At 36.4% G+C, this 60,948-nt stretch overlaps 8 protein-coding genes, 2 long non-coding RNA genes, 3 other non-coding genes and 1 pseudogene across 27 annotated transcripts; 8 read left to right on the top strand and 6 right to left on the bottom strand.

The window, feature by feature from the left end:
- Positions 1-341: 341 nt before the first annotated feature.
- On the top strand, positions 342-3,256 carry LOC137743902 (uncharacterized). Of its 2 annotated transcripts, none has more exons than XR_011069544.2 (5): positions 342-508; positions 1,705-1,744; positions 2,423-2,489; positions 2,564-2,644; positions 3,075-3,256. It is a non-coding gene; the product is annotated as an uncharacterized LOC137743902 (long non-coding RNA). The 2 variants fall into 2 exon arrangements; XR_015953016.1 differs by lacking the exon at positions 342-508 and adding an exon at positions 808-1,606.
- Positions 3,257-4,556: 1,300 nt separating this feature from the next.
- LOC137743260 (uncharacterized) lies at positions 4,557-6,578 on the bottom strand (annotated as a pseudogene).
- A 97-nt stretch (positions 6,579-6,675) lies between these two features.
- TRNAG-UCC (transfer RNA glycine (anticodon UCC)) lies at positions 6,676-6,747 on the top strand. Its single transcript has one exon. It is a non-coding gene; the product is annotated as a tRNA-Gly (tRNA).
- A 241-nt stretch (positions 6,748-6,988) lies between these two features.
- On the bottom strand, positions 6,989-8,705 carry LOC137743775 (uncharacterized). Its single transcript, XR_015953447.1, has 3 exons — positions 8,215-8,705; positions 7,838-8,075; positions 6,989-7,293 (listed from the first exon to the last, which is right to left on the bottom strand). It is a non-coding gene; the product is annotated as an uncharacterized LOC137743775 (long non-coding RNA).
- A 1,695-nt stretch (positions 8,706-10,400) lies between these two features.
- Positions 10,401-10,472, top strand: TRNAG-UCC (transfer RNA glycine (anticodon UCC)). Its single transcript has one exon. It is a non-coding gene; the product is annotated as a tRNA-Gly (tRNA).
- Positions 10,473-13,092: 2,620 nt separating this feature from the next.
- On the top strand, positions 13,093-14,820 carry LOC137741961 (putative polyamine transporter At3g13620). Its single transcript, XM_068481667.2, has one exon. It carries the CDS (start codon positions 13,175-13,177, stop codon positions 14,552-14,554), a length of 1,380 nt encoding a protein of 459 aa, XP_068337768.1. The 5' UTR covers positions 13,093-13,174; the 3' UTR covers positions 14,555-14,820.
- A 472-nt stretch (positions 14,821-15,292) lies between these two features.
- On the bottom strand, positions 15,293-16,963 carry LOC137741960 (putative polyamine transporter At3g13620). Its single transcript, XM_068481666.2, has one exon. It carries the CDS (start codon positions 16,833-16,835, stop codon positions 15,405-15,407), a length of 1,431 nt encoding a protein of 476 aa, XP_068337767.1. The 5' UTR covers positions 16,836-16,963; the 3' UTR covers positions 15,293-15,404.
- A 1,070-nt stretch (positions 16,964-18,033) lies between these two features.
- TRNAG-UCC (transfer RNA glycine (anticodon UCC)) lies at positions 18,034-18,105 on the top strand. Its single transcript has one exon. It is a non-coding gene; the product is annotated as a tRNA-Gly (tRNA).
- Positions 18,106-19,166: 1,061 nt separating this feature from the next.
- LOC137743687 (putative polyamine transporter At3g13620) lies at positions 19,167-21,105 on the top strand. Its single transcript, XM_068483618.2, has 2 exons — positions 19,167-20,771; positions 20,922-21,105. The coding sequence occupies exons 1-2, from the start codon at positions 19,330-19,332 to the stop codon at positions 20,947-20,949; spliced, it is 1,470 nt and encodes a 489-aa protein (XP_068339719.1). The 5' UTR covers positions 19,167-19,329; the 3' UTR covers positions 20,950-21,105.
- Positions 21,106-23,839: 2,734 nt separating this feature from the next.
- LOC137741731 (F-box/kelch-repeat protein At2g44130) lies at positions 23,840-27,197 on the top strand. 2 transcript variants are annotated; one of them, XM_088679182.1, is made up of 2 exons: positions 24,424-25,653; positions 26,857-27,197. In XM_088679182.1, the coding sequence occupies exons 1-2, from the start codon at positions 24,678-24,680 to the stop codon at positions 26,874-26,876; spliced, it is 996 nt and encodes a 331-aa protein (XP_088535308.1). In that variant the 5' UTR covers positions 24,424-24,677; the 3' UTR covers positions 26,877-27,197. The 2 variants fall into 2 exon arrangements, with proteins under 2 accessions (XP_068337545.1, XP_088535308.1); XM_068481444.2 differs by lacking the exon at positions 26,857-27,197 and having other exon boundaries at positions 23,840-25,864.
- Positions 27,198-27,455: 258 nt separating this feature from the next.
- Positions 27,456-37,419, bottom strand: LOC137741732 (uncharacterized). 11 transcript variants are annotated; one of them, XM_088679183.1, is made up of 11 exons: positions 37,066-37,419; positions 36,400-36,529; positions 36,188-36,322; positions 35,782-35,985; positions 35,472-35,512; positions 35,245-35,331; positions 35,002-35,074; positions 34,827-34,929; positions 34,689-34,726; positions 34,427-34,483; positions 27,456-28,186 (listed from the first exon to the last, which is right to left on the bottom strand). In XM_088679183.1, exons 4-11 carry the CDS (start codon positions 35,903-35,905, stop codon positions 28,035-28,037), a joined length of 675 nt encoding a protein of 224 aa, XP_088535309.1. In that variant the 5' UTR covers positions 35,906-35,985; positions 36,188-36,322; positions 36,400-36,529; positions 37,066-37,419; the 3' UTR covers positions 27,456-28,034. The 11 variants fall into 11 exon arrangements, with proteins under 11 accessions (XP_088535309.1, XP_088535316.1, XP_088535310.1 ...); XM_088679190.1 differs by having other exon boundaries at positions 34,827-34,917; XM_088679184.1 differs by having other exon boundaries at positions 36,459-36,529; positions 37,066-37,364.
- A 3,483-nt stretch (positions 37,420-40,902) lies between these two features.
- On the bottom strand, positions 40,903-45,387 carry LOC137742266 (glucan endo-1,3-beta-glucosidase 4). Of its 2 annotated transcripts, none has more exons than XM_068482088.2 (5): positions 45,144-45,387; positions 43,998-44,126; positions 42,159-43,403; positions 41,561-41,588; positions 40,903-41,461 (listed from the first exon to the last, which is right to left on the bottom strand). In XM_068482088.2, exons 2-5 carry the CDS (start codon positions 44,062-44,064, stop codon positions 41,320-41,322), a joined length of 1,482 nt encoding a protein of 493 aa, XP_068338189.1. In that variant the 5' UTR covers positions 44,065-44,126; positions 45,144-45,387; the 3' UTR covers positions 40,903-41,319. The 2 variants fall into 2 exon arrangements, with proteins under 2 accessions (XP_068338189.1, XP_068338188.1); XM_068482087.2 differs by lacking the exon at positions 45,144-45,387 and adding an exon at positions 44,773-45,117.
- Positions 45,388-46,583: 1,196 nt separating this feature from the next.
- LOC137742334 (serine/arginine-rich SC35-like splicing factor SCL30A) lies at positions 46,584-50,320 on the bottom strand. 2 transcript variants are annotated; one of them, XM_068482175.2, is made up of 6 exons: positions 50,021-50,320; positions 49,437-49,627; positions 49,185-49,262; positions 48,169-48,333; positions 47,479-47,616; positions 46,584-47,043 (listed from the first exon to the last, which is right to left on the bottom strand). In XM_068482175.2, the coding sequence occupies exons 2-6, from the start codon at positions 49,604-49,606 to the stop codon at positions 46,821-46,823; spliced, it is 774 nt and encodes a 257-aa protein (XP_068338276.1). In that variant the 5' UTR covers positions 49,607-49,627; positions 50,021-50,320; the 3' UTR covers positions 46,584-46,820. The 2 variants fall into 2 exon arrangements, with proteins under 2 accessions (XP_068338276.1, XP_068338277.1); XM_068482176.2 differs by having other exon boundaries at positions 49,437-49,624; positions 50,021-50,175.
- A 703-nt stretch (positions 50,321-51,023) lies between these two features.
- On the top strand, positions 51,024-53,857 carry LOC137743337 (transcription initiation factor TFIID subunit 7). Its single transcript, XM_088678987.1, has 6 exons — positions 51,024-51,194; positions 51,320-51,433; positions 52,520-52,653; positions 52,742-52,861; positions 52,969-53,040; positions 53,465-53,857. Exons 2-6 carry the CDS (start codon positions 51,322-51,324, stop codon positions 53,624-53,626), a joined length of 600 nt encoding a protein of 199 aa, XP_088535113.1. The 5' UTR covers positions 51,024-51,194; positions 51,320-51,321; the 3' UTR covers positions 53,627-53,857.
- The last annotated feature ends 7,091 nt before the right edge of the window (positions 53,858-60,948 follow it).

Below are 60,948 nucleotides of genomic sequence, written 5' to 3'. Positions count from 1 at the left end.
TAGCTTTTTGAATCATTTTTTAGTGTTTTGTCATGGAGTGATGTTTCAGTTTCAATATTTTGGGGCTCCAAGTGGAAATTAACTTTGAAGGAAAAAGATTCCTATAGCGATTAAATAAAGCATGACTGAAACAACGAGGAAACAGATTAAACTGTTGTCATCTTGTATGAAATTATATATATTAAAATTCAGTTGATGAATACTGTTCATTACATGTGATTTGACCGAAATGCCCCTCTTTTGATCACCATGGCTCGTTGTTTTTTGTGTTCAGCACAATGAAATTACATGTTTACCCCCATTGTCCACTTGTCGATCATTGTGAAGGTTAGCTGAATTGGGTCTGCTTCGAAACAAACTCCACTTTTGCTTCCATTTCGTCTTCTCTCTCAGAAACATTGCCTTCTCTCTCTCAGAAAGCACCAACAACACTGTTTGGCTTGCATAGGTTCGTGAATTTGATGAAAATTAAAATGAATTTAAGGAAAGGAGTTTGAAGAAAGCGAAGGTATGCAGATGCTACATGTTGAGATACTTCTGTAGAGTTTACAATCACACTACTTTTGTTGAATATCTCTTATGGCAATCATGCTTCCTTAACTATGTACTACTGCCTTACTCAAGCTTTTTATTCAGTTTTTGTACACTTCGATTGGTTTTTTCTGGTTGGTTCGAAATACTTTTGAGATTGGGAGACAACCCAGAAATTCAAATCAGAAAGAAAAAAAAAAAAAAAAAAAAACCGTGAATTTGGTCCCGATTCGAAGAAAATTTTAAGCCCAGAAAAAGCTGCGTTCCCTGGTGAGTTTTCCGGCCGATTTGGGGTTGATAATTATGTGATTTGAATATTCTGTGTTTAGAACTGTATATTTGAATTTCAAAATGAGTTTTCTTTGCAAATTTCCCTTTTTTATTTTGGGGGTTTTGTTTTCAAACTTGAACGCCTTTTATTTTGGGGGTAAGCAATTTAAAGTTTTGTTTAAGTTTTATTATATTGGAGTTGAATTTGGTTGTTCCTTGGGGTTGATTTTGTTCAAGTTTTGGTGGATTTAAATTTTTTTTTTCATTTTTCTTATCCATTTCTTTTTGTGATGATACATGCATGTAAATGTCCACTGTAGGAGTTCTGTAATAACAGTTCTCCATATCGTGAGGGAATATATTGTCATCCAGTTTGTAGGAATGTGAGGACTAAATTGATGTAGCCTGAAATAGTTTAGAGGAGTGCATGTATAAATAATAAACGTAAAACTTATTTTTCGTGTTTTTGTTTAGCTTATTTATGCTTTTAACTACATGGCATAGGTCTAACATGATTAGAATTTTAATGTCATGATGTGTGATGCTAATTATGCACAATATGAGTATCTATACCAAGAAAAACTTGAGCATCTATCTGTTCCTATTGAGTCAAGTGAGGCATCGTATGCACAAGCACGAGTCATGACTAATTAATGTCCTACGAAATAAACCATTTTTAAGACCTTATATCATTTGGATCTTTAGTTATGTAACAAGCTGGTCATTATGTTGCAGATTGAGACAAGTTTTGGAAAAGAAAACAAATTTAATTAAGTTTGGAGTTGATTTTGTTTGAGTTTAGAGGGTAAGTTCTTTAGCCGATTTGGGGTGGGTAATTTTGTGTTTAGAACTGTAAATTCTGTGCAAATTTCATTTTTCTGATTTTGGGGGTTTTATTTCCAGGCTAGAACGTTGTCGTTTTCTGAAGCCCTCTGTACGCAAGGTAAGAAATTTATACTTTTGGTGGATTTGGAGTTTTGTTTAAGTTTGATCACATTGTTTCACTATAATAATTTACATTGATTATATTGGAGTTGCAGTTAAATTTCATTGCGTTCTTGGATGAGTTGGTTTGTTCTAAATTTTGGATAAAGAATAATTCCCATTTGGGTATATATACATTGAACTCCAAACATTATATAACCAAAGGTATGCAAGAATCAGTGTTGATTTAAACATACGGCATTATATGTGTGTTAAAAAATAATGGACACCAGAGTAAACCTATTTAAGTATTGACTTATTAGTTTGACCATTTTTCTCCTCCTCAAACAAAATGCAATTTTAACTGTGCAAGGTTAGGAATATGCACCTCTCTCCTTGGGGTTTTCAGTGATGTGTTTTAATTGAATTACAGATTTGAGTAATTAGATTTTTCAATGCTGTTATTTTTTTAACAATTTATGATGGTATTTGTAAAAATTGGTTAGGTATTTTTTTTTAACAACTATAATATCATTTGATTTCAATTCATAATTACTTCTTTTGTTAAATTTAAGCTTGATTCTGTTAGTAAATTTTTATACTTTATGTTCAAATACATATATAGTATTTTATACGTATAATTTATTAACTTTTATAATGTTGTTGAGCATTTTGAGTGCGTTCTTTTTGTGTGTAGAGAGTGAAAAGTGCACTGTTCACAAAGGCAAAACAAAAGACAGCTTCTACGTATTGGAAGAAGAGAGGTTAGTTTGATTTCTTTTTTGATTTGGTTAAATCGAAGTTGGCTTGCGTCTAATTCAGTCGTTTGCTTGCACAGGTTGAAGTCACTAGCTTTATTAATGGTGGTAACTGAAATCAACCCAAGCTCATGTTAAAACGATACATAATTTTCAATATGGTGAGAACTTAGACCATTTTTTTTATCTTTTCCATTTTTTGAAATTTAGAAATTGAATTACTTTTCTATACCTTTTTGTGATCATGCATTGAGAATTTGTTAATTGTGTTAATATATATGAGGTAGAATTTATACTTTCTAAGATCCATTTCTCATGTTTAGAGATTGCTTGGTTTCGTATTGTCAAATAGTTTATGAATTTCCATATTAAGTGCGTCAATATGTTGTTGCAATAATTTAATTAGATGTGATATATGTTGATGTGTTTATACCTTTGAAACATAATTTTCCACACAATTTCTAATCCCGCAACAACGTGCGGGCAAAACTTTCTAGTGGAAACTAAAGTCGGCGAGGGAAGTACTTAATTATTAAGCACTTTGGATTCAATATTCGTATTGAATATTTTTGTTTCTTGTTGTTTGTTTAGGAATTTCACCGGCATTGCAAGCGGCTATGAGTCGACGGTTCAAGGTAGAAGATGAATTAATCATGACAAAAATCTACCTTTTAATTCCCCACAAAATGATAGGATGTCAATACTTTATAACTAAACTATCTAACTTTTTTAACTTGGATAATTTATAAATTGTCGTTCATTTCTTACTTCAATACGTTTAATTTTAGCGAGTTAACTAATTTATTTTTAGGCACCAAATGTGACCTATGGTCTCGTTTGATGTTTATGGTCGGATTCGATTGGATAAAATTGTGGATTCAACATACAATGAAGAAGTAAATAAATTTAACTTTTAAATATTGTCTAAATTGAAAATACAAGATGAATTAATCACGGAGTAAACTTATCATTTCGAATCTCGCTATATTTTAAGAGGATAGAATGAGCGAAGTTCCATCGCTTTCAGTTCTCTCCACTTTTGTGGACACTATTGAGACAGATTAATAAAATTTTGGTTTGCTACAAGGCGGGTCAGGGGTGGTTGGGTGGGAGGGGACACATTTGTTGACAATATCCTGCCAGAGGAATAAAATTTTTTGGAACTTGAATATCATGTATAAAATGACATGTTGGAACTCAAACTTTTGTCCAATTATCAAAGTATATTACTGCATTCACACATGGAAGATGCCATGGGTTGATCCAGAGATTTCTGGATTAATTAGTAAGTAGGTTGAAGCATATATAGCAGCACTATTGTATGCTGACTAAGTAACATATAAATAAAATATGATAAAATAATCAAATTCAATCTTTGACTCATGACACACATCTTCTAGGCATGTTCATCTATTATCTTAATCCTAACATGGAAATCGTTCTTTTAAAAAAAAAAAATGAAGACAAAAGTACTAACATGGACATCGTGCTTTTACATGACATGCATTCACTTCAATTTTTTTTTTCTTCCGGAAACAAGATATCAAGGGAGGGAGGAGATTCGGACATGGAATCTCAGATGTATAGAGTGAGTAAATGTCTTAATTACTTGAGCTACAAAGCTTTTACGGGTTTGTGATTTTTTCAATTATACAACGGTTATTTTTGTTGCTTTAATGACAACGTCGAGGGTAATGAAGGTTTAGGCAAGCAGAAACAACCCCCAAAGCAGAAAGGGCAATAAGAAACAGTAATTGGGCATGTCCGACTCCCACTAGTCTCTAACAAAAGATGACATAAATAGTTCGTTTAGAAGTGTTTTTAAAATGAATGAAATCGTTTTTAGAGAAAATGTTTTTGGTTTCCAAAAGTATATGAGCACTTCAAGTATTTTTTTCGAGATTCACTTGTATTTTTGTTAAGAATTGGTATAAAAAATATTTTCATAAAAAACGTTTTTAGTTATTTTGAAAGTATTTCCAAACGAATCCAAAATCAGGTGCCGAATCCCACAAAAAAAAACCTAACCCCACAGCCTGGGATAAGTATGAGTTATCTTGAACGACATGCGTTGAAGACGATCCAGGCCATTATATCTTGTCTACACAGAAGATATATCACTCGTTTATCTTTAGACTTATTGGCTAGGGCTTAACTGCTGCCAAGACCACAGAAACTTTACATGCAAGAAATCCAATCATCCCAGCTATGAGTTCTTTCGGCGTGAATACGATTGGGACGTCCCCCGAGCCATACTTCACTGTGAGTAAAGTGAAACCAATTGCCAATGCAAGGACAAATATTGGAACCTTAGATCCTCCGAAGGTTTGGTTGGTCTGTCCTGTGTTCGTGGAAGTCAATTCTGCAGCGGGCAATCCATCAACCGACCTTTGCAGTAGCAGGAGATAAAAGAAGCCGCCCATCCCACCTGTTAAAAATGCAAAGCGTATGTTTTCCGCAGCTGAGAAGGATGCGACTGATGTACCAACAAAGATCAGCATGGCATCGTAAAGCAGCAAAGACAGTTTCAAATCCTCGTATTCTCTCATGGTTTCCCCGTTTGATATCCCACTCACAGGTAGAGTTGATTCAGGGAGGCTTTTGGTGAAGATGGTGACGGGGTCAACCCCGGATAGCTTGGTGACAAGGTCTAAGTTGTACCATGGAGCTGTCACTTCCCTCCCCCAGCAAGGTATCCTCAGCCTTAAAGTTGTAACTAAAACCAGTATTTTATTTTCATCCTTTTCTTCCAACGAACTTTGGCGCCCACAGATAACGATCAAGCTCACACTTCCTAACCGCCATTAACCTGATTTTGGAAAGTCTAACAATTGTTAGCATGATTTGGTAAAACATGCGTAATGACAGTTTTCTAAATCAGTTTTTGATCCTATATAAATTCAACTAGTTCGCATACACCAGAGACAAGAGTACATATAGTGAATCTGCTAGCAGTAAATTTTCGGTGTGCACATTCATCGTTTTATACTTAGCCTATGGATGCTAAACGAATTCTAGTAAGTCTAACCTGATTCAAGACTGATCCAAACAGCTTCAATTTTTCCAAGCTTAGTTCCCTCAAAGGTGAACGGATCAACAGAACCTCTTTGAAAGTGAAGCACGCCATCCTTCGAATCTGTAGCATGGTCTGTTACGACACTCAACACTCGACGGTATCCTCTGTAATATTGAGTCACCATTTTCGTCTATCACGCAAAGGAGGATTCCAGCATTCAAGTCAGAGAGACCTGAGCCATAAACATTACTAGTGCGGTACCTAACTTAAACTTGTATAGAGGCTGAGATCCGTCATCGCCGAGAAAAGCTTTTCCACTGAGTTATCTGTGCAGATTTTCACTTCTGTAGATGGCAAGAGACGCGAAGGCTTTGCATAGCCCTTGGAATCTGAATAAAAGAGGAAAATTTAGTACACGGAAGATTTGATAGAAGTTGCATACGTGAAACGTCTAATGTCCCGCGCTTCATTTGGCCCTCCCCCAATGTTGTTTGTTTAACGCTACATATTTGACAAAAGTATAGAAATTCAAAGATTTCAAAGGCAAGGCATCCAAAAATTCAAACTTTTGATATTTGTATTGGATTCTATACATATCCTCCGATTAATCTCAATTCTCTCTATCTTTCTCTCTCTCTCACTCACACACACACACACACACACACACAAACGAACACACACAAGTAAATGGCCTCCAAAAAACAGAAGAAAATCCAAAATCAAGTTAATGAAATCTAATAACATTTCAAACCCTTTTGTCTTTAACTTCTAAACAAACAAATAAAGCATTAAAGCCAATCCCAAAATTTACAAATTTTCCTGAGTTTTCTCAGAAACCAAACAAAGAATTTATCTCTCTTCAAATGAAGGAAATCCCAGTGAGTGGAAAAGGATTTGGTGGGTGTTTGTTTACAGTGAAAACCAGAGAGTTTGGAATGAATTTGAAAACGCCGAGTTGGGGTGTGAAGGTGAAACCTTTGGCTGCTGCTCTGAAATTGGTTCTCTGGGTTACTTTGTCTTCTTAGTAGAAAGCTCTGATTGGTTGCAGAGACTGCATGCCTCAAAGGAATCGACTCCATGGCTGGCAGTTTCAGAGCCCGACGCAAGTTGCGTAGCAGAACAAATTAGAGTTCGTACTAATACAAAAATAAGTTTTTAAGATTACTGAACATCTGCGCGTTTGTAGTCCAACGGTTAGGATAATTGCCTTCCAAGCAATAGACCCGGGTTCGACTCCCGGCAAACGCATTTTTTTATTTATTTTCTGAGTTAAGCAGCACACAAAAGGTAAGTTGTGAATGAATAAAAGAACGATGCGTGGTTATTGTAGTTTAGTTGGTTAAGGACATTCATGGTTGCTTTGAAGTTCAGTTTTAAAAACTGAAATGAACGATCAAGGTGAAAAACTTGAGTATATGTCTTCATTCTCCATACACACGAAACATATTATTTTTTCTTCAGATATTATACACAAAACACATTCTGGTAATTTGACATATAATTTCAGCTTGTTTATCAAAAGGACTTTTATATGATTTCTCACTAATTGCTTGATGATTGATTTATATATAAATTCGAGACGTAAAAGCCAAATTTACATATAACTTTCCATTTCAACAAGATGTGAATGTGAGTTCTGGTGCTCCGTTTTATAGAGATCTTTTGTAAGCCAAAGGTAACATGAGAAGTTTCCTGACTCTCCTTACATATGCTCTCCTTGTGAAGTTATCGTAGTCGTTGTCTTCAATAGCATCCAAGATGCCACGATATAGCAATAACGTACGCTGACCATATCTGCAAAATTAGTACTGCACATCATCACAGGAAGTCGATATGTGTGTGTGTGTGTGTGTGTGTGTGTGTGTGTGTGTGTGTGTTACTTGAATTCAAGTAACAAATGCAATGCTGCAAATACATTCATTGTAAATTTGTAGTGTTATGTATATGTATATACTAGTCAACGGCTAGCCTTGTCAAGCTGAGAAACTCCCTCCTCTGAATCTGTTCTTTCATGAACTCTCTCCACTAATCAGTTACCTTTCTTGCAAAAATATCGTTATTGGATAACCCAAAATGTGCAAGCTCGTCTTGGGGAAGATAAACTCTGTCAAGCGTAGTACTATAAAAAATAACAAAAAAAGGGACATTGCTCGGAGAGATAAATAGAGCGAGTAAAGAAATTAAAACCAACGTGTGTTTTAGAACATCAGCATCCAACCCAAAAATGATTGACAATAATAAGAGAGGCTCAATATGATATAAACTACTCAGGCAAAGCTTCATTTTTCGACGCTGGACAACTCTCAACACGATGTATATGAATATTAAAGAAGCTTACTCCTCCCCAACGTCTCTAAGGATGTTGGTCAGTTGATTTGCAGTGCCAAAATGAATTGCCCCTTCATATACACTTTGAACAGGAATCAGAGAATCTGGTACAATTCCAATTACAGGAACACTCATTAAGCCAAAAGTTCCACCCTCGTAGTAGCTGTAAAAATATAGCTCTTGAAAATTCCAATAGTGGAATTTTTTCTTGTGTCCATTCGCATTCCCTCGATCAAATCTTTAAACGGCTATGATCAAACAAGAATATTGTATATGAGTAGAATCATGTAAATAATTTTTATGAAACTAATGGAATATATACATTAATTGCATGTTTGGAAAAGAATATCCAAGCACGATTAGTAGCATTAATAGATAATTAAATACCTTGATGTCTAAGGAGAAACTGAAAACGGTATGAGCCAGTGCGATATCGATTTTGTCGTGCGGGCGTCCTTCAAAAATGTCTTGCAGTCTCTCTTCCCACATAGCAAGAACGTCCGAGCTCATGTAGACAGAACCGGGGCCATCCACAATGTCACCTATCCTCCTGCCCCAAGCTGCATGCATTTCGATTTGACAAGAATTTAAAATAAAATAAAAAAATTTATCTACTAACGACTTCTAGTGGATGCAAGATCTTAAACGTATAGTTGATTATTTTGCATATAACCCAAAAATATGTTTTTATAGAAAAGGATCACGCGAGATTAATTTCTTAATAACGGTATACAATGCACACATCCAAACGACTGAGGACATACCGTGAGTCCCCCACCCATAAAAACTTCCTCTTTCATCTTGATTTGAAAATTATATATGTACACCATCACTTATTATAGAAATTCTTTGTGCAGGACTTTCGGATTTTGTTAAAAAATAAATTTTTATATCAACAAAGGATGAAAATACTTTGAGACGTTTATATTATTGAAATTTTATCAACAGCTTATTGACACTATATCAATAGTCTATTATGTCCAGAGAAAAACTTCTTGTTACTATATATATGACCATAGAGAGTTAAATTGTTAATTATCATAGAGAACCCATAAAGCTTTTCGGCGCTCCTCTGTCATCAATAACGTGCCTGAATCAAGACCATGCACCAGTAGTCATGCAAATGTGACAAATAGATTGGCGAGCAAAGATCATGTAATGCAACATATAGTTAACAAGTTTTGATGGGAAATAAAAGAATGAAGTTGGACAGTGGACCTAGATAGTACGTCTTGCCATATTCTTCACAAATCTTCCTGCATCTTTCATATGATTCTTCAACACAGCCAGGCTCCAACCGTGGTTTTCTGCGGCCGCCTTCTGTGGCCGTATTACACGTCTGAGACTGCCTCTGAATGATTTCTTGAACTTGTAAATCAGCAAAAGAGGGAATGCCTTGTATCGATAATTCCGGAAAAACAGGCATGCTTATAATTTGCTTGGCTGCTCTTACCACTTCACCCCTTCTTGCTGAGACCATATATTTTCGGGGCGGCAATTTTCCATTGCTGTCTCTCATGCATGCCTTTGTTGCAAGAGAAAATATTGAGCACATTGTACAATTACACTTCTTCTCAAAACTTCGTCGTTAATATATACAGATTGAAACATGAGATGGGTCTTAAACATATGAACACAACATCTTCTAGACATTTTACTGTTTAATTAAAAACTTAAAAATATGATAAATTAATCTTATATGGTGAGGAAAATAGTAAGATTCTCTGTCCTTTTAATCTCTTTTTTTCTTTTCTCTTATCTAAACAGTTATAGTTAAACCACATCAACAATATGCATCAAACTTTTTATAAAAAAGTAAAGACAAAAAATAAAATGTGAAAAAGGGAAAGGAAACAAGAGAAAATATAATGGGAGAGAATCTCATTTGAATTGCATATTTTACATATCTTACGTACTGTCTACCCGGTCATTGTCACAATGTACTAGGTAGAATAAATTATACAAAATAGTAGTAGTAATAAAAAACAGCAACGAAAATCTTGACAGGTGTGAAACAAAATCTGCCGTTGATGTGATCTGTCTTTATTTTATATCACATGGAAAACGTGCTTACATTATATTTTCATTTTCCGAGTGTATCAATTTAAATTACACAAAGCAAGGTCTGGTTGAAATATGAGAAATGTCTGCTAGGTGACCTTAACCTTATCAACACACACACACACACACATATATATATATATATATATATATATATCATGTTTTTTGCGTTCTGTTGAAGGAAAGGCGCACGACTGGCAAGATCATGTTGATTATGACGGTCCATTGCATACTAGGAAGAAGTTCACCATGCATGATATATATAATTTTAATATAAAAAATAACGGTCAAACCAATATTTTTGCACATTCATTGACCTGGCTTTAGAGAGTTTAAAGAACATTCTAGGCACTTAGCATAAACCCTAAATTGTGCCATTATTGCACAATATGTAGCTAGGAGCCATTAACGAACTTGTCAGTATTTTTAGATGTGAGAACCAATATGGTATCTGAAAGTCTGGAAATTTATATGAAAGAATAGATATATGTTCTTGATTTATCAACATCTGGGCGTTTGTAGTCCAACGGTTAGGATAATTGCCTTCCAAGCAATAGACCCGGGTTCGACTCCCGGCAAACGCATCATTTATTTATTTATACTTTTTTTATTTTTTTTATTTTTTTTACTGATGCAAAGAAAATAAAAGTTTAAAAATAGAAAACAAGGAGCGATGGAACAAAAAAAATTAAAAATCCCATTGTCATTTTTTTTAACGAGTAATACAAGATACTCACAAAACACAACCACATTGTTTAATTTTTCTATGTTTTTTCTTTTATTAGATAATATATAGTATTTCGTGTTAAAAAAAAATGAAGATACATTTCTATCTTGTATTGGTAAATATATATAATGAATTTTTTTTATAATCAAAATACCTTACAAATCAAGTCTGGTAAATATATATATATATATATATATATATTTTTTTTTTTTTTTTCTTTCTTGGTCAATGTGATCTCCAGTTTTGGTCTAACAAGTTCAAATACAAAGATGAATTTAGCTTTTTCTCTCTGAAGTTTGGGGTGTGAGGTTTACAATTCAAACATCCCCTTTCATGTTTAAGTTAGATCAGTTGATCGTGATAGTATTTCTGTCTCTTTATGTTAAGATTTTATCTAATGACACTATATTAGTTCATTTTATTCTTTGTATTGGTCAGTCTTTAACTAACAGTTGTTAGTCTGTTCTAGTGGTTTTGGTTGTTAGTTTATTAGGCCTCAAATTGTGGTCGGGATTTTGGGATTCGCTTATATATTAGCAGTATTTGTGCTGAGCTCTTCTCATGCGAATTGTATTCTCATCTTGTTAATAAGAACTGCAATCCTACACTAGGGTTAAGGTACAACATGCTCTATTATTTTGTATTCAAGTTTGAATTCTCGTTCAACGACAACAACAAAACCTTATATTACTAAATGAAATCGATTGTATGAATCTTAATATGTCACTGTTCTCGATTTTGCACTTTATTTCTCCTTTAACAAAACAAGAAAATAAAAATAGTTACTTGTGTTCCACCTACCCACTTGTAAATCGTAGTTGCATTAAGAAAGGGAAACTTTAATCCAAAGAAAAGTTATGTCTCCTAGTTTTTTTCAATCATTCAAGATGGATATTGAGTTGGAAGAGGATTTTCTCCATATCCACTTTGTGGGGATCCTAGGGATCTCCATATCCTAACCGTTCATTGTACATTATGCGGCCAGTTTTCGTCAGATTATATTTTTGTTTAATTTAAATTAAAAAGTTAAATAATTTCTGATCGTAAGATACACGATGAATGATTAAGATGTGATGATCCCTAAGATCCCCACAAAGTGAATCATGATGGGATCCAATTTCTATTGACTCCACCACCATGAACTAGAAGCCATTATAAAGGACAATAATAGCCGGAAAATTTTGCTAAATCCAACACAAAAAATACAAAAACAAATCATTCACTTGCCAAGGAAAACATATCTTAATTTCTCAACTTGCATGAATTATTGACTTTGTATTTTTATTTTTAATGGAATACACGAATGGCCTTGTATCAATCTATCATAGGCTCATGGCTCATGTGACATGTCAATCCCCACACGAACAATATGAAAAATGCATGCTTTGTTATATGCGTAAATTTGATATGGACCTTACTTCCCCAGTGAAAATATCAGCTGTCTTCTTTCTTTTTATGCAAACGGCAGCTGCCTTCTTTGACTGTCAACCCTAATAAGATTTGCTACAATATTTTGGTGCAAATTTTTTAGTACCACGATCAGCTTTTTTTGTGATTTGTTGATACACTTATTAATATATTATGAGCAGACAATAGAGTTGATGTATATAGGTTTTTAAGTATAAATGTTATTTTATACTACCCTGCACTCAAAAAAATGAAAAAAAAAAAATGTGATCGATGCAGTAGGTAAAGAGGAAAGACCTAACCATTAAAAAAATCCAGCACTAATTATAATACAGTTGATAAAGTTAAAGCAGTTTAATTAAAATTTGAGCGCTTTAATAAAAAAACTAAAAATCAGCTCAGGTATAACTCTTTCTCTCGGTACTTGGTTCTTGTAGTTATGCAGTAAAGAGTGTGAAAATGATAGAATTCAGCTGGGAAAGTAAATCTTCTAATATTTAATTAATAAAATGTAGAATTTGTGCGGTTAAATCTAGTTATTTGTGTTTTTAATGAGAAAGATACATGTATTATCCAATGTAAAAAGAATACATGTATTAAATCTGAATAAATCAAGATTCTAAAAAATACTAAGCGCTAGTCGGATGGTGGGCTGCGGTCTAGCGCCTAGACCGGGCCTAGACAGATTTAATTAAATATCGTGTAAATAAGTGTTTGTTTATACTTAAAATATATATAATTACATCATAAATTACAAAATAGAATGACATATATATTATGAAGTATTAAAATATAATGAAAATATAGGGAACAAGTATATAATTTGTGTTCATTTTAGCATACAACAAGTTTCTTATAATTTATTAAAAAAATAATAAAAAACAAAAATTATATATTTTATGTTTAACTGAATTGCAATCTAGACAAGTGTCTAAGTGTGTTTGAACGAACTAGACGGGTGCCTGACGTCTCATCAAAATCCAACTGCATCCGTATTTGAATGACCCAAAAAAATAAAAAATAAAAAAGATCCCCAATAGGACTCTACCTTCTTTTAAGTTAAATACAGGCCGAAGACTTTGACTCAGCAAACTGTCACACGAGCCACAAAACCAAGAGTTCACTGTGGAACCTTCTCCTCCAAAAACTCCAATGGTTCATCAAGACCTTCCCATCACCACCGCCGCAACGACCACAACCGCCGCCACAAACCGAAAGAAACTCACCCTCATCCCTCTTATCTTTCTCATCTACTTCGAAGTCGCCGGTGGCCCTTATGGGGAAGAGCCTGCAGTCAAAGCCGGCGGACCCCTTTTCGCCATTCTCGGCTTCCTCATCTTCCCATTCATCTGGAGTGTCCCGGAAGCTCTCATCACTGCCGAGCTCTCCACCGCCTTCCCTGGAAATGGTGGTTTTGTCATCTGGGCAGACCGCGCTTTCGGCCCTTTCTGGGGCTCTTTGATGGGAACCTGGAAGTTTCTCAGCGGAGTCATCAACATCGCAGCATTTCCGGTTCTTTGCATTGATTACATGGACAAGATAATCCCTGCTTTCGAATCCGGTTGGCCTAGGTATCTTGCAATCTCTGTTTCAACTCTGATTCTTTCTTTCGTAAACTATACCGGTTTAACTATTGTTGGATATGCTGCTGTTCTTCTCGCTATCGCTTCGCTTTCACCTTTTATTTTGATGTGTTTGATTGCCATTCCGAAGATTCATCCTCACCGTTGGTTGAGTCTCGGGCAGAAGGGTGTGAAGAAAGATTGGAACTTGTTCTTCAACACCCTCTTTTGGAATTTAAATTTTTGGGACAACGTGAGTACTTTAGCTGGGGAAGTAGATAACCCCCAGAAAACTTTTCCGGTGGCTCTTTTCGTGGCGGTGATCTTTACTTGCTTGGCGTACTTGTTCCCACTTTTCGCTGTGATTGGTTCGGTTAATGTGGATCAAACTAGATGGGGTTCTGGATTTCATGCCGAGGCTGCTGAAATGATCGCTGGAAAATGGTTGAAGTATTGGATTGAAGTTGGTGCAGTGTTATCAGGGATTGGACTTTTTGAAGCACAACTAAGCAGTTGTGGTTACCAACTTCTCGGTATGGCGGATATAGGGTTCTTGCCTAAGTTTTTCGCTCTTCGGTCCAAGAGGTTTAACACCCCGTGGGTCGGAATTTTACTTTCCACAGTGATCACTCTTGGAGTTTCCTTCATGAACTTTACAGATATTGTATCATCTGCAAATTTCTTGTATAGTTTGGGAATGCTATTGGAATTTTCAGCTTTTCTTTGGTTGAGGAGGAAGTCGCCGACATTGAAGAGGCCTTTTCGAGTTCCGATGAGGATGCCAGGTTTGGTGATCATGTGCTTGATTCCATCTGGGTTTTTGGTCTTCATTATGGCTATTGCTACCAAGACTGTGTACTTGATCAGCGGTTTGATGACCGTGGCGGGGATCGGATGGTACTTTTTAATGAAATTTTGCAAGTCGAAGAAATTTTGTGTGTTCAGTACTATTGAAGTTGAAGAAGGATGACAACCAGAAATTGCTTGTTAGACTGTTAGTTGTGAACCATTTCGAATGGCATGGAATAGGGAAGATTTTACGTGATTGAATCTCTTTTGTGATAAAGAAATCGAGATACGATTGATCAAAGTACAATTTGTTTATATTCAGTTCTATTAAAATCGAAGAAAAATGTCAAATGACATGAAGTTGTATGGTTTTGCTGCTGTAACTTGTTTCGATCTTATGATAATTTCCCAAGTAAATTATAAACATACAACACTCTGTTCATGGAACTCTACAATTTTCTGTCCCTATTCCACTCTCTCGCCTGCTTTCAAACAAGATTCACAGTTCACACAATTTTTACGGCATATTGGTACCGTATCTGACATGAACATAGGTTTTTCATGCTTCATTTTAACTCAATATGCCATACTAGTGGGAAAAATACTCGGCTCCTTACAAGTACACAGTATTTCCTCGATATACACAACTCATAATTTGACATACATTTGCAAGGACTCTTGTCTTTGAGGTTTTAGTGAGTTGTTTCAGTGTGTCTCTTTGAGGTTTTAGTGAGTCGCTTCAGCATACGTATGAACATTTTCTCTTTATAGACAACTCAGTTTGAAACGCGTAAACTCTTCATTTTGTGATTTGAGTGAGTCACTTCAATATATGCGTCTACTTGTGATTTGCAAATTAAGGCGAAATGGCTTCTTACAAGTAAGGAACCAAGCAATGTTCATACCGAATTACGAGATGAAAGGCTCAAACATTGGTACCATTCTATTGTTAAAATTACCAAGAACAGAAAAAATCATATATAAAATTTCCTTAAGAAAACCAGATGTACACAATCATAACATTAAACAGCCTAGTTTCTTTCCTCGTAGTCCAATTTTTTTTCCCCCAAATTGAACTCAAACCACATCTTTGATTTGCTGAGATTCATCAAAAAGTACCAGCCAACACCAAAAAGAGTCATCAATGCACTAACCAAATAAACAGCTTTGGTGCCGACAGCCAAAACATACACCAAAAACACAGATGGAATCAAGCACATAACCACCAACCCTAGCAATCCCATTGGAACTTTGAATGGCCTCTTCAGAGCTGGAAATTTCACTCGCAACCAAATAAAAGAAGCGAATTCCAACAGCATTCCCAAACTGTACAAGAAATTTGCAGAAGATATGATGTCTGTGAAATCCAAGAAAGAAACAGCAAGTGCAATCACTGTTGAAATTAGAATCCCTAGCCAGGGGGTGTTGAACCATTTGGACCGTGCCCCGAAAATCTTCGGTAAAAACCCCAAGTTTGCCATACCCAAAAGCTGGTATGCACTGCTGCTCAATTGTGCCTCAAAAAGTCCAATAATAGATAAAACTGCACCAATTTCAATCCAGAATTTCAACCATTTCCCAGCAATCATTTCTCCAGCAGAAGCTAAATATCCATCAACCCAACTCTCTTGGTCAAGTGGAATAGCCCCAGTTGCAGCCAGGAGAGGGATTATGTAGCCCAAACATGTGAGAATCCCAGCTGAAAAAAGTGCTTTTGGGAAAAGCTTTTGGGGTTGCTCTACTTCTCCGGCTAGAGTACTAGCATTGTCCCAAAAATTCAAGTTCCAAAATAGGGTGTTGATAAATAAAGTCCAATCTTTTTTCACACCCTTTTCACCCAAACTGATCCATCTGCTTGGATGAATTTTTGGAATTGCAATCAAAGACATCAAGATAAACGGGCAAAGTGAAACAATTCCTAAACCTACTGCAGTGTATCCGACAATGCTCAAACCAGAGTAGTTGAGAAAAGATAGAACTAAAGTAGAGATAAGTGTGGCGAAAAATCGCGGTAAGCCGGAAGCAAAAATGGGGATTACCAGCTTGAGATAGTCCACACAAAGAATTGGGTATGAAGCTAAGTTGATGACACCACTGAGGAATTTCCAAGATCCCATGAGGGATCCCCAGAAGGGGCCAAATGCCTGGTGTGCCCAGATGACGAAACCGCCATTTCCGGGGAAGGTGGTGGAGAGCTCGGCGGTGACAAGGGCCTCAGGGATGCTCCAAATGAAGGGGAAGATGAGGAAGCCAAGGATAGCAAAGAGAGGGCCAGCTGCCCCCACAGCTGATTCTTCACCATAAGGACCTCCAGAGACTTCAAAGTAGATGAGGAAGACTAGTGGGAGAAGGGCTAGTTTCTTGGGGTTTTTGGGGCTGATTTGGGGTTGTGATTCGGTTTCTTGTTGGTCCAGAAGGGGTTGGGAAATTTGGGAGCTTGGAGAAGATTCCGAGGCGCTCATGCTGAGCCTCTCAACTGTTGGGAATTAATCAGATTCAATGATCACATATTTCACATGGGGTTTTGATGGTTTGGCATTCCTCTCCTGTTGGTGGGTCTTGGGGGACCCCAAGATTTTGAAAAGTGGTTGGGTAAAATCAAAGAAAGGGCATTGCCATTGATCATGTGGTCACTTATATAAGGAATTTTAACGAAATGTTTATGATATTATTTTTTTAACAAAAAATCATATTTTTATATTAAAAATCAATTCTGATATTATTTATTTTATCTTTTATTTTGTTTTTATCGTTAAAATTTAAAATTTTCAACTTTTTTCATTAATTTTCCTTTATATATATATATATATATATGCATGTGTAAATGTGTAAATATTTGACATTTGACAATTGTGTTGTTAATTATTGAACGGCACTTCATTTCTTGTTAAAGTAGCTTTTGGGTCTGAAATCCATTTTTAGGCCAAGTTGTTAGAAGTCGGCCCAGAAGGGAGACTGCGGGTGTCGGCCTTATAGTGTAGTGGTGATGGAGTGGTCCTAGACGAAATAGGGCTATTTGAGGATCATGATTTGCTTCTTGTTGAGATTTGAGTTAATTGCTAAAGGATCATGATTGAATCTTTGGATCAACCTTTTTTTTTTTTTTGGGTTGAAAAACGGTGCTAACACAAAAGCCCAAACAAAACTAATCAATAATAAATCTATACAGAGACATTTCGAGACGATCCTCAAGAACAAAACTATTGAATAAGAAGGAGGATTGTTAAAGTAAAAGTTGTCTAAAAATCCAAATCAAGATTATAGGTCGATAAACTATCTGCCACAAATTTTTTTCTCTATAGACATGTCGAAGTTTCGTATTACCATGACCTTGAAAGCAACTCTCGACAAGCCAAGGAACTGAAGAATGATTATTGCCAGCAGCTTGCAGCACCAAATGAATTGTGAGTGTAGATTTTGATTCCACCAATAATTTATCAATCTGTAATCTCCATGGCAATTGTAATCCCAAATAAAGGCCTCATTGCTTAGCAGTGGGAATCTCACATTTGCCCAAAATTGGTGCAAAACCCAAAAATCCATTTATCATCAGCATCTCTTAAAACACCACTTGCTCTAAGAGAATTATTATTTGGGTCAAGCATTATGGTCATAAAACTTTACAGTCTTGAATAATAATCTAGTAAGCTAAACAACCGAGCGTTTGTAGTCCAAAGGTTAGGATAATTGCCTTCCAAGCAATAGACCCGGGTTCGACTCCCGGCAAACGCATTATTTTTTTTCTAATTTTTTTTATTTTTTATTCGGGGTTCATGAATTACGCACCATTCACATAAACCATATCATCCAAATGAAGCACCTAATTGATTCCAAGGGAACCGCGCGCCAACAATATGAATATGCAGATAATCTCTGCTTACAAATAACATCATCTTTCAAACCTTTGGTACTTTAGTTGGAGAAGTATACAATTCATACAAACCCATTCCTTCTCTCTGTTTGATTCCGCCTCCATTTTCGATCTTTGGGGATCACTATTGATTCGGAAACAACATACCAGTTAGGATGACAGTGGTCGGAGTTGGATGGTATTGTTACTGTCTAATTAATGTTTTTTTTTTTACCAAGAATTTGAGCCACAGTCATCACACCATATTAACAACTACAAAGAGAAAGTTCAAAAAAAGACGAGTTCATGGTTAATTAGTTTGAGAAGTATATGTGATGGCATTAGATAGCTCAGAGAAAGTTTCAGATCAACAATTTTAAATCTGTTAAATTTATGGAAGGGGGCTTGCAGTTTCGTACACGAAAAATATGTAAGATAATTTTAGGAATCTAAAGTTACTTTCGTCGTTTAGGAGCTGAAGAAATTTCCAAGAAAGAAGCTGCATTATCAGTACAAGAAGAGTGACACGAAGGTTAAAGGAGGTCGGAGTTTGTATCTGTATGTTTTATTACATATCAGAGTTTTTGTTGCCACGTGAAATTTAGTTAACTAGCTGCTGACTCTACTCTGTAATGTACATGTGCATGAAAGTTGTAACCTTCTGCTGAATTGTGTATAGTTTACGTTATAAGCTACCATTTTCTTGAGAAAAATTTGGGTGTCACCGGAAATATATCACTTGTCATCCTGTTGCACTCATCACATCCCCCGTCACATGTAAAAATTAATCTTTGCCCACTTCTCACATGTGACAACAATATGTACTGGTATAAGCAATTTCCAGGAAGCAGCACACTCAGTACAACACTACAAGGAAGCAGCAGAAGAGTTGAGAAATTCTAGTAGTGATATTAATTGCATACATTTAGACAGTATTTGTTGCATATGCTACATGAACCAAGTTATATATAGCCAATGAACTAGGAAGCAAAGGCAACCAGCCTTCCAATTCAACCTCCATCTACAATCTTGGAATCCAATCACATAATTCCTGAAGTTCACATTGAAAATCCAAGAAATCCCAAAAGGAGAAAAAAGAACACACCATGAAATCCCCCCATTCTTCTCCAAAATCGAAAACTGCTCTTCTCGAAAATGAAAAAGAGGAAGTACAAGAACCTCCAATGTTTAGCACCACCAAGACCAAATGCAAAAAACTAGCATTCATCCCACTAGTTTTCCTCATTTACTTCCAAATCTCCGGCGGCCCTTATAACACTGAGTCCACTGTAGGTTCCGGGGGGCCTTTCAATGCCATCCTTGGCTTTCTCCTCTTCCCCATCATCTGGAGCATCCCTGAGGCCCTTGTCACTGCTGAGCTAGCCACCACCTTTCATGGCAATGGCGGCTTTGTTATATGGACTCACCAAGCCTTTGGTCCATTCTGGGGCTTCCTCATTGGTTTCTGGAAGTTCTTTAGTGCTGTCATTAACCTATCTTCCTACCCAGGTCTCTGTATAGACTACATTGATCCATTGCTACCAACTTTGTTGTCACACTTGCCTCACTATTTACTCATCTCTCTTTCAACCCTCTTGCTCTCAGTTTTTAACTTCATTGGTCTGCCTACAGTTGGCTATGCTGCAATATCTTTAGGGATTTTATCATACTTGCCATTTATAGTACTTTCTGTTTGTGCAATTCCCCAAATTGACCCTAGCAAATGGGTTTCTTCTGGCAAGATTAGCAGAAAAAGAAATTGGCCATCGTTTTTTAATTCGTTATTTTGGAACTTAAATTGTTGGGACAATGTCAGTACTTTAGTTGCGGAAGGTGTTAAAAACCCCCCCAAAACATTACCAAAAGCATTTCTCGCAGCTGGGTTGTTGACTTATTTGACTTCCCTAATACCTCTACTAGCTGCAATTGGTGCCATGTCTCTTGACCTAGATGATTGGAATGATGGGTTTTACACAGTTGTGGCATATAAAATTGTGGGGAAAAGGTTCGCAAAATGGGTTAGGGTTGGAGCCTTTTTGTCTGGCATTGGTGTCTATCAGTCCCAATTGAGCAGTTGTTCACACCAGCTTTTAGGCATGGCTGAATTAGGGTTGTTGCCTGGACTTTTTGGGGCGCGGTCAAAATGGTCCGGCACTCCTTGGGTGGGAATTTTGATATCAGCAATGATATCAATCTTGGTTTCATACATGAATTTTAAGCATGTCACATCTGTAGTGAATGTTTTGTTCAGTTTGAGCATGCTAGTCGAATTTTCGGCTTTTATATGGTTGAGGGTGAAGCTTCCGGATTTACAGAGGCCCTTCAAACTTCCAGTTAGAAGGCTGAGAGGGCTGATAGCAGTGCTCGTTATTCCGTTTGGAATTTTGGTGTACATAACTTGTGTTGGCACAAAGGTTGTGTACTTGGTGATTGCTTTGCTGACCGTGTTTGGGATCATTTGGTACTTCTGCATGAAGATTTTCCAGGCTAAGATGTGGCTTGGCTTCAACCATGTTGTGGCAAAACTAGCAGATTATGAAGATTTGGGGTGAGTTTACAATTAAATTGGCGTTTTTTAAACGTATATAGAATTTTATATACACAAAATTTCAATCAAAATAAAACTTTTTCTCTAAAGGGTTTGGGTTTTACGCTGGTGCTGATTCCATTTTTGTCCTTTGGGTGATCAATCTTGCAGCTACTATGGCCAATTTGTGAAGAAGTGATGCAAGTATTCAATATATCAAGAATGGAGCTGACTAGTTGTACATTTTAGTGAATTTTTAAAAGTTTGACGCATCCCTGTCAACTTGATAATTTATTAAAATAATAATGTAAATTTGTGTTATTATTAAGCTATCAATATATAAGGTGTTTATTAATTTTGTTTTTGTTTAAGATCAACTGCCAACTGTGCTTAGAATGCATAAATTATAGACATAATAACTAGAACGTTCATGATTTTTTTAATAAGCATCTTTATGGCCGATCAAATTGACCGATTCATTCCAGTCTAAACAAAATAATTTAGTTGTTGTTTGTTTGGATTAGATTAATCACCGAAAAATCGACTTGATGTGATTGGTTTCTCAAAGAAAGTTGAAGAAATAGTGTTCCTCAGTATTATACATTGTGATCATCGGTTGAAAGAATTGGCTACAAGAGAAATATTGAGTATTCATACCAGAGAAAATGGAGTTTAATTTGGCCTTGCTTTCAACTCAAGAGTCGCACACCAAATTAGAACTATCAGTAATTATAATTATGAACAATTATGTCGGGCTGTTTCTTTCAACCAGACCGAACTCTGAGCATATAAATTCGAGGCTAGAGAGAAAAACAGAAAGTTCTCCGTCATTGGTTCCTGCTATTGTCGTTTTTGGGGTCGAAGCAATCCCTCTTGACATATTCCCATCTTTACTGATACTGTATCTTAACTATCTTCATTTGATGTTTGTGCTCAATTTATCACTTTATTGAGAAGAGCCTTTATAATTTATGCCCTTAGAAAAATCCATCACATACTCCCATTTTTTAGACGATTTTTAGGCGGTTTTGCAAAATTGTTCAAACATATTCATAAAATTGAGATGTTTTCACCTTTACAAACTATAATGTGGGCTCATGACTACTATTTTCGTCAATTTATTTTTCATTTTTTTGCTCATGTGTTTTATTAAGCATACATTTGTGGGTCAACAAATGTTAAAACAGTTTTCAAATGCCTAGTAAAGTTTTTTTCTTTTAAATATGACGAAAATATTTCACAAAAAATAAAAAAATTAACATTTTTCTCAAATTCTCAATAAACGTGGGTTACCCATCACAGTTTTAAGGCAATTTTGCAAACCTGTTAAAAAATCACCACACCTTCACTGCATTGATTTAAGTAAGACTTTTCATTGATATTCTCATGTACGGAGTCTTATTTTGTCAATGTTTTGGACCCACTACTATTTTTACACTTATTTTTCAGTTTTCGATTTAAATATTCTATTGAAAATACATATGTGGCTCAATAAATGGTAAAACTATTTTCAATTGCCCTATAAAGTTATTCTTAATCATGAAAACAAAATTTAGCAAAAAATAAAAGTGGTTTTGCATAATTGTACAAATAAAAAATAATATTAAAGCAGTTTTGTCCATTTATTTTTCAATTTTTGGCCCAAATATGTTATAAATATACTTTGTGGCTAAATAAATGATAAAAACGCGTTCAAATGTCTTATAAAGTTTTCTCTGAAACATGATTGAAAATATATTTTAAAATTAAAATATATATATTTTTCTCAAAAAATATGGGCTAACCATAGGGTTTTTAGGCGGTTTTGCAACATTGTTATAAAATCTGTATGCATTCACCTTTGTTGCACCGTGAGGTTCTGAAAATTAATGTATGACATTTTGTTGATATTCTTGAGTATGGAGTCCTATTTCGTCAATGTTTTGGAGTTCATTACTGTTTTATCCATTTATTTTTCAGTTTTTAGCTTAAATATTATAATACATTTGTCGCTCACTAAATGCTAAAACTTACGCTATAAAGTTACTTTTTATCATGAAGGAAAAGATTTAGCAAAAATAAAAGATCTTAATTTTTTTTTTCAATAAAGTGGGCTAACTATAAGCATGAAACTCAATGTTTATTGCAGATGACTAATAGCAATTTTTTATGAGTTTTTAATTACAGAATTGTGTTCTTCTCGGTCTTCAGAAGGGGTGGATAATTATGGCTTGCCACCAGTTATCCCCCTTTTTGAATTTTTTTTTTATTTTTACAGAATTATGTTTCTTTTGGCAGTGACCCCTTAATAAACGCAGGTTCACCATTAATATTATCGATATTATTCTTACTTAATCACATATCATTAAGTGTAAAGTTTTATCATAAAAGGCTTCAATGATACTAAGGATAAAAACGCATATATAAGTTGTATTTTGTTACATGCCTAATGCAGATTCTATTCTCCAATATTTCTTAAGTAATTCTATCTTTTCAACAAACCCTATCTTAATTCTTTAGCCATTAAGCACATGCGATCAACATCGTTGGGCTTGTCAAGAGAAAGTAGTATTACATTTCACTTTCATTAAGCAAAAATATTTGCAAATTGCACGTTACCATCATGTCAACTTCTTGCAGCTTGAGATACGATAAACTTTGCAATATAAAAACTCAATCACTCGCCATGTCCAATCCAAGGTCGCAATCAAGAGATAACTAACATGCCTAATTGTCGATTTGTTCAGAATTTGTACAGAGTTTGACAAATTTTTTTCCAAACTTTAATTTCAGTCGATTTTCTCCCCTAAACTATTATGTATAGCCACTTGCCCTTTACATTAGATTTAAAAAAAAATTCATCTAATTTTCAATCTATTTTCATTACATGAACATCACATGACAATTGTATACGTACAAAAGGGTAATTTGGTTTAGTAAATTGGACGCAAAACCAATACTTTGCAACTGCTAATTGGACTTGCATGGCTAATTCAAAATAAAAAGTATACGGAGTCCACCATTTCAAAAGAACAAGAAGAAAAAACTCCACATTAGGATAAAATTACTTTGTTGCCTCAAGTATTTGCCATGATACCAAAATAAATAAAAATTAGTTTGAATTTGTTAAAATTAAAATCCATGAAAAAATTAACAACTTCTTACAATTTTCGAAAAGAAATCAACAGATTCCTCTAACTAATAATTGAAACTCATCCTCATCCTCTTAAAAAAAAAAATCCTCTATAATTGAATTCTATACACACAGCCAAGACATATATCCACTTATCCCCACGTGGCAGGCCGATTTCACACCGATCAAGATTGCTAAATACATGCCACGTGTGATAGTGCCCACTTTATGTCATGTCAAATTCAGCTGGCTTTACCCGAATCTCGTGTTCAGTTGTCCATCCCCTTGAATTTGGTCGCTTTTTGCGACACTGTTACCCTTTGCCTTTTCGACCCTTATCCCTAACCCCTTGCCTTTTTTCCAATCAATCGAGTAAATAATCGTAGGGTATTGAAACGATCATGCAATATAATTATTGTTTCACTCGGACCCTTATCCAACTTGAATGTAACGTTTTCATAAACTAGTAGAAATCATATGGGACCGCCGTCCATTTTTAGTATTTGTTTTGGAGCGAAAAAATAGTAATATTCGGCGTCCAATCCGAAACTAGATGACTTCGAACATGACACCAATGCAACCTGTTCCATTTCTACAGTTTCCACCATCTCTAACTGTTTCTATAAATTAAGGTCCATGGCCTGCGTCGCAAATGCAACTAGAATTCACTCCAAAAGCAAAATCCAATCACTTCTTCGCTGCAAAGCAACACACTTCGTTTTTTTTCTTTTTTGGCAAAAATCCCTTCTTCCTGGGCTGCAAAAAGCATTTCTTGCTTTGCCTTGCTGCAAAATTAAGCGCGCATCTCTGCTAAAATGTGGGGTATCGAGCTGACCGATTTTATTCCGGGTTTGCCTGCAGAACTGGGACTCGAGTGCCTGACTTGGTTGCCCTACACAGCTCACCCAGTTGCTTCCCGGGTCTGCCGTCCATGGCGGACTCTCTTAGAAAGTCAAGATTTTTACTTTCACAGGAAGAAAACCGGACGTACCTACAAAGTTGCATGCTTGGTTCAAGCTCTTCCTCCAAAGCTTGTTGCATCAGAATCTGACGTAACCAAATCCACCGAGTCACCGGCCTACGGAATCACCGTGTTTGACCCGGCCAGTCGTTCGTGGGATAGACTCGACCCGGTTTCTGAGTACCCAAATGGGCTGCCCCTGTTTTGCCAATTGGCAAGCTGTGAAGGGAAGCTTGTGGTGATGGGCGGGTGGGACCCGGTGAGTTACGACCCGGTCACCGACGTGTTTGTGTACGACTTCACTACTTCGCATTGGAGGAAAGCCAACGACATGCCGTCCAAGCGCTCTTTTTTCGCTATCGGATCGGACGCGGGCCAGGTGTACGTGGCGGGCGGGCATGACGAGAACAAGAACGCCTTGAAGTCCGCATGGGTTTATGATGTGAGATCGGACGAGTGGACTGAGTTGACTCCGATGAGTAATGATCGGGACGAGTGTGAAGGGGTGGTGATTGGGAGCGAGTTTTGGGTGGTTAGCGGGTACCGCACCGAGAGTCAAGGAGTGTTCGAGGGAGGTGCCGAGGTGTTGGAGTTGGGATCACGGCAGTGGCGGCTGGTGGACGAGGCGTGGGAGGCGGGCCATTGTCCAAGGCATTGTGTTGGAGTAGGGGACGATGGGAAATTGGTGAGTTGGGGTAAGTTGGACTCGGGGTTCCGAGTTGGAACGTGCGGAGTCATGCTTGGGGGTGGGACCCTGGTGGTGGGGTCGGAGTGCCAAGGTGCAAGTCAAGGGTTCTATATGGTGGAAGAAATGAAGGGACGTCAAAACGGTAAATTATATGAGATTAGTGTGCCTGATGAGTTTTCTGGGTTTGTTCAATCAGGTTGCTGCGTTGAGATTTAGATATTAATTAATAAGGATAATGACACATGAGATGAGAGTATATGTATGCTTTTAATTTGGGTGCAATCTTTTCTATTTAATGATATGTGTAACATATAGTCTCTTTGTCTTATATTTAATGATATGTGTAACTATAATACTCACAAGCAGCACATACACAATTACGTATGCCCTTAATTTTTGAGTGTCCCTTCGTTTCGGTAAATAGGCATTTGGACACATCACACTATAAAGAATTATGCTAGATTCAATAGTCCGACTCACGTGATTGGAAAAAAACTTACATGCAACTTAAAACGTAAACATGAAATATCGTTGTTTTAAAATATTTGTTAGTTTATCATTTTATGTTGCTTGTAAGTTTATATCTCGTGGGATTACTGTGACCCTTCTTACGATTTGAAAGAGTTTACATGCATTTGATGAAATGCAAAACTTGAGATAGCGCCGAGATAGCATCCTATTGTCCTAGTTACACGTGAGTTTCTATCCTACGGCTATCTATAATCCTTTTGCGAACGATGAAAGTTACATGCACCTGAAATGCAAATTAGTTGTCCTAATTGCGTGTAATATTTTATGATGGTGTTGTCTGTTAATCCTTACTTATGGCTCACAATGCGTTGACGGCTCAAGTTCGGCACCGACAAACATCCTATCATCCAATGACATGGCGGCAGTGATTCATTTATATAAAAATTGAAGGGGTATATGTACATGCATGCCTACGTATGTAACGTGCGGAAGGTTAAGTTTGTAATATGGCTTTTCTTGTTTGGCATATGGCTTTTCTTGTTTGTCATATGACAAACATCCTATCATCCAATGACATGGGTGAACTGTATCTTGTTTGGCATATGGCTTTTCTTACAGAGATTCTTTCATTTTGCATTCAGATTTTTTTAGCAAGTCGATTTATAAGTTTGTCTCCTATTTTATATGTGTAATTTCTATTTTATCTAATTTTTTTGAACATTTTTACCTTTTAAATTTATTTTAGGGGTGTAGTTCTATATATGTCTTCTTTTTTTACTGTATTTTTTTAAAGAGGAATAAGATTTATGTTTTTCTTTTTCTTATTATTTGGTTTTTAACTTTACGAGAAGTAATGATTATATCCTCTGATTAGGTGTGAAATTCGCGAGATAAAGAAATGTGGGAAGATGAACTTGATCCGACCAGAATATAATTTAAAATATAGGTGGACTGGGAGGATTGGAGTGAACATGGGTTGAGGTTGTGCAGTCTAAAAGTTGAGAGTTCGTAGATTTGAGAGGGCAACTCAACAGTGTTCCTGTATACCTAAACACTGCCCTATTATTTCCATACGACAGAAGTAGAAAAAAGGAACAGTACTCAATTATTAGGCCGAATAGACATCACCTCATATATAACACTAATTTTATTTAGTCAAATAGTACTAATCATGTTGTTGATCACTTTCATTATATAAAGAAATTATTTATATTAGAGATATAGTCATCAACATAATCGATTTTGTTTGTCTAAATACTCTATCTGTAGTGCACAATGTTCGACTCCTTTATAACTAATTAGATAACTCAAAACTTAGGATGAAAAAGAACGAGGTCCTCTAGGAAAGGTGACATCCTAGGCCGGATCAAACAAAAAGAAAAGGGACAAACAAAAGATTTGGATGTTAATTTGTATTGTCAACCTTAGGTAACTTATGGCTCGTTTACTAATCTATAATCAGAATGAGAGAAATGAATCAATTTAAGTTCACATTTAAGCATATGAAGAGGTTCAAGTATGTCTATGAGAGGAACTGAACCTCCAACGGTTCTTTTAACTATGTCTCCATATCTCCTAAGTTGCAGGCGATTCAAAAGCATCGATAGGTTCATATTTAAGCATATCAAGAGGTTCAAGTACTGAAAGACAAGTAGTTCAAATCGTACCGTTCCATTGTACATTGGCATTCCCTTGAAGTAAACCTTTTCATGAGCAGCATTTGGCAGTATGTCAGTCGCTCCCGTTAATAGCGGAAACAAACTCACTTCCCGGACACAAGCTTGCTTTTCTGGCTGCATGATCAAGCAGATCAAAGATATTGACATCAGCCTAATAACATCAATGAGTTGACTTCGTTCCTTGATGTTCCGTCACAAGAGAGAAACATATCCCGGAACTAGCTAGCATGATGTAAACGAGTGACAGGTAGGTGATTGCAGTGGTTGAAGGAGAACCACAATTAGAAACTTGCTAATCACGTGCTTCCATAAGGAATTCCATGTTCATCAAAGATAACAAAGCCTGTTTTCATCGACTTTGTGCTAAATTCTCCTAAAGCTTGCGGCTGCAGCAGACTTCCCATGATGTAGGACGAAGCAAGCTCTGTGCCCCAACAACATTCAATGACGGGTCTATAATAAGCGCGGGAAGCGAGCCAAAGGTCATCATCAACGCTAGACACTTCACCAGTGGAAGAAAATGATCTGCATACATTGATGGTTAAGTCCATTTTCTCGGTATTCATGTAAATAAATCGCTCTAAAGTTTAAATAAAAAGATTATCTTTGCCCAATCTAGGCCTTTCATACATTGTGCTCTTCCAAGCTTATTGTGCTCTTCCAAGCTTTTACTAAGCTAGGAACTGTTGATTATTGGCTCAAACAAAGTAGTCTAAAACCAATAAATGATTTCGGCTACTTTTGTGGTCAAAATTGGTGGTTGGCATGCTACATGTGGGAAACAAAAAATGGATGCACTTATGCCTAATTCTTTTTGACTTGATGAGAGGCCTTTGGCCTATAAAAGTGTGTAGGCATAACTCAAAAACAACAACGAAGAAAGAAAAATAGCAAGAAGCCATTCGGCATAGAGAAGAATTTTCTCAAATTGTCTTGCTTTGTATTTTTGGTTTTCTCTTCCTATTGTAAGTGTGAGAGTTTGGGTTATTCGGGTCTTTGGGAAATTGAGTGATAAACACTATTGTATGTTCTCATTGATTATAGTGGAATACTCCGTCGTCTCCAAACTGGATGTAGGCATTGCCGAACCAGTATAAATCTTGGTGTTCTTGTTGGTATTGTTCCATTTATCTTTTGTCAGTTATTGTGGTTTATTTTCACTCACACTTGGTTGACGCTTCCGCACAACAAGTGGTATCAGAGCCTAGTTTTTCGACTAGGCGTTCTCGTGGGAGTGAAAAATTTGCTGGCGCTACAGTCCCGTGAATAGTGCCGAGTAGATGGCTGGAGATAAAGATGAATCTGTGAAGGGGAAGGAGTCGGCATTGTCTTCGTCGGCACCTACATCCAATAGACATCAAATTGCCACTACAAGGTTAGAGGTTGATAAATTCAATGGCTCTAATAATTTTGGTATGTGGCAATGTGAAGTTATGGATGTGTTGTATCAACAAGAGTTGGATATGGTTCTGGAAGATAAACCAGAAGATATTGATGACAAGCAGTGGACACGAATTAATCTTCATGCTTGTGCTGTTATTCGATCGTTCCTTGATAAGGAGTTGAAATACCCGTATATGAAGGAAACTTCTGCTAAGGAGTTATGGACAAAATTGGAAGAGAAGTATATGACCAAGAGTGCAGAAAATCGGCTCTTCTTGAAGAAGCGACTCTTCCGATTTCAGTATCGTCCAGGTATTACTATGCACGAACACCTCAATGATTATAATAAAATACTTGCTGATTTAGCAAACCTTGATGTGAAAATTCCTGACGAGGATAAGGCACTATGTTTGTTAAATTCATTGCCTGATGATTATGATCATTTGACAACTACTTTGTTGTATGGAAAATCCGAGGTGAAACTTGATGAGGTGTCTGCGGCATTGGTGAATCATGAGTGTCGTAAGAAGGAACTAAAGACTCACAATTCACAAACCGAGGCACTTGTTGCAAGGGGTCGAACAGAGGAAAGAAAATCTGGGAAGCGGGGAAAATCTCGTTCAAAGTCATGAGGGAAGTTTCCTGCTAAAGATGAATGTGCCTTTTGTCGCCAAAAGGGTCATTGGAAGAAAGACTGCCCTAAATTGAAGAACAAAGAGAAGGAGAAAGCGGGTTCTGAAGCAAATATTGCAAAATCTGGAGATGATGATTTCGAGTTTGCTTTGGCTAGTTCATCTGCTGATGGTCACTCCAAGGAGTGAATTTTGGATTGAGGTTGCACCTATCATATGTGTCCCATTCGAGAATGGTTTTCTAATTTCGAGGAGCTGGATGGTGGAATTGTTTTGATGGGTAATGATAATGCCTGCAAAACCCAAGGGATAGGCAAAATCTGTTTGAAGATGCATGATGGAACAGTCAGAGAATTAAGTGATGTTCGGTATGTACCAGATATGAAGAAAAATCTTATCTCACTGGGTGCATTGGAATCCAAGGGTCTCAAGATCACCATGAAGGGTGGAGTTCTTAAAGCTGTTTATGGGGCACTGGTGGTGATGAAAGGTACAAGACGAAATAACTTGTATTTCTTGCAGGGGAGTACAGTTATTGGTGAAGCAGCTGTCACCGAAGCTGCTGACGCAGATAGCACAGACACCACGAGGTTATGGCATATGCGTCTTGGGCATGCTGGTGAAAAAGCGTTGCAAGGATTGGTGAAGCAAGGCTTATTGAAAGGTGCAAAGGCATGCAAATTGGAATTCTGTGAGCATTGTGTGTTGGGTAAGCAAACTAGAGTAAAATTTGGCACTGCTATTCACCACACTAAAGGCATTCTTGATTATGTTCACACTGATGTTTGGGGACCTTCCAAGAATGCATCTTGGGGAGGTAGCCATTATTTTGTCTCTTTTGTTGATGACTTCTCTAGAAGAATATGGGTGTACACCATGAAGTGTAAAGATGAAGTCTTGAAGATATTCCTGAAGTGGAAAAAGATGATTGAAACGTAAAGCGATCGAAAGATCAAGACTCTCAGATTAGACAATGGGGGTGAATATAAGTCTGATCCCTTCTTGAAATTTTGTCAAGATGAGGGTATTGTGAGGCACTTCACGATTAGGGAGACACCGCAACAGAATGGGGTGGCGGAGCGCATGAACCGTACTTTGCTTGAGAAAGTTCGGTGTATGTTGTCTAATGTTGGATTAGGCAAGGCATTTTGGGCTGAGGCACTCACTTATGCAAGCCATCTCATTAATCGATTGCCAGCTGCTGCAAATGAGGGCAAAACGCCCATGGAGGTATGGTCTGGTAAATCTTGTACTGATTACAAGTTTTTACATATATTTGGTTGTCCTGCTTACTATTATGTCAGAGAAAGCAAGTTGGATCCAAGAGCAAAGAAAGCTCTATTTATGGGCTTTAGCACTGGCGTGAAGGGATACCGACTCTGGTGTCCAGATGAGAAGAAATTTGTTGTAAGCAGAGATGTGACTTTTGATGAGGCTGCTATGGTTAATCAGAACAAGCATGAAGGTGAAACTGAAACGACCGAGACCATGAGTAGCTCAAAGCAGGTGGAGTTACTGAAGACTCCAGTTGTTCCAGTAAGGTCTGATGTTACAAACACTAGTCCTACAGTTAATCATGATGATGAGGACGAGGATGATGAAGAGGAGGCACCTACCCAAGAGCCTCCACAGCAACAAGACTATATTGCAACCAGAAGATCGAGAAGGGAAATTCGAAAGCCTGCTCGATTTACTGATATTGTGGCATATGCACTTCCCGTTATTGAAGATGATATTCCATCCACCTACAAAGAAGCTGTCATGAGTTCAGAGTACGAGTTGTGGAAGAAATCTATGGATGAGGAGATGAAATCTCTTCATAAAAATAAGACTTGGAAGCTGGTTCAGTTACCAAAAGGGAAGAAAGAAATTGGTTGTAAATAGGTGTATGCCAAAAAGATGTAATCTTTGGGAAAAGACAATGTAAGATTCAAAGCCAGATTGGTAGCTAAAGGCTATGCTCAGAAAGAAGGCATTGACTACAATGAGGTATTTTCTCCTGTAGTAAAACATTCTTCTATTCGTATTCTGTTGGCTTTGGTTGTGCAGTTTGATCTTGAGTTGGCCCAACTTGATGTCAAGACTGCGTTCTTACATGGTGATTTGGAGGAAGAGATTTATATGTCTCAGCCAGAAGGTTTTAAGGTTGCTGGAAAGGAAAATTGGGTTTGCAAATTGGAAAAATCATTGTATGGCTTGAAGCAGTCTCCAAGACAATGGTACAAGCGATTTGATCGATTTATGATCGGGCAAAAGTACACAAGAAGTCACTATGACCATTGTGTATACTTTCGCAAACTACAAGATGTAACTTTCATTTATCTGCTTTTATATGTTGATGATATGCTTATAGCATGTAAGAGCAAAGTGGAGATTGAAAGGTTGAAGACTCAACTGAGTAATGAATTTGAGATGAAGGACTTGGGAGAAGCTCGGAAGATACTAGGTATGGAAATTGAAAGAGATAGACCGAAGGGCAAGATTAGTTTGTGTCAGAAGCAGTATTTGAAGAAGGTACTACAACGTTTCAGGATGAATGAAAATTCAAAACCGGTTAGTACACCTCTTGCCCCTCATTTCAAACTTAGTGCTTCTATGTCTCCTAAAACTGTTGAAGAGAGTCAGTACATGGCTCAAATTCCTTATGCAAATGTTGTTGGTAGTTTGATGTATGCTATGGTGTGTACTAGGCCTGATATTTCACAAGCTGTTAGTATTGTTAGTAGATATATGCATAATCCAGGAAAAGGGCATTGGGAAGCTGTGAAATGGATTCTACGGTATATTCTGGGTACTGTGGATGTTGGTTTATTGTTCCAGCAGGATAAAATTACTGGTCAATGTGTTGTTGGATATGTGGATTCTGATTACGCAGGTGATTTGGACAAGCGTAGATCCACTATAGGTTTTGTATTCACTATTGCTGGAGGTCCAGTAAGTTGGAGGTCGACTCTGCAATCTACAATTGCTTTGTCAACTACTGAGGCAGAATACATGGTTGTAACAGAAGCTATAAAGGAAGCCATCTGGCTTCAAGGGTTGCTTGATGACTTAGGGGTTCAACAAGACCATGTGCATGTTCATTGCGACAGTCAGAGTGCTATTCATTTAGCAAAGAATCAAGTTCATCATGCATGTACGAAACACATTGACGTGAGGTTCCATTTTGTTCGTGAGATTATTGACGAGGGAGATATTCTTCTTCAGAAGATTGGGACCGCTGACAATCCTGCGGATATGTTAACAAAGCCAGTTTCGTTGCTCAAGTTTAAGCACTGCTTAGACTTGATTGGCATTTGTAAAATTTGTTGATTGCCCCATGGGGAAGTGGGAGACGACTATTGGGAGTTCTACTTAGAGGGTTTGCGCCAAGGTGGAGATTGTTGATTATTGGCTCAAACAAAGTAGTCTAAAACCAACAAATGATTTCGGCTACTTTTGTGGTCAAAATTGGTGGTTGGCATGCTACATGTGGGAAACAAAAAATGGATGCTCTTATGCCTAATTTGTGGTCAAAATTGGATGCACTTATGCCTAATTCTTTTTGACTTGATGAGAGGCCTTTGGCCTATAAAAGGAGGTGTAGGCATAACTCAAAAACAACAAGGAAGAAAGAAATTAGGCATAAGTGCATCCAATTTTGACCACAAATTAGGCATAAGAGCATCCATTTTTTGTTTCCCACATGTAGCATGCCAACCACCAATTTTGACCACAAAAGTAGCCGAAATCATTTGTTGGTTTTAGACTACTTTGTTTGAGCCAATAATCGACAATCTCCACCTTGGCGCAAACCCTCTAAGTAGAACTCCCAATAGTCGTCTCCCACTCCCCCATGGGGCAATCAACAAATTTTACAAATGTCAATCAAGTCTAAGCAGTGCTTAAACTTGAGCAACGAAACTGGCTTTGTTAACATATCCGCAGGATTGTCAGCGGTCCCAATCTTCTGAAGAAGAATATCTCCCTCGTCAATAATCTCACGAACAAAATGGAACCTCACGTCAATGTGTTTCGTACGTGCATGATGAACTTGATTCTTTGCTAAATGAATAGCACTCTGACTGTCGCAATGAACATCCACATGGTCTTGTTGAACCCCTAAGTCATCAAGCAACCCTTGAAGCCAGATGGCTTCCTTTATAGCTTCTGTTACAGCCATGTATTCTGCCTCAGTAGTTGACAAAGCAATTGTAGATTGCAGAGTCGACCTCCAACTTACTGGACCTCCAGCAATAGTGAATACAAAACCTATAGTGGATCTACGCTTGTCCAAATCACCTGCGTAATCAGAATCCACATATCCAACAACACATTGACCAGTAATTTTATCCTGCAAGAACAATAAACCAACATCCACAGTACCCAGAATATACCGTAGAATCCATTTCACAGCTTCCCAATGCCCTTTTCCTGGATTATGCATATATCTACTAACAATACTAACAGCTTGTGAAATATCAGGCCTAGTACACACCATAGCATACATCAAACTACCAACAACATTTGCATAAGGAATTTGAGCCATGTACTAACTCTCTTCAACAGTTTTAGGAGACATAGAAGCACTAAGTTTGAAATGAGGGGCAAGAGGTGTACTAACCGGTTTTGAAATTTCATTGATTATAGTGGAATACTCCGTCGTCTCCAAACTGGATGTAGGCATTGCCGAACCAGTATAAATCTTGGTGTTCTTGTTGGTATTGTTCCATTTATCTTTTGTCAGTTATTGTGGTTTATTTTCACTCACACTTGGTTGACGCTTCCGCACAACAGGAACTGTTCCCAATATAGTGACCCCTGAATCCTGAAAAGATACAACAGTTAAAGGTAAGGAGGCATTTCGAAAGCATGCTACTTGTAGGTAGTTATAATACATGAATTTCTGGCACTCTTCGTCTGTCATACACAAAGTTCATGTATTACATCTTTTAAATGAATGAAGCAAAGCTCGGACACGAAAACAAATACTTTCAGAAAATGAACTTTGAGAAAAAGTATATAGGTTTCACCAGAACAAATTTTCCCGAAGCCATGACCGAGAGGAGATCTGTGATACAGAGCAAGAGTTGCACCGGTTAGAAAGCCTGAGTAAAGATTAGACCCATAACCCATCTCAAATTTGTTGGCCTGCAGTAGGCATCCCTAACTTGAGTATCAATGTGAGCCCATGTATCAGCAGCACATCTAATTGGTGAAAGTTGTGTCCATGGAATAGCCTTCGGATCTCCTGGTAAACACCTAAATATGAACCTAAGATTAAAGTATGAAAATGGTTACAAATTAGAGCTAACAATAAAAGTTTTTTTTAAAGCAACTTCTTACCTGTGGTTCCAGATGAAAAGAGAATATTAGTCACGGAATCGATTGTCTGTAGACTGGAGAGCAGTAATTCTTTCTGCAAAGAAGAGAATAACGTTACACGGATACAGATATTGGTTTGAAACTACATCGATTGAGAAACAAGGCAACTCTTCCATTGCAGAACAAACTCTTAAGAGGCCCAATCAATATCGTTGGTATACTCATTACCTTGGAAGGTCATCGACACGAGAAAGAAAATCATACCAGGATAGATCCTGTTCTCTTAACTGAATCCCTACATTGCTTCCGATTGCTGAAGTAGCTAAATGTGTAGCGGCCTCTGCAACTCGACTGCAACATGAACAAGCAACATTCACAAACGTAACAATTAAACTAGCATTTATATGTATAATTAACACTTTGATATTTCAATCTCTGAAAAAGCAGAGAGATGTTAGCATCTGTCATGGTGATAAGGAAGTAGTATCTACCTGTAGAGAGGAAACCTTTGACCTCCTCTTAGTATGAAATCCTGAATACATAGTGAAAGTAGAAGTCATTTCCTAGAAAAGTAGCTATAAAAACACACTACAAAATATGAAAACCGGCAAGAAATATATTTAAAGCTTAAAGTTGCGAAAAACATATCATGAATTTTCAGCGCTTTTGAGGCTACTGACATTTCATCAGTATGCCTTAGCAAATAAAAAATTCCCAGCAGATACTAATCAGTGCGATCCAATTTACTTCCTTTGCTAGCCTTTACTTTAAACTCAAGGTTTAACCTGTCACAGAACTCACCTATAAAGACGCCCTTTGCTTTACGCATGCAGACAGAGTTGCACTTTTGTTCACAGCAAAACTGTCCGCTAATGGGACAACAGCAAATCCTGCTAGTACGATTGCTATTGACTGTCATTGACATGTCAATAGCAATTGCATCACCCGTTGAGAAGGTTGTATCCAGCGCATTAGCCACCAACCTGTCAATTATGTCGTAGACAACTGCAGCAAACGGATAAAAGCTCAAGGATATTATGCATACAAGAAAAAAAAAAAGAGCACTCTACCAAGATTGACTAAACAAGTGGAATGAAGATAAGTTTTAGAAAAATTTTAGCTGAAAAACAATTGTTGGACGTGATGTATTTTCTCTAATGTAACAAACCACAAAAACAATCAGAAGAGAAATCAAATAAGAGCATACATTACTTGTTCCCGAAGTTCCTTTAATGTCATATGATTAACAAAAGAATCATCATCGCAGCCTTCATGCCTCAATACAGTTTGGTGCTTCTCGAAATGAAACTGAGAGCTCTTTTAGAACAACTGACCAGTAGGACTAGAATAATAACACAGTTCATTCAATTAAAATCATATGCAGTAAGGCAAAGCTCATGGATATGAATGACCACTTACCTCGGGATTATGAACAGAAAATTACTGGGAGAAGCTATAACTTGTTATGGGATCCTTACATGATGTTCCTAAAAGCTCTGAACCATACTGTTCCATCAATCGCCCCAAGTTTGTATGTCTCGACTGGTATCTTACAATAGAGAAGAACAGGTTCAGTTAGGATTCAGAATAAAACTAAAGAGTAGAAGCAAGAAGACATTCCATATCTGTAGAATTATTTCTCTAAGATCAACACATTTATGCCAAAATGTGTCAAGTTTGGTCATTCCATGTGCTAACAGTCATATTTCATTCGATAAAATATATATACAAAGAAGCATCAAATATTTGAATTAATTAGAATTGATCTCTCATATGCTTGATATTATAATACATGAATTAATCCATTGACCGGTTTTATTCATATTACCTCTTGTACTCAACTTACAGATTTCAGATCCGTTCCTCACATGCCAAGTTAAAAGGAACAAAATCTATACAACAATATAAAAAACAAAGCAAGAATATCTGTAACACTGGAGGAGTTATGGGATTAACATCAAATTTTTCCATAAAGGATAGGGAGTAAGCAAGCCAAGTATTTTCCATTAAACAATGAAAGAAATCAAATACAGCAGAGAAAGAAATGGCAAAAGAAAAATGGGAAAGTGGAGAAAATTGAATTACAGAGAAGGGAACCAGTAGAGAGGAGGGCCTTTGGTGAAGGCATCTCAATTGGCATAGACTGAGTAGTAGATCAACTGGTGCATCTAATGAGTGTGTGATGCTTTCAGCAATCTCTCAGCCACTATATGCCGCCATATCTCGTTCGGGTCCATTGCTTTCGTGCGGGAGATTGTATATTTTTTAGGACTGTTTCGAAATCCTTGGCGTCTTCAACGGTTAGCTAGCCCTGCCAGAACAAAGTCCTCCACTCACAGTTCACTTATTTTCTTCACCATCTCTCTCTCTCTCTCTCTCTCTCTGTGTGTATGGTTTTGCAGGCTTTTGCATGTGTTTAAGTAATTGTGTTTAAACTTTGAACATTCTGTGTTGTCTGCCTAATTAAAGGAGTAGGTGATTGAACATTCTGTGTTGTCTGCCTAATTGAAGGAGTAGGTGAGGGATGTGAACGACAGTTAACCCACGTGATGATCATCCAGTCGTGGCTAGCTTCCGACTATGGTAACAACTAAAAACTAGTAAATTGGTGGTTAATGACTTCTTGAATTTGGTACCGAGTTTTCTTTATGGCTCTTTTTTGTCAAAATAGTCTCTGAAATTGGCATAATTTTTCACTTTGATCCCTTGTAATGAAAGTCGATAGAAGTGATCTTTGAGTTTGTCTAGCATAAATCATGTGGGTCTTTCAGTGAAAAATTTGTCAATATCCTCGTTAAATTATCACGTGAACGACCAAGTTACCACCTTTTAAAGGGTATTTTTGTCAGACAACCCCTCCACTTAGTGAGGATATTGACAATTTTTTCACAAACGTACCAAAATGATTACGGTGTACAAACTCAGGGACTACTTCTATCGACTTTCATTGTTACGGACCAGAGTGAGTTGTTATGTCAATCTTAAAGACTATTTTAGCTAAAAAGCATTTCTTTATTAATTTGATTATATTAATGATTGTCCATATGTGGTTTATCAAATATTTTTCTTTAGACAAATGATACATACGTGAAGTGCAAGTAGTGAATTATCATAATAGTTTAAGGCTTTCTTCTTCAATCCAATACGTCTTAGGTTTAAAATTTGAACCCTTCCTCCTTGATCCCTTTAATGTAATAATTAGTGTAGAATATCATTTGCATTAAACAATAAAATAAACATAATACTGGAAGTGGAAGTTGAACACAGCATCTCGGACTCCTTGAAACTTTGCTAACTTATTTCTATACGATTAATTTTGTGTTTATAAAATCAAATGAAAATTATTGCATACACTTTTTCTTACAAAAATATGTAATGCTATTTAAACATATGAAATTAATATTATTGCTGGCACTTTAAACATGTAGTGATTGCATGATATTGCAAAATAAAGTAAAAAGTTAAGATGAATGCAAAAAGTAAATAATCGGAAATCGTTTTACCGTTCTATAGACGTTGTCATGATTTCATTAGTTAATTGAAAAACATAGTTCATCCATTATTAGATAATCCTTAAATAACTAAATAGATTTGGATTTAGCTAATTTTTTGTAGATATGGTTTTTAAATGTTAGAAAATAAATGGATTGGATCATCAAGTAATAATGTAGAATCTTAAAAATAAAAAAAGGAAATAGAAAAGAAGGTACAGAGGAGAATGTAGCTAGAATTCTTCAAAAGTTAAAACAAAAGAGTTTAGAAGTGAGGTTTATATTAGTCTTTACTTGGGGTGGAGCTGGCTAAAAGAATTTGAGAGAGCCAATACCACATTCATTAACCATGTTCTAATATAATTAAACAGAAGTTCATAATTTTGTCATCCAATTACATGGAGCCACATGGAAACTAAGAGGCTATGACAACCTCCAGTTTACATTTAGCTTCACCCCTGACGGCGAGAAATTTTTAGTTGTGACGGCAACTATGATGACAAAAAAAATTCTAAAATGAAGCAGCCTATAATATGGCCTGTCATCTTTGGGTAGGTGCATATACAAACACAATGGTTGAAGAGAGCATGGCTTATTGGCACCGGTTGCTGGAATTCCAGTGTTACTCGACTTGGTGGCTGCCGGCTGGCAACCACCCTCAATCACAAGTCGTCGAGTTTTTCTCTGGTGATCTGGGGCGAATAAGATTCCTGCATGGTTTAAGCAGTTAGGTTCTGTTGGAGTTATAAAAATCAGTTTGCCTGTTTTCAGAGATTCTCACTCTATAAAATTAATATTCTTCATCTTTAAATTAGGAGTACAATTCTGAGGTGAGGTTTGAAAAAGATATTCGATTGAGTTGACACCGACAAAGTCAGTAACGATGATAAAAAATAGCCTTTTATAACTCCAATTTGATTTTGAACAGGTGAAGGTACAACTCTTCTATATTATTTTGGTTCAACTCTTGTGTGTGTTTGTGTGTATGTATCAATGTTTTAAAAGGCAAAGGCGTAGGCGAGGTGTGTCATGGATAGCTCCGTCTAGACGAAAGCCTTAAGGTGTGAGGCGAAGCCGCACGAAACTTAAATTTTTTTAATATATATACACATACATACATATACATAATATTTTGATGAGATATGTGGATGTGGAGTCCTAAAAAGAAAAATAAATCGAAGAGCCGGTCAAAATCATATCAATGGATAGTCTATTCAACTCCATTCAAAACATAAACCATATCCGTAATGTAACACTACCCAAAACCAGACAAGAGCATAAAACAGCATTGTCCAAATACACGAAAAACGAAGAACTGATGGGTTTCCAATCTGTTGGCCATCCCTCATCGGTGGGGGAAAAGAAAAGTAATGGGTTTAAATAAGATTACCCCACTCTAACTAATATCAAAAATTTTCTTTTTCATAAAACCCTTGACGGATTGCGCCATAGTAATTACCAAATTGAAAACAGTATCTAACTCATTAGAGTAAGGCCCCCCAGCCTGTCGATCTAAAAATTCCAACATGCTGCATCGGAGCCAACCTCTGAGTTTCAAACTCAACCTACTGTCTGCAAATTTGAGTTTTTTATTTTTTATTTTTTTAATAAAAAAAAAAAACCCGATATCCATGCTAAAAGACATCCAAAAATAAACCTCAGTAATCGAGCAACAAAATCACAAAGCAAGGGATGCAGCTATTAGGATGTGCTCAGTTATCTTTGAGGAAAAAGACTACATAACCTACCACCCACAAGCCTACAATGATATATCACTCACAGTTACAGATAAAAATCAGAATAAACACCATAATCCAAAAGACATGATTTTATCACGCTAAACATGCCTATGAAAACCCCTTTTCAGCAGTCGAAATAAAACTCAATCAATTACAAATCCATGATAAGTATAATGGGTTGAAAAACGAATAAGAATGGTTGATGCGCACACCAGAAACCTAATACTGATAAAAAGACCTTGGCAGAAGTCTGAAACAAATTGCAGCCACACATGATTAAGCTTGCTTGATGCGCACACCAGAAACCTAATACTGATAAAAAGACCTTGGCAGAAGGCTGAAACAAATTGTGAGTTAAGGAGTTGAAAGATGAGGAAACAGAAAAATAAAAAAGAAAAAAAAATTATCAGAGCCAGGTTTCGATCCTGGGACCTGTGGGTTATGGGCCCACCACGCTTCCGCTGCGCCACTCTGATTTGCTGATTGTAGAGGCGGAAATATGTTACATAATGAAAACATTTTGGATATATTGCGCACTCTTAGAGTGGTAGAGATGAACTCAAGCTCATCAACAACATAAAACTACCAACTTGGGGAACAATTTTAGATACAACGCGTTAAAAGAATGTTTTCCTTTTATTATTCGACCAATAAATACAAATTTAATAATCTAAACTACTAGTAGGAAGTCATTTATAAATGAAAACTCTTAAATTCAAATATCAGAAATTGTGAGTTCGTAACCAATTTCATGCACATATAATTCGACACGATGAAAAGTACATTGGAAGATCGAAGTACTTTTTGGTTGATAAGGTACAAATCAAGTTCTAGTTAAGTTGGTCCAATAAAGTCAAGGTCTAGCCACTACTTCATCAGAAATGCCTGCAAAACGAACTACACAAAACTCCCCATAATTTGCAGAGGTGAAGGAGACAACCTCAGAAGTTGGAAACATTGGCAAAATTGATGAAACAATGCACGGACGTTTCCAATTGTGTCACCAAGCTTGTGCTGCCATACAGCTCCTGGGTCTTCTTCAATCCGTTTGATATGTCGAATGTGGTGAACTACGCTACACGGTAAAGAAATCTCGATGGAACCTCAAGTCAAAGCAATAGCAATGTAAGAAATGCTGCCGGCATGAGATATTGAAGATTGGAAACTTGTAGATTCGAACTCCAGCCTCCAACAGCAGTTGAAGGTGCAACTGATGCTGGTGTAAGTCCCGCAAATTTGCTTGAATTAGAACTGTATCATAATAGGGCAAGTTTAGAGCCAAACTCATAATTTATTGTACAGGTTCTAAAGTTATAATTACGAATATCTGGAAGAGGGTGAGATACTCACCTTCCGGAAAATTTACACGCGCCATAGCCTGTGAACGAATGCCCAACAAAACGAATATTAGGAGGATAAAGAGAAAATCAATGGAAGGAATATGCTTAACTGTAGAGGTAGTAGAAATGTACAAAGTAACCATGAAAAGAAACAAAAAAATGAACTTCAAGGGTTGACAAGCAGACCTCAATAATCAATATTACAATCAGAAACATGAAACCATTTTTCATGTTCAGATGCAAGAGTAGCACTAATTTAAAAACCACACCGTAGAAACTAGTTAAAGCTGCATTTGCTACAAGCTTACTTTTCTCGGAAAGGTTCTGTGAGCCACTAAACTATTGTTTTGTTCAACCAGAAAACCAATATAAGAAGCATGAGGTTCATTGCAACAATAAGAGAAACAAAAATTAATGATTGTCGACATTGCAGTTAGGCCTGTTTCCAACTGATAAAACAGCGTAGCTTAATGAAAGGCAATTCAAACTACATTTCTTTTTCTTCAGAAAACTTGTCTTTAAGACTATCACAAAAATAGTGCTTACTGCATCCAGATTTCAAACATACTCAATAGTCGAGGGATAACAAGATGTTGACAGAAACTTACTTGGATCAACAGAAGATATTATGGCAGTGTCATCAAAGTCACATGTTCCGCCAGCACTTTTCATCTTTTGATAATAGTCATTATAAGCATATGAAGCATGATTTACAATAGTATCGGGGAGATAACACCGCTGCCCTCGTTGAATGGGAGTGCAGTTAGCCCCACCTTGCCCACAAGCCCAGTTTATGCCATCCTGCAACTTATCTGGATCTGCATTAGCTTTCGCCATGCAGAAAACCCCTGAAGAATTCCCAGTAATTTGACTGGAACTCAAACTTAAGGGATACACAGCAGACCCATTCGTATATAGCACACCCCAGTTTTTCTCTGACACTGGCCCAGGCCTCTTGTCCTCGTTGAACAACTCGTAAATGTACGTGTTGATGGGCAACTTTGGCTGGCTGGGTGGACCTGAATCATTTAAAACTCGTCGAATCAAATTATTGGTGTAGGTCTGAGCATTTCCTGTGTTGGCATCGGACTCTTTGGATCCACCAAACCATGGCCAACCAGTCTCGGTGACAACAACAGAGATCCCAGAGAAATTGAAATCCTCTATAGAATAATAGGTGGCATCCACCATAGCATCAAACATGCTGTTATAGTGGAAAAGAGTGTTCGGGTCAACAATCTGCTTGACAGAGGGAAGTGGTCGGAAAAGAGCATAATCAAGCGGGAAAATTCCATCCCCATTGGTGTAACCATAATAAGGATACGCATTTAGCATGTAATAGGAATTTGTGTTTTTAATAAACTGAAGGATTTGGTAAATGGTGTGTCCCCATGAGTAATTAAAGGTGGCAGTGGACGGGGGAAAAGGCTTTGGGATTATATCCATGGATTGTGGAGTTGAAATTTTGACCTGAAAATTTAGGTTTGAAGCAACTAAGGCTTTATGAAGGTAGTTCATAGCATCGACCAAAACTGGCGCAGCATGAGGAATTGAGGTAATGACCTCACTGCCAACAGCAATGGCGGTAATATTGGTTGAGGGCAAATAAGCAGCAACATTTTTGTTAATCCAGGCAGCTGCTGCTGATGAAGACTCTCCAACACTTAGGACTTCCTCATTTGTGACACCTACCATTACTTCAATTCCGCTGTTTGAAAGGGCTTTCAGCATGTGAGCATCAGCATTGTAGAGGCGCACATGTGTAATTTGATGGGCTTTAAGGAGTGCTACTGTATCTGTCTCAGATGGAAGGTCCGAAACATCGGTCCCAATGTTTATCCCTATGAATGCACCTATAAATTTGAAATTGTGGGTTCAGTAACTTGCTAGAGTGATAACACTACAACAAGTAACATAGGCATGTCTAAATTCCAAACGGTGTGCTTCCGTTAAAGGCATTAATATATTAAAAATCCTGAAAACATATAATCTAGATATCATGTGGACATACTCGAAAATTTCCTAAGACCGCATAAACCTACAAAGGAAAAGCCTCCAGAACAAGGCAGGCATGGAAAATAACATTTTACAAGCAGAAAGACATATTACCAAATCAGAGAAGGTAAAGTGAAAACGGCATTCTTTGCAAGTATAAGTGAAACACTATGTAGATGTATGCTTTCCAATTATAACAAGGGCAATAAATTTGTTTCTTATCATACTCACTTATCACAAGCCGAGATAAGGATGTACTTTGGAATGCAAATCAACACTCTAAATGATACAACGCTTAAGTAACATAAACATGATGTAGGGAATGAAATATTGAAGAAGTCGATAAGAGACCAAAACCTCACGACGAGGAATTCCAGGCAGATTGGAGCTCGAATTTATACTATAAAAAATATATATAATCAACAGAAAACAGAACAAGGTTATAATGTTACCTAGTACATTGGTAAACATGCCAACTAGAAGGAGAAGCACGCCTCCAATCCATTTTTCACGCATCATTCGTGCTAATAAAACTTCAAATTACACCTCCAGTGTCTTGCGGTTAGCCTGTAAGTACTAAGCTGCAAAAAAAGAACCATATACAAAACGCGATGAGATCCTGATCATGATGAACAAAGCCAATTTCAGCAAAAGCTTTGGGTATCAGAGGCCTTTGTAGTCTATAGTGTGCATTGCCAAGTGATGTACAACATGAAAAGCGGATCAAAAGTGAATAACAAAAAGAGTAGAACAGGTTGATTTCGTAAGCACAATTCAACAACATTGGCTCATCAGCAGCGAATTCAATTTCCAAGACAAAATGGTAGACGCTAAATCGCACCACTAAAACCAGAAAATCAAAACCAAAATTCCAATTTAAACACGATATACTTTTAGTCTCAACAGCTGACAGACAATAGGGAAGTACATAAGCAACATTTCATTGATTCCTCGAACTTCTCTCAGTTCCCTCTTTAGCATTTTTGAAACGAAATCCGAACCAAAACTTGTAATCTCAAGCTATCAGCTTGAGCAAACTAAATTCCACATAAAACTGAACAAGCTTCGATTTTTCGCACAAACACAGCACGAGAAATGACTAGCCAGAGAACCCAGATGCAGAAAACCATGAAAAAAACCATTGCAGAAGCAACTCGACCACAAACAACACAAACAAAAAGAACCCAGAAACTGAAATTCAAAGAAAAATGACCGGAAAAGCAGTACCCGATTCAACTTCCCCAGCTGCAAAACAACCACAAAGTTTACTTCCAACGATTCAAACCAGCTAAGAAAAACAGTAAAGCACATAAGAAACTGAAGCGCCTAGAACCAAGGATCTAAGAAAGATTGTTCATTTGGTTAAAGTAAAAAAAGTAACTCCCTCAAATGTGGAAGCCAGAAGAGCACTAAACACACATTTCTAGCATCCAGACCCTACACAAATTACATCCCAGGAAAAAAAACAAGCACGATAATTTCTGACAAAATTTGCCCCCACCTGTCCAATCATATTAGCATTATTCATTTGCAAATAAAAAACAACTATAATAATATAAAAAAAAATAATAGGAAGAGGAAGGTTGTAGAGAGAGGACCTGCAAACGGAAGCTTGAGTAGCAAATGAGCAGCCACTGGAGAGAGTGAGAAGTGAGAACTCAACCGAAGCCAAGTCTTTGAAGCTCTGGTTGCTTTGTTTGTTCATTGGTTTGTCTTTTTCTGCATTTTTTTTTTTCTTTTTCTATTTTTATTTTGATTTACTTTTTCACATAGAAGAGGTATATTCTCTTGTTCAGAGAGTCACAGGGATCGGTGCAATCTTCTTCTAATTAATTATTTAAATAAGTGTTGTTGTCATTTTAAAAATCTCATTTTATACTTCTTGCAAGTATATTTTTTTTTCTTAATATAAAAAATTTTAAATATAAAATAAAAAATAAAAAATTTAAAATGTTAATAATATTCTCATTATTTAATATGTCGGTGATTTTATTCGGTTTTCCCTCCAAAAGCCATTTTTCTCAGGTTGAAAGAATGAAAAAGGTGATGAAAAGTCATCAGATTAGCCGCGTGAAAATGAATGGTGGTTTTTTTTTTGTCAAAAGGCAAATGTACGCGGCAGTGGCCCAAAGTACAAGATAGACACAAAGGAGATGAACAGTTTTGAACTAAAAATTCAATGCCCTTTAACCGGACTTATAATGTCATTAGCACTACAATTATGGCTGAGAGGTGTCAATTCGACTCTTGGGTTTGATAACTAATTATGATTAATCTGTTGTGTCATTTAATTTGAATTCATATCCGTAAAAAATTCAAAAAATAACTGATGATGCTAGAACAATTATCTATTTGAATAATATTTGCAAATTATAATTAGACTCTTATATTAAATTATTAAAGAAAGAATCACCAACAGCAGCCACTTCTTATGATCTACAAACTATTACCTTAAAACATGACCTCCCAAGCAATTTTTCAAAACGAAAAGCAGACGATTGTAAAAATAAAGTTGAAAATACTGTCACGTCGCATAAGGTCGACTTCAAAATTAGACATACATGATACGCGACGATGGATTGAGATCGCAATCGTCAAAAAGTTGTCTGCTTTCTTTTCAACAGTTTCTGTGCTCACTGGCAAGACATATTACGCCGGATTTGGATCTCATCCGGATTCAAATTGTAAGGATCTAAGTTCCTTGCACCATTTATCGTGCATCTTGCAATCATAAATCATTTGATTTTTTTTATTTAAAATTAAACATATTTAAAATTAAACACAAATAGTACCTGATAAAAACTAACCGCATGATAAACAACTAAGATATGAAGATTCCTAAGATCCTCTTCCTATTACACCAAAGCCTTAATGGGAAATGCAAGACGCGGAGATTCACAGCTATTCCTAGTTGCACCTCTCTCTCTCACGAAAAGAGAGATGCCACGGGAGAAAGGCTCTCTCAATAGAGACTTAGCAAAGACCAGAAGAATTTAATGGAGCAAAATCGCAAGCATGACGATAAGATAACCAGAAACTTAAGGCAAACAAAAAGAAGCCGAGACAGATAAGATTTGAGTTCAAAATTCTGTCATACATGTCATTCAAATAAAAGCATAAACCTACATATCTTAATCCGAAAGACTACCATAGTCACCCCATCAAACAGTAGCGTCAACATCGTACTGACCAGAATACTATACGAACTCCAACAACAGATGGCATAACAAGTCACTTTCCGCTTACTTAAAGAGAGCAATTTATCTTTTTACTTTTCATGGACTAGGAGATCTGTCTCCATTTGGTGCCCTCGGGTGACCTTCATTGATAGGGCTTCGGCTTCTTCTTATGTTCCGCCTTGGACTATGGCTTCTGCTTCCGCTCCAGCTTGGACCCCTAACTGGGCTCTGACTACGGCTCCTTGACCCCTCATATGGTGGAGGAGATCGAGAAAACGACTTCTCTCTGCTGTACCTTCTCTCTTGGGGTGAGACAGATCTAAAAAAATACAGAAGCAGCAGGACGCGCAAGGAACCACACATCAGAATAAATAGAAGGAATCACTAGACAGAACCATCTAAGTAAATACACATACAATATGAAAGGGATTCAGATACAAGAGGTCTACCATATAAAAATGTTAAAGCAGCATTTTTTATCAAACGTCCGGAGGAAATACAACAAGCAATCAATATCGGTATGAATGATTCCACCGGAACCCTTTATTTTTAAAAAACACCAACGGACAGTAGAATACTAGCCATAACCCTAAAACCGAAAAATATATATCTATCTCAAAAGTCTAATGCATCTTATTTGGACTCTAGGAATAATAAACAGCAGGTTGCATAACATGAGTAAGTAGTTTCAAAAACCAAAAAGAAATGGCTTTACCGGAAAGAAGACACAGCTAAGAAGAAACAGAACTATTACCTGGAATAATCCCTTCGTTTTGGAGGAGAATAATAACCACGGCTGTGAGATCGAGATCTTGCATGCCGTGGAGGTGGAGAACGTGAATAGCGAGGAGGAGACCGTCTTCGATCACGATATCGACTAGTAGTCCTGGAGCTAAGAGAGAAAAGATTTGAAAAGTTAGATGACGATGCAACTCAGAAGCAGAAAAAGTATCGTATCAGTTTCTCAATTATACATTATCAAATACTATCTCAATTCACATTGCACAATGTGTGCTGAATCAAACTAGATAGCAGAACCGTTGCAAGCAAAATTACTAGAATAACTAATTCCAATATTTACATATGATTATCAATATACTATGTATATTCTAATGCATGAGCTCTATCATTTCCATTATTGAGAATGAATATGGGCATTTTTTACACTTCCTAAATTGATATACACAGATTGGCAATCCCCTGGGTTTTTTTTTTTTTTTTTTTTTTTTTTTTGTTGAAAGACTTTGGTATATGTTAATATACATTGACAAGGAATGTACCAGTGACTTCTATGTTCTTTTAACAAGTTCACAACCACATAAGATTGATTACACAAAATTTTGAAGGAAAAGAACATGCAGATAGACATCCAGAAGATATATTAATTGGATTAAACAGCAACTTCCCAAACAATATAAAAAAAAAGCAATAGGCAGGTTTTTACCTTGCACGCTCCCTATGCCTCATATCAGATGGCTTCTTCCTGTTCTCCTCTGCAAATACAACAGTTACCTCCCGACCAAGAAGAAGCTGACCATCCATTTGATATTTAGCCTCTTCAGCATCAGAAGGCTCAACAAACTGGACAAAACCAAAACCACGAGGCTCCCTGCGAAAATAGATGGAAAGAGAAGAAAAACAACAATAGTCACAAAAGGAGCTATACTGAAAAGCAAAATTATGCAAATACTTAAACAGACCCAAAACCTTTCCTCATAAATTTGTCGAAATAATCGCCAAAATATGGACGGTCACTATAAATAAGCAAGCACTTGGCTGCTGACCTTGCAAGTGTCAATTTTAAGATGAGTTGAAATCCTTCAAGACTTGAAACATCTTCACAATGTACTCAAATCCAACTTCCTTCAAATCTTCACTACCACTAACATCATCTTCAAAAGAACTCTAATTACTTGATTCTTGTCTTCAAAACTTTAATTTCACTGTTAAACCTCACAAACTTTAATTAACACACCCAACCAATGGTAGCAATTAGAAAAGATCACGTAAAAGAAGCCCCCATCTTAAGGACAGTATCTAAAAAGGAGCAGAGCAGGTCTGGTAGGTATTCCAATATTGAATTGATTCCTTTAGAAAATAATGAAAATAGCATTGAACATGTTCTCAAAAGCTATGCTTTTCTTTAAAATAAAATGTGGGCACAGAAGCATGCAAAAAGCCATCATAGCAAGTACGTGCAAGAGAAGTTCAACCCTAGTGATTACATCTACATATATCTAAACTTAAACTAAATTTGCTAAACCAGTGTCGCAAAAGCTTGTCAAATCATGCCATAGTTTCAGAAATCATGAAAAATAAGCAAGCAGAAAACTATAAAATTTCTACTCATAAGGTGAAGTATACGTACACTGGACACAAAATAAATAGTTTAACATATACAGAAAAACAAAATTATTATCTCAACAAGATATTCGACCAAAGTTACTCTGATATGCTCACCCAGTATAGTAATCCTTTGGCAGGTAGATGTCCTTAAGCACGCCAAATTGCCCAAATGGCCTGCGGAGATCTTCTGGCCTGTGATAAAACACATAAAACGACAACAGCTCATTAATTCATAAGTTCAAATAACTTGCCCCTTTCATGCTTTCCCCTTTAAAACAGCCAACACACTCCCTTACGCAAAATTTGCGATGCAATTTGACCATTCGACCAAAAAAAGAGATGACATATGGGTTAACCACAACAAACCTGCAATCATGGCGAAGGTTACGAACTAGAAGACTTGTAGGAAGATCTCTACCACTACCGCGACCACCGCTATAGCGACCCCTGGGGCTAGGACTTCGTTGTCCCCTCCTACCATATCCTCCCCTTGGGGGTGGTGGAGGTGGTGATGGACTGTAACTCCGTCCCCTCATTATATAACTGTCAGAAACCTTCTGAAATTTTTCAAAAATTCATTAGAAACACCAAAGAAAAAAGTTCTCCACTAATCTATAAGTCCTACTATCAAGAAATAAAATTTTCAGGCAAAAACATCCAAACTTTCGAGCCCGGCTATGCATTAAAAAATTACTACAAGAACAGCAATTCCAAGAAGAAAAAAACCCCAATTTTTACTTAGATCTTTTCTTCAAAAACTGAAATCGAAATTGAAATTGGCTGCATTAATCACGAATTAGAACCATATACTTGAGAGAAAAGTTACCAATTTGACAAAACTCCTTGCGATTACATAAACCCTAACAAACATAAACTCCCGAACCCTAACCCTAACCCTCACCCTAACAATGTGTAAAAGTATTGAACGAGAGAGAGAGAGAGAGAGAGACCTGAAGGCCGAGAATCAGAGAGGATGGATTGCGGATGTGGAACTCGACAGCGGTGCTCTGGTCTTGCTTCGGTTCTGAAAACGCCCAGGCACGGCGTCGATAGAGGTGATAAGAAGTTTACAGAAGATGATATCCGTAGTCGTTTATATAAAAGTGTCTAGGGTTAACCAATTAACGAAACCCAAGCCGCGCGTGCTTTGCCATGCTCCCCGTTTTCTTCTATAGCTTTTATCCCAACAATACCCCTTCATTTAAAATTCTTCGTTCACACTCCCTATCTTGTTTTCACATTCCGTTTCTAGTCAGATGACTCAAATCAACTAACAATCGACAATCGACAATCAACAGTGAATTAATAAGGGGTGTATAAGAAATAAAACGAGGTGTGTAAATATCACTCTTAAAAATAAATGATTCATGTATGCGTTGTTGTCAATGCAACAAAATCAAGTCAGTAAGAATTGAAGTCTTTATTCATTTTTCCGTTAATTTCTTTAATTATTGATCATAGAGTGGGTTTTTTTATCATTCTTTGTAAAGGGGCATTCAAGAGTTCACTAGTCACTCAAATTGTAATCCCATATGAAAATCAATGATTTTTCTATCATAAAATTTTACTTTAAAATTTCAATTTAAAAAAATTGAGTGTAATACTACTAATATAAGAATCAAACGGTGTTCAAAATGATTGCAATAAGAGAGATTTTTATTATTTTAGTTCAATATATTGATGTCGGGATTTCAATGTCTATATAACAAATGATAGAAAAAATAACTAATTATAAAATGAGAAAGAAAAAATTTAACGAGTGTTTTTTTTTAACAAACAATATTATCTACACTAAAATACTAGAATGATGAACTAAATCTCACAATAAACTAATAATAATACAATTTAAATTCGTTTTAACAAAAATACCTGGGACCTTAAATAATATCATACAAATCAAAATCACGATTCTTGTTTTTTATTTTTATACACATCAACGCACCTAAAGCCCTTAAACGGGGCCCTTGTATTTGAGTATTTTACCAGTTTTTCTTAAATATTTTTATTCCAAAAATACCCTTCCCAAATTCTCCGTTTCATAATCTCCTCCATCCTTATTGTTCGTACAGGAGCCAGGAGCAGAGCAGTCCCATTTCTTTCCTTCTGACATTGATTTTCTCTCAGGTAATCTCTCAGGCATTGAACTTAGGATTGAATTTCTGAATTCATTGTCGTTTACTTCGCATCTAGGGTTTCGTTTCTGTTTTTGTGCTCGTAATTCATGCTGATCCGGTGCCGTTTTGTCGCAGTGATGGAGGAGCAGTTCGTGCTCAGAGTCCCACCTTCTGTTGCAGAGCGACTGGACCGCCTTCTGGGCGAAAACGCTTCTACCGACGACAAGTCGTTGGATTTGTCATTCGAAGGTCAGAAAGAAACTCCCTTTTGCTGGATTGAATTGCGTTTTGGTATCAATTAGTCGTAAATTAATCTGTTGTATTGAATGCGTTTTGTTAATGGGGGCCATTTGATATGAATTAGGGCCAACTGATATGTAATTAATCAGTGTTTAAGGATTTTTTGTTTTTGTTTGTTTTTTTTTTTTTTGCAAACGATAGATTTTGTTAGATTAGCCACAGAGAGCTTCGACCGCCCGCCGTCAGTGTTAGATTAGTTGTTTAAGGATTAATCAGTGTAATTAATTAGTGTTTAAGGATTAAGATGTTTGTTATTAAGTGGCTTCCTTAGAGATTGTCTTGGGGGTTTGATTTGAGGGGTAATAAGCACTTTTGCTCACAAGCGCATTTTAGGAAGCGCTTTTATAATAAACAAGTCAAAATTGTTATTAGAATTCCAAGTTCTTGGAAAAGAACTTGCTTTCCCCAGAAGGTGATTCTACGACGCACAAACACTACTAAGTTAGGAAGCGCTTTAGCTCTTACGGGGAGCAGTCCCAATCAAGCCCTAGGTTTGTCAAAAAGAATGCTATATTGGTTTGAAGCTCTTTAGTTATCTTGTAGCTTTGATGGTGGCATTTGACAGCCATCTGGTATGCATTGTATTGTGGTATGTGATTCTTAGTTGTGATTTGCGTGATGCCTGGTTGTGTTAATCTTTTCTCTGAACTCGTGAACATTTTTAGTACAATGCAGATTCATGCCATGTATCATACACCTTTTGGGTTTAGTTTGAGCAGATATGTGAGATTTGTTCAAGGGTTTTTGAAGTTGTAGTATTTTGGCATGTGTGGAAAGAAAAATGTAAATAAATAAGTCAAATTCATTCTCCACATTCAGGAACCTGCCCTTATTCAATCTTTTGCCTTCTTATCACTGTAGCTCTTTTTTTTTAAAACAGTTTCCTGATCAACTTTCGTTTCTAGTATGTTTTATGGACATGGCACAACTAGTGATGAACAAGTAACAACGAGAATTCTAGTATATTTGTTTAATACTTGTTTTTTTCCCCTGCTTCACCGAATGTTTCACTTGTAAACTTGAAATATCTTCCAGAGGATGGTAGGACTGGCACATTTCTCATTGGCAATGACCGTTTCCCTGCATCACTGTTTGATCTTCCTTGTGTTGTGGAGTCCTTCAAAACATATGATGATAGCGTGTTAATTAAGACTGCAGACATTGGTCAGGTGTGTCTTGTTTATCACTATTTAATCAGTTAAATATATCAATGCTTGATTTCTAAAAGATTTATCCGAACATTTGCGGTTTTAACAGATGATTATGGTTAGAGATCCGAGTGATCCAGCTCCAGATACAGTGGAGTACAGGCATGGTCTCACCCCTCCAATGAGGGATGCTCGAAAGCGAAGATTTCGCAGGGAGCCTGATCTAAATGTATCATTAGCCTCTTTACATTGGAATTTTTTTCAGCTTTATCTTATTGCGATGTCCTTTCATACCTGGATGCTTTTACTGATTGCAATTTTCTTGCATTTTTCCAGCCTGAGCTTGTCCGGCGTGTTGAGGAAGATCTACTGAATATTAGTACTAGCGGACCAGCTGATAATATTGATATCCTCACTGATTATGTTTCATTGTTTTCTTGTTATCATTTTGTGCAAAAGGCAATATAGAATTCTTCTGTCAAGTGTGAAATAGGATCCCTACTGCTATTGGTTCTAGTCTTAAGCCTGATTGAATGCCATTTTCTGATGTTTGAGGCTACTTAAATTGCTGACATCCGTTTTACTGCTCTGTTATTTCCTTTTTTCAATGATACTTCTTTTAATGTTCTCATGTTGTTTAGGTTACAAATTTGAGATTTTTATGTCAAAGCATGTGACACATTTGGATTGTCAATGGAGAAATTTCTTTTCCAATCCGTGAATGAAGGATTCGACCATGTCTTGTTGCGACACACTAGATTAGTACATATGTTTCATATGTGCACTGTCTGCATGGTCTGTTTTGCTTATCCTTAATTGAGTGGGCTCACATGTTGAAGCAGCTGAGCAAGAAAAGGATGGAGACGGAAATGCTCGTAATGCAAGTAAAAAGCCTGTTGAAGAACCTGTATCACAACCTGATGTTCCAGAGGCAGCTACAAATGCTGGGGATCCCGATAGAAGTGACTCTGATGAATCCGACGATTCAATTTGATCCAACGCCTCCTGCGGATATGTTTTTCCCTTCAGTCTGCTTGATGCGGTTGCTGAAAACATACCCGAGATTACAGGGATGCTTATCATGGTGGTTTTGTCACTCGGAAAATCTGAAAAAAGAAATGCTTGTGTAATTTGTAGGGTTTGTATTTTATGCAATGGACAACTTGTCCACAACTTTGTATTTATACAACTTTGTTAATAGATTTTGTTTATCATTTGAATACAATCGATTTTCGTACTCTAAACTACAATGAGGGGTGGGGGAGGGTTCAAATTCGAGACACAATAAGTTGAAGTGGAAAACCTTAACTACTAAGGAAAAAGAGGAAACAATAACGGGAGATATTATATGTGCGCCAGTTGCATGTTGGGGCTGGACATTTGGGGTGCGTTGTGCTGTTCATGTTTGGATGACATTAAATTTAAATGGTAGGCCATATAGGGCAGGCCCTATGCAATAATTTCTCATCGATGAGAATTAAATTTAGGAAACTTTAACGAAAACTTCTCGATACTGTTCACTTTAACGAAAAACCAAATTTTTACACTAAAAAGTCAATCCTGGTACTATTTACTTTACTTTTTATTTCGTCTTTATCGTTAAAACTCAAAGTTTTCAAGCCATTTTCATTAGTTTTCCTTTATATTTATGCAATAGTAATTAGATCTGCACATTCAAAACCCTAATTCATGTTATCACGCAACAAAAGTAGAATACTTTGCTCATTATATGTATAAGAGCATTTTCATCCTCACAGTTTGACACGTGCATAAATTTTTCTTTTTGTTTCTATAAGAAGTCGATTTGGTACATCCGTACATGCGTCAATGACTCCTTACCAGCAAGGAGTAGTGTTCCTAAAAAAAAAAAAGAACAAAATTTATAAAGAACTCTTCAGTCCTAAGACCAGATCAGATGCCCATATTGACACATACAAAATCACCCATAACCCCCCACCCCCCTTATTTTGTCATATTCATCCGGCTCCATTTATGTTTCACCCCCCTCACACAACATAGAATGGCCCACCAACCAACGGTAGCCACACCCAAAATCGGAATTGGATCCTTTCCTGAGTCCAAGGTGAGGATCCTTTTGATTAAGGAATGTGGATCGTTAGATGAAAATTCAACGGCTACAAACAAAATGATCCCTTTAAAATTATAATAATTATAATGGTTTCATCCAACGACCCATACTCTTTAATCAGGATGATCCTTACCTTGAGCTTAGGAAAGGATCCAAATCCCCCAGAACCTTCTCCATGAGCAGGACTGCAGAGCCAGCTAGTATTCTGAGCAAATTGCTGGAAATCATACAGCTTGTCATGAAGACTTAAGACATAGTTATCATTATTTCCAGGTGATCCATATGCACATCACAAACCTAGTTATTAGCAACTTTAATTAATTTCTTTTGCAATGGCAGATCTGATTTTCCGTAGTACCTCATCTCGTACCGTACTTAAACACAAAACCTCGGATTCCTTTGCAGAAACAGTGCTCATTAATTCCTAACTTTCAATGTGTCATGCTCTACTTTTTTCTCGAAACCAAACAATAGAAAGAAAAAAAAAACAAGTAAGACATCCTGTAATTACCTTTAATTAAGATTTCTCCTTTACTTTTTAGGGTGGTGATTAGAATAATTACATGAGACTGTATAACAGTATAAGCCTAGGCAGTAAGAAAGTAAATATATAATTAATTAAGAACGACACTGCATGACAAACTATTTGGTAAAGTTCGTGATACATATATGTTTAGATTGCCATACATGCTGAAAATCTTGAAAATTGCAAAAGTCTCACATTGGAAAACAAACGGGATAAAATACAATATCTATAACGAATAGTTTTACTTCTAATTGTACTGAAGTCTTTTGTGATCAAATAATACAATTTGTCGATAACGTTAACGTGATTAGTCAGTATCTTTTAATTACTGTTCAAATTTTTGAGTTTTATTATCTCCGTCTCCATGCAGTGTGAATGGGAATGGGATCGATGCATGGTTGGTGGTTTAATTTATGAAGCATGCCAGCTTGCTCAGTAGGTAAGATCGATCTGCAAGTGTTGACCACATCCACATCCTCTGAGCTATCTTGAGGGCATGCAATTCTTTTAATTAATTTCTCCAAGCTCTTTCCAAGCATGCCATGCAATCTGAATCATCTGATATCCCAAACCACACGGTATCGTTTTTTCTTTATTTTCTTTTAGAGATATTTTCTTAATTCCTACACCATCTGCGCAATAGAGATTGGTTGATCAATAAAAAATAAGCACGTTAATTAATAGTTAAGTAATAATTCAATCATCAATTTACATGTCATTTGGTAATTTTATCTATAAATTTAATCTCCCTAACACTACCTATATACAAATTTTTGTGCATCTCTAAATGATCGGTCGTAGAGACATTATGTTCAATAATTCTCATCCTAAAAAGTATCTGATCGATAAAAAAATAAAAAATCATTGAGGAACAAAAAGTTACAAGAGGTGTCAACATGGTACACCTATTTAAGTGATCAATTCTTTGATTTGAGGGCACAACAAAGAGAGTTAAACATATCTGTATATGGCTATCACATGAAACAAATCTGTCAGTAATGATAAATATAACAGATGTATAACCAGAGATGCACAAAATTTATTGGCAAACAAGTGATGCACATCAAGTCATTCTACCGATAATGTTGAGGCATTATCGATGATGAAGCCAACCAAATAAGAATCTGAGAGAAGTTTAAAAACGTAAACAGTAGTTATTCAGAACGAAAATAAAAATTGTTCCTAGATGCAACCTAGCTAATGGTCTCTTTTTTTTTCTTTCATACATGTGGTTATTAATAAATAAAAAAGAAGATTTCCCACCAATCATAATTTACAAATTTCAACTAAGTTGAAACAGTTTTTGAGATTGGGAGACGATAAATTCATCACTTATATATTTGATAGGTGACGAAATTATAGGTCATTGACCTTTATGTTTTGTGACGCTTAATTTGTTACGTACACATACAGTTATTAAGTGATGAATGCGCCACATATGCAAAAAATATGTGGCGATTTTAGAATTCGTTACGTGAATTATAGGTGACGCTGATGACATTGAAAATGGGTCACATATAATCAGATGTGATGAATTTCTATCGTCATGTAATCCATGTTTACTCGTAGTGTCCTTAGTTTATCTCCCCCAACTAATTCAGAGACATGAACGAATTATAAACGGGATTAGGCATGGATCATGATCATGTGCAATTCTGATTGATACAGCCTGCAGGTACAACTATGAAATAATAGAGTACGTTACCTCAATTTCTTGTTCTTCCCTTAGTTTTCAATGTTTTTCTATATATAAAAAATAAAAAAATAATATAAAAAAAAGTAATTTTAGAAGACACCATTAGCATTTATAATTAGTTCAAGATTTCAAATTTTCAACCACACTAAACATACGTGAGCATATGGAAATTTCAATTATAAGCCAAATGATCACTTCGCGATGGGATTACTCTCGCATGCATACATCTATATAAACTTATATCCTTTTGATAATATATATATATATAATAAACACATGTACTAATTGAAGAACAAATTGCATGAGCATATTGCTAGCTTTTTTTTTTTTGCTAGCCATATATGTGAACTTTTAAGTGCATAACTTTGCCGATAATATTTTAATGATATTTTCCTTCATTTGTTACTGAGAGATCTTGAGTTCTAATTTCGTGAATGGTAAGTTCGAAACTAATTTATTCCACCATAGTGTAACTATGTCTTTGTATTAAAAAACTTGACAGATAATATTGGTTGACCTATTACATAAATGTAATGTGTTTTATATTATATTATGCAAAAACTCTACAGATCCAGTCCAACAACTATCAAAGAAAACTAGAGCCCTAAAACCATCTCCAACTGATTTGGCCAAAGGGTCATAGGGCTAAAAATAGCCAAAAATGACACGAAAAACGTCTCCAATCAAGGATTAGGCCAAAGGACTTGTGGACCCATTGGGCCAAAACCACCAAATCAGGCCAACGGACTAACCATCTCCAGCTAAGCCGATGAGCCTAGCCCACTTTTTTTCTTTTATTTTTTTATTTTAAAAATCTTATTTTTTTCCTACACCATTTCTCACATACTTTTCATCATTCCATACTATCTTACCTCATTTTATTTCAATTCTCCACATTTTATTTTCTTCCAATAATCTTTCCTTTAATTTTTTCAATAATTTTCAAATGGCCACCTCTTTCGATAATCTTCCAATATGTCCGAATTTTTTTTTTTAATATGGTAGTTTAATTAAATTAATCATATTAATTCAATTAAAATAATAAATTATGCTTGGCCTATGACCCTTTTTGGCCTCCTCGGTTGGAGATGGTTTTTTGTCAAAAGACTATGTTTGGCCTATAGCCCTTTGGCCCCCTCAGTTGGAGATGATATGAAGTATAGCCTGACACTATTCATTAAATATATAATTCATTTAAGGGCTCTCTTTAGCCCTATAGCCCTCCAAGAAATTATATTTTAATGAACAGTGTCATGTCATATTTCATACCATCTCTAACCGAGAGGGGCCAAAGGGTCATAGGTCAAGCATAATTTATTATTTTAATTGAATTAATATGGTTAATTAAATTAAACTAACATATTAAAATAAGGTATTCAGACATATTTTGAGTGTCATTTGTCGCCAAATGAATAAGCCTTCGGATTTCTTATCTTTATATAATCTCAATAATTTTGTGGATAGGATTTTGAGTGACACATGTTGCTGACATGAGTAACTCTCCCAATTTCTTATCTTTATGTAATCTCAATAATTTTTCGGATAGGACTTTCGAGTGACACGTGTCGCTAAAGTGAAAAATATGTGAGAAATGGTGTAGGAATGACTTAGGTATTTATAGGAAAAAAATTAGAATTTTTTTTTTTAAATTCGTCATACAAAAAATTCAAATTCCAACGGTAACCTGACAGCTTGCTAGTTGACGCCTAGTAGCCGTTGGCATTTAAATGGGCCGAGCTGGAGGGCTAGTAAAATGTTAAGCTTGACATTCTGGCGTTGGAGGGTTGGGCTGGCCTGATTTGAGGGTTTGCCCTGGTGGGCCCCACAAGCCTTTTGGTATAGCCTTCGGTTGGAGATAATTTTCATGTCATTCCGAGCTATTTTTAGCCCTATAACTCTTTGACCGGATCGGTTGGAGATGGCCTAAGATCAAATTTTGACCATCGTCAAAGAAAATTGGATGATTATTAGATTGAATCTAAAAATTTTAAGTGGCACCCTTGTAATCGGGTTGTAATTGTGCCTTTGTTTAATGGATTATCGCTAGCGCTTCGGTTCCCCAAAAAATCAAAAAAAAAAAAAAAAAACTCTAAGTGGAGGAGTATTAATTATATGAACCCCGTTCACTTAATATAAAAACTCTATAAGATTGAAGTCAAACATAAGCTATGTATATATAAAATAAATCAACTTGGGTGACTATTTGCAATATTATCAGTATGACACTGGCTGCATTCAATGTCAACCAACAAACACAACTTGTTTGAAGGGTTGAGCTATATGATGCCATGCATCATCAAGTTCTATAAAGATAACTTTGGAAGCAAGTGGCTGTGGGGTCTCTGCAAGACTGTCACCACGCATATGACAAGCAAACACACACACGTATAGGGTGGGTCGAGCATAAGCTTATAGCATCTCTAAGAGTTGAGCAGAAATTTTCTTTAGAAATGTCATTTGCTAATTCATTTGGCTCTTTTAGTTTACGTTACGTTTAACTGTAGTGGTGGACAAAATATTGACGATATTATCCACAACTATATGCAACTACATATTGACATCTGTAAGTTTATATTAATGAAATAATACTGACAAGATATTAATTATTATTTAGCCTGTTTTTATGACATGTTGGCATTTTAAAAACTACAACGTAGATAAACTTTATATGTATTATGTATAAGTACAAAGGGGTTTTTCTCCTAGCTAGTTGTTATTAACTACATTGCAGCAATTGAGAAATTAAAAGAAAACGAAGAAGAGAATAGGAGTGAAATCTGTGTATTGAATACAGAATGAACGTCTCAAAGTTACAAATGAAACTTACGGAGAAAAACAAGTTAGAGAGCACTAGATCATCTGCTATAATAAACTTACTAACAAAAACCTATACATATTGAGCTGATCAAATCCAATTCACTTATAATCTAACCACTCAATCACAAGCTAATACTTGTCAATAGTTGTCCATTTGGAGAGATTTTTTAGTGTGGAACACAGAGTGGTACATCACGTGTCACTATACACGTGATGAGATACTTGTGTTAAAAAATTAACTTGAAAATAAAATTTTCCTCTAGTTATATAATAACACGTAGTATACCACTCGTGTTTCGAGCACAATAAAAAATTCATGGTCTCTTTGAGGACATTACAGTGTACTGTTAGATATATGTCAACAATCTGTGATAAAATTAAATATGCTAATAAATAATAAATGCGAATAGGAAATTAACAGAGTATGAACAAAACAAAAATATAAAACAGACAACTTGAAGATCGAGGCTTGCGTACCGCAATGTCCTTGAAACAGAAATTTTGTCCCTACTCAGTGCTTGTAGTTCTATGGACGTTTGCTTCACCAGGATTCAACGATCAAGTTAAAATTCCAGCACAGGAAAACTTAACTTCTGGAGAATTTATGTGTGATTCTCTCAGTAATAAGGTTTAGGAATGTAGAAGAGGAATTTGATAATTTTTCTATGTTTTAAATGCCATGCAGATGAATGTATAAATAGTGGGATTATGTCTGTTCGCAACAGGTATGAGAATGGGATGTGACTGTTGGGAGACATCTCTTCAGAGGGGTGATGTGCTCTCTCCATTTTTCAAATATTAGTTATCAATTAATTAGTATACCCCAAAGCCCAATTCCAAGGTTGAGCCCAATTTCATTATCAAATGTCCATTACTCCAATCACTATCTATAAGAGACAAAACCTTATAAAGTGAGGAAACCAATTAGAAATGGCCAATGTGGGACAATGAGATTTCTACTCAAAATTTTCAACATGTACATGTGTTCGAAATTTTTCAGAGAACCCTTTTTTTACTCTTTTACTTGGTTTATGTTTCAAAAACTGACTTGGTCGCGATTTTGACAAGCTCTTTGATGCGTACATGCTGACTTGCTTGACAAGTTATTGTGTTTATGGATTGGAAAATGAACTGGGATTAAATCTAATTCCCAGACATTGAAACTTAGTTTCTTGGTAAATACCCTTG

This window comes from Pyrus communis, chromosome 11 (assembly GCF_041283825.1).
Source record: "Pyrus communis isolate YQ-2024b chromosome 11, ASM4128382v1, whole genome shotgun sequence".
NCBI classification, from domain to species: Eukaryota; Viridiplantae; Streptophyta; class Magnoliopsida; order Rosales; family Rosaceae; genus Pyrus; species Pyrus communis.
The sequence above is the reverse complement of the archived record's forward strand: the minus strand, read 5'-3'. Positions and strand labels throughout refer to the sequence as shown.

What these genes read in the sequence shown, in the direction of transcription:
- LOC137741961 (XM_068481667.2), top strand. Translation starts at nt 13,175, where the DNA reads ATGGTTCATCAAGACCTTCCCATCACCACCGCCGCAACGACCACAACC.
- LOC137741960 (XM_068481666.2), bottom strand. Translation starts at nt 16,835, where the DNA reads ATGAGCGCCTCGGAATCTTCTCCAAGCTCCCAAATTTCCCAACCCCTT.
- LOC137743687 (XM_068483618.2), top strand. Translation starts at nt 19,330, where the DNA reads ATGAAATCCCCCCATTCTTCTCCAAAATCGAAAACTGCTCTTCTCGAA. An exon ending in GCAGATTATGAAGATTTGGG is followed by an intron (nt 20,772 to 20,921) that starts GTGAGTTTACAA and finishes TCAATCTTGCAG; the next exon opens with CTACTATGGCCAATTTGTGA.
- LOC137741731 (XM_068481444.2), top strand. Translation starts at nt 24,678, where the DNA reads ATGTGGGGTATCGAGCTGACCGATTTTATTCCGGGTTTGCCTGCAGAA.
- LOC137741732 (XM_088679183.1), bottom strand. Translation starts at nt 35,905, where the DNA reads ATGTCAATGACAGTCAATAGCAATCGTACTAGCAGGATTTGCTGTTGT. An exon ending in AGCAAAGGGCGTCTTTATAG is followed by an intron (nt 35,513 to 35,781) that starts GTGAGTTCTGTG and finishes CTATGTATTCAG; the next exon opens with GATTTCATACTAAGAGGAGG. An exon ending in CTTCGGGAAAATTTGTTCTG is followed by an intron (nt 34,484 to 34,688) that starts GTGAAACCTATA and finishes GTATCTTTTCAG; the next exon opens with GATTCAGGGGTCACTATATT.
- LOC137742266 (XM_068482088.2), bottom strand. Translation starts at nt 44,064, where the DNA reads ATGATGCGTGAAAAATGGATTGGAGGCGTGCTTCTCCTTCTAGTTGGC. An exon ending in AATATCTTCTGTTGATCCAA is followed by an intron (nt 41,589 to 42,158) that starts GTAAGTTTCTGT and finishes ATTCGTTCACAG; the next exon opens with GCTATGGCGCGTGTAAATTT. An exon ending in GCGTGTAAATTTTCCGGAAG is followed by an intron (nt 41,462 to 41,560) that starts GTGAGTATCTCA and finishes ATTATGATACAG; the next exon opens with TTCTAATTCAAGCAAATTTG.
- LOC137742334 (XM_068482175.2), bottom strand. Translation starts at nt 49,606, where the DNA reads ATGAGGGGACGGAGTTACAGTCCATCACCACCTCCACCACCCCCAAGG. An exon ending in AACCTTCGCCATGATTGCAG is followed by an intron (nt 49,263 to 49,436) that starts GTTTGTTGTGGT and finishes GTTTTATCACAG; the next exon opens with GCCAGAAGATCTCCGCAGGC. An exon ending in CCAAAGGATTACTATACTGG is followed by an intron (nt 48,334 to 49,184) that starts GTGAGCATATCA and finishes CTATTTTCGCAG; the next exon opens with GGAGCCTCGTGGTTTTGGTT.
- LOC137743337 (XM_088678987.1), top strand. Translation starts at nt 51,322, where the DNA reads ATGGAGGAGCAGTTCGTGCTCAGAGTCCCACCTTCTGTTGCAGAGCGA. An exon ending in GTTGGATTTGTCATTCGAAG is followed by an intron (nt 51,434 to 52,519) that starts GTCAGAAAGAAA and finishes AATATCTTCCAG; the next exon opens with AGGATGGTAGGACTGGCACA. An exon ending in AGACTGCAGACATTGGTCAG is followed by an intron (nt 52,654 to 52,741) that starts GTGTGTCTTGTT and finishes CGGTTTTAACAG; the next exon opens with ATGATTATGGTTAGAGATCC.